The sequence below is a fragment of the Ascidiella aspersa genome, chromosome 7, assembly GCF_963924565.1.
Source record: "Ascidiella aspersa chromosome 7, kaAscAspe10.2, whole genome shotgun sequence".
NCBI lineage: Eukaryota > Metazoa > Chordata > Ascidiacea > Phlebobranchia > Ascidiidae > Ascidiella > Ascidiella aspersa.
In genome coordinates this window covers 22,316,809-22,387,080 of record NC_139453.1, presented here as the reverse complement: position 1 = coordinate 22,387,080, position 70,272 = coordinate 22,316,809, and the positions used below count along the sequence as shown (strand labels likewise).

At 37.6% G+C, this 70,272-nt stretch overlaps 3 protein-coding genes across 4 annotated transcripts; 1 reads left to right on the top strand and 2 right to left on the bottom strand.

Annotated features, from left to right (window-relative positions):
* The first annotated feature begins 22,493 nt into the window (after positions 1-22,493).
* LOC146138352 (uncharacterized) lies at positions 22,494-54,299 on the top strand. Of its 2 annotated transcripts, none has more exons than XM_083393929.1 (17): positions 22,494-24,481; positions 26,416-26,582; positions 29,703-29,816; positions 33,724-33,829; positions 35,195-35,258; positions 40,183-40,260; positions 41,009-41,103; positions 45,566-45,637; positions 47,644-47,700; positions 48,412-48,526; positions 48,967-49,106; positions 49,573-49,662; positions 50,888-51,029; positions 52,011-52,174; positions 52,504-52,626; positions 53,375-53,504; positions 53,950-54,299. In XM_083393929.1, the coding sequence occupies exons 1-17, from the start codon at positions 22,494-22,496 to the stop codon at positions 54,046-54,048; spliced, it is 3,744 nt and encodes a 1,247-aa protein (XP_083250055.1). In that variant the 3' UTR covers positions 54,049-54,299. The 2 variants fall into 2 exon arrangements, with proteins under 2 accessions (XP_083250055.1, XP_083250056.1); XM_083393930.1 differs by having other exon boundaries at positions 47,644-47,715; positions 48,430-48,526.
* A 1,010-nt stretch (positions 54,300-55,309) lies between these two features.
* LOC146138351 (T-box transcription factor T homolog) lies at positions 55,310-61,175 on the bottom strand. The gene is made up of 9 exons (XM_083394574.1): positions 60,846-61,175; positions 59,499-59,671; positions 58,943-59,111; positions 58,323-58,466; positions 57,988-58,049; positions 57,309-57,376; positions 56,406-56,669; positions 55,668-56,034; positions 55,310-55,517 (listed from the first exon to the last, which is right to left on the bottom strand). Exons 1-9 carry the CDS (start codon positions 61,173-61,175, stop codon positions 55,310-55,312), a joined length of 1,785 nt encoding a protein of 594 aa, XP_083250700.1.
* A 3,841-nt stretch (positions 61,176-65,016) lies between these two features.
* On the bottom strand, positions 65,017-70,018 carry LOC146138350 (uncharacterized). The gene is made up of 8 exons (XM_083394573.1): positions 69,880-70,018; positions 69,048-69,163; positions 68,804-68,860; positions 68,277-68,363; positions 67,466-67,621; positions 66,452-66,620; positions 66,284-66,349; positions 65,017-65,120 (listed from the first exon to the last, which is right to left on the bottom strand). Exons 1-8 carry the CDS (start codon positions 70,016-70,018, stop codon positions 65,017-65,019), a joined length of 894 nt encoding a protein of 297 aa, XP_083250699.1.
* Between the last annotated feature and the right edge of the window lie 254 nt (positions 70,019-70,272).

Genomic DNA, 70,272 nt, shown 5'->3' with positions numbered 1-70,272 from the left:
CTTATAAGTGTTTATACCGGTAGTTTTAAAATAAGACCTACACTCCTACAGGTTAATGCAACTTTCGCGTTCCGGTAAAGTGGAGTTGCAATACAGAGTCAGTGCTTCAATATTTTGAATAAACAACCTATAAGAAGATTTTCAAACCGACGGCGCCCATATTAAAGACTGTAGGACCAGTATTGGGGCAGCGAACCATTACCTCGGGCAATGGTTGAGTACCTAGACCCTGAGGTTGCCGAATCATGAACCCTGAGATAAAACCATTGGTCAAACTATAACTTGATTTACACTAGATTTTGTTCATTGTTACTTTCCTGCAACTGCTCTCATGCGAAACCACAAACACATATAAGTCTCCGCATTTTTATGTCGAAATTATCGCGTGATTAAACTAGGATTGAATTGCTTCACTCAGATCAAATGATTCGAATACCTTTAAGAGCACAATAGTTGTTTGAAACTCATCGATATTGCCGACTGAGTAAAACCTAGTGCATAACTTTCATAAAATATTTTTAAATATTTTTTTAAAAGCATGTTGCCTGTAATAATTCGTTATGTGAATTTGTATGTGGCAATACTATTATGCTAAGTTTTTGAGTAGTATCACAACACATTTAGCAAGTTACCGCTTTTTCAGTTATTGGGCCTCCCTGAATAGTAGTTAACAAATCGAAATTAATAATGGCATACTGTATACTCAATTTATCTGTATGAAAACGAAATAAAAACAAAGTACCGCTCTATGGTTGTGCTGCAAAGAACAGGTTTAGCCTACAACGCATACCTTCTTTCTATATAGCATCGTATATCTACACCAAACACTGCAGTCCACCTGTGCCTCCAGTCCCACCGGATGCTCAAAACAACAGGCAAAATTTTTACAATAAATTTAATATGGCCTGGTCTAACAAAAAGAATAGTCCAAATCCTCTTTATTCTGTTTGTTCGCTATTCGTCTGGTAATCGGCCACTTTGCTTCTCTTAGACATTAGCTAGCTCGTCCTGCAAATGGCGTTCAAGTTTATTGAACTAGATTACCGACATCAAAGGCACGTCAGTCGAGGCGCTAAGCTGTTTCCCACTCTTGTCGCTAGCTAACCGCTTAATGCGCAAATTATTCTGGACCGCTGTCGCCAGCTCTATCTAATCTCCACAATGGTTCGTACTAATTCGGACTACAACGTTGTAAAAGAACCTAATCTATACGATATAGCAGCGGTAGGCAAACTCGCTGGCCGACAGGCTTTTCTGGCTCTTTAAACTTATAAGTGCTAGTACTGACCCAGTGCTGCCAGCTCAAACTTTTTTTGTAAATGTGTTTTGTTGTGTCTGTTGTGGCAAAACCAGCATATCATAACAATAAACGGTATGATACGTGAGTTTTTACAAACACCGAATCACGCGTTCGTTTCTATATACCCTTACAAAATTTCGACTTTTGCCGAATACATTCTTTCGCTAAATATTTTTTGTTACTTTACGAAACGTAGTCGAAAGATTTAGTAGTGGTTTTCTGCTGAGGTTAGGCTTTTAAAACGCTGCTGTTAATAAAGCAAAATATAGCCATTTTCGCTTACGATAATGGACGACCCTCACTTTTACGCTTTCAGCAGAAAAACACAACAACATATCAACCACATGCACGAATAACTGCAATAATTAAGTCAAAGTAAATATTTAACTCAAAGTTATATAATTAATGAAAAAGCGCCACATATCCTTCGAAAATTATGAACTATTTATTGATCTACAAAGGTTATATCGGTCCCATATTTTAATTGGCCGATTTTATTTTACTCTTCTCAAGTCCCAAAATAACTTAATGACTCTAAAATACATGAAATGAACTATAATCGTAAAAGTAATTCAGACATGGCTTTAGTTTCTTTGCAGTTTGTAACTTTATTTTAGGACAGCTAATTTTTGTTTTTACAAACTTCAATGTTTTCAACACAATGGTACGACGTTAGGTACAATGAAATGACATTGGCAAGAGTAGATTACATGAAAATTTAGAGATGACATCACAAAGCTACGTCTCAAGTAAAACAAGTGACCTGATTGAAGCAGGGGTTATCATTTAACCTCGTGCTAAAAATTTAGTCTGAAAGCATGTGAAAGATTAAACTTGCATTTACGCTACGTAAGTATTTATAAAAAGGGTTGCACATGTGAAATAAATAACTTACTTTTCACCAATACGGCATAAAAAACGCCATTCCGGGACGTTGCGGCTTCATCTCACAACTGCTTATTTCGTGCAACGTTTACATCTCTTCACTGACATCATGCGATTGTAGTAATAGAATAGTAGGCTACCAGTACTCCATCTTCTAATGTTTTATATTATTGTGAGTATGGCAATATAAAATAATAAGCTTAAATACACAACACGCAATTGAAAAACCACTTTGTTAGACAGAATAGAAATCAAGTGCATTTAAAAGGCTGTTGGGTCAATGTTTGTTTGTTTTAATAGAGAAGTCAATGAACTTAATGAAGGATTGACATGATTGAGCCCTTTCATAGGAGTAACGAGCTACTGTATTATTCATTCAAAAGAAAACAAAAAAAGGGTAATACCCTTTCATCTTTTTAAACCATGAATGTTTGTATTGATGTAGGCGTGACCAAAAAACGTTTTCTTATCAGCAGAATGCTCTGTGATTTTATTTATTCTTATTCTGTTGAGGTTTGACTAAATAAAAAGCAATTAAAAGTGAATATGGTTTAATTAAATTGACAATACTAACCTTAAAAATAGAAACAAACCAAAACATTAAAAGGGAAAAATAGAGAAGGGAATTAACCTTTGTGTTTAAACAGCGGCTGCGAAGTCGTCGCATAAATCGGGGCTCGACAACGTTTATTTATCCATTGAACATGCGTTGCTTTATAGAAAGTTTGGAAAGCGATAAAGCCGTATGTTGTAGACGTAAGGTGTAATCGCATTGGGTGGAATATTTGAATCATATTTTGAAAAAGAGGATACAAATCGTACTAGAAACGATATTTCGAGCATTGTACGTCGTCAGCAGATATACAGGTGATCGGTATAGATTAAAATTGACTGATACTCCGGTAGACCATCTGCAACACGATTAGTTCAAATGGAATATCGATCTTAAAGCAGGGAATTCAAGCAGATAGAGGCATATCCAATTAACAGCAGACCTGTGGTAAAAGTAAGACGGAACGGTGTCCCGGTAAAATAATTTTCGCGGGAAGCAAACAGACACAACGAACAACGTACAACACAACACAAACATAACATTATTTTATTATTAACATTTCGATCAACTGGTATAGATTTTAGTTTATAACCCTATAGAAGATTTTTTACAACTTCAAACATTTTTGTGTCGCATACTACATTTTTTGTTGCATATTACAAAAGTTTTACCTTAATTTACAGTGCAGAATACATACAGACGTTATAGAATGCCATAAAGAAATAGGAAGAAATAGAGTGACTTTAGCGCCCACATAATTATTTTAGCTCAGGAAATTAAACAATTTAAGAAAACGCTGAAAATAAAACATCTTTGCATCAAAAGCGACCAAAAAATTGAGAAGTATTTTTGCCTTAAAAATTCGGAAATACTACTTAAAAATCTTTGCAAGAGACGTATACGCAAGTTCTCCTGGCACTCCCAAATAGTGGTTTGACAAACAAACAATTTCAATAGCGTTATAAACTTTCAGTTTTCAATATTCGTTAAGTTTTATTTTCTTAACTGAATAGAATTGGAATGTAAACGATTTTTATGTTTTCTGTTTAACTGGTAAAAGTCGTTTCACTTGACCTTAACTAATTAAGAATGCAAATCTATTGAATGGGTCTGAATTATGATATTTTAAGAAATTGGTGTGGCGTTTTGTTTTTGAATCAATTATCCCCCAAAAAAGAAAGTATATATTTTATTAGGTATTCTTCCGATTACTGCACATAATATGTGCAAAACAAAATACAAATAATAAATAGCATTAAATTGTCAAGTATAGGAGCAGTCACCATACCCACTTAATAGCAGAAGAGTTATCAAAAACCTTTAAGAATTTAATATGAGGATTGTACGTCAGTGGATATACAGGTGAGCGACATAAATGAAATAAGACTGATACCCCGAAAGTCGGTATAGACCAGTAACGATATAAGCTCCTGTGAGCTGATAGCATAGACCAGCTGCAGCCCGATTAGTTCAAATCGAATATCGATCATTTAAACAAGGAATTTAGGCAGATAGAGTCATATCTAATTATCTGCAGACAGGTGGTAAAACTAAGCCGAAACGATCAGCAACGTCGTTCCGATAAAATGATGTCCGCGGCAACGTCCTATACTGGACGCAAATTTACGAACAACGTACAACATAACGCAAACACAACATCATTTCATTATTATTATTTCGATCAACTATAGAAGACTTTTATAGTTTGTAGCAAACCCTAAGACTTTTATAGTTTGTAGCAAGCCCTATAGAGGCTTTTTTACAACTTCAAACATTTCTATCTGCGCCCCAATGTAATTTAACAAATTATTTGCAGCATTGAGACAATGGAACAGAACATATCGTGATATGTGCTTTATACTTTTGTTAAGAAATGGTAAATTGCGTTAGTGTTGTGCATTAGAATTTAACCATTTTCGTTTGTAATGTTAAACAAGTTTAGTTTCTGTAGATGATATACGCCAAACTTAGGCTTACTGGGACGCATAAAAGTATTTCAATTCGAGAACGGGCCGCACCATAAGAACTATAAAGCAACAATTTTTTACACTTGTATTTATTGTATATGTCAGTTATTTTCAAAGAGTGTGCCTCGAGAGATTTTTGTATGTCGCGATTGTTTTTCATTTTAGGGAAATGTTATGGTATTTACCAGGGCTGGGGAGCCACCGTAAAATAGCAATAGCTCCGGCTCCAGCTCCGGAGCCATAAGGCAATTATTAAATGGCTCCGGCTCCAGCTCCGGAGTCGTAAAACTCATACCCTTTGGCTCCGGCTCCGGAGCCATCAAATACACACCCAATGACTCCGGCTCCAGCTCCGGTGCCACCAGTCACTTATTCAATGGCAAGTTTTAAAAATTGCTTTTGGCTAAGTAACGTTGGAGATGGAACAAAATATAATTTCTTAGCTTTAGCACCACAAATTGAAAAATGGCTCCAGCTCCACAAAAATAATAAAAATGGCTCCGGCTCCGGCTCCAGCTCCACAAAAATAATAACAATGGCTCCGGCTCTGGCTCCAGAGAAAATGCTTAGCTCCGGGCTCCAGCTCCGGCTCCGGCTCCCCAGCCCTGGAATTTACCTATATTTACGTGCCGACATGTCGTGTATTAACTGAGCTTCTTAAGTTTTTTGTTTTTTTTGTGTAGAAAATGTGCCGCAATTTGTTTTAGGTTTTCCATTTTGCCGCATACCACAAAGTTTTAGCTTAATTTACAGTGCAAAATACATGCAGACGTTTTAATATGGAATAAAGAAATACAAAGTAATAGAGCAGTGGGTAATTCCACATTATGGTAGTTTTAGGATAGCAGGTGGCTAATCAGCTTAACCAGAATATTTAGAATTATAGTTGTATCAAACAAATGTCAAGTGGTAAAATTACTTTTAGAATGACCAAACAAGCACAGTGATATTTATCAATTTTAGAATTGTTTCTTCACAGTGTTTGCTTTAAAATCCCGAAAACAAGCAAAATCCCGAAACAAGCTGTTAAATCTTGAGTCAGATTTTCGATATGGAGCATCTAAAAATATTGCATCGCTTGTAAACAAAAAACAAGAGCAAATGTTTCACTGACACTATTGATTTTATTCTTCAAATTAAATGTTGATTTTGTTAAATAACGCTGTTAAATATTTTTAGTATGACAAAATGGCAGAACAGATCAAATTAAATTTTGGGTAATGGGAATTTGATCTGGACAGAAATAGGTATTAAGGGAAAGATGGTTAAGAACCCCTGTAAGTGTAATAGAGTGACATTAGCGTCCGCATAATTATTACTATTTTTATCACAGAAAATTAATTAATTTAAGAAAACGCTGAAATTAAAAGAAATTTGCGCCGGATATTCCTTTAAAGATTTAAAAGATTTTTGCCCTAAAAATCGGTATTACCTAAAAATTATTTGCAAGATGCGTACGCAAATTCTCCTAGCACTCATAAATAGTGGTTTGAAAACAACATTTTCAATAGCGACATAAACTTGCAGTTTTCAACATTCGTTGAGTTTTATTTTCTGTTAACTGAATAGATTGTGAAAGCAAGCAATTTTAAATTGTGGAAGGAAGTTTTCTGTTTAACTGTTGAACAGTTATTTACTTGACATGTCGGCTTTTCGCTAAAAAGCATTTTTTTTTACTTTTTGTTTCTCCAATTTCACCATTTCAAATAGGCAAACTGGCCCAGTTTAGAAAAAAAATATTTAGGTCGTAAGTGGTGGAAGTTAATTGGCAATAAGACATGACAATAGTGTTAAATGTACGCCACATGCGATTATTTGTGTGTTGTAATAAGGGGTTTACGGTGTACAAACCTATAACAGGGCAGCTTTGAGACATCATTTTACACAACGTGCAAAACCACTAGAAAAAACAAATAATGGTCAGTTCTTGACACTCCTGCTTTAGATAACATTTCCTAATGATAAAGTCCTTTTCATTACTTTTCAACCTTTTGGCGGTCATCATCAGGGTTGCACAGTCAGTTTGAAAATCCTCGACGAAATTTCCACGACTTGTGACAAACTGTTTTGTTAACACTTCGCAAAGGGTATTTCTACTCTATTGCTGGCATTGACAGCAAGCGCGAAAAGGAAGCGGTAGATCTCTTGTGACGTCATAAAGGTGCCAAGTAGGTCGGACCGTGAAAGTTACCAGCATTGCAACCAGCAACAGCCTGCAACATTGCTTGTTTGATTACGAATGGGAGAATGTACTTTCTTAATCCATGCTTATGTATATAAGGTTTTTTCAAATGCGTATAGTTTAGTAAGATCAACTACAGCTACAAGTGTCGTGACAAGGTGTTTTCAGAAGCAACTTGTTTAGATAGCTACTAAATCAGAAGTATTGCATATCTTGTTTTAGACAGTTGTAATATTGACGATTATAGTTGTAATAAAATATTTACTTAAATCAGGAGCAAATCGTTGTTTCGAATTGTTTGACTGCCTTTTGATAAAAGTTTAGGCCTAGTTACTTAGAAATTCGTTTGTAGGCTCAAAACTGTTTAATGTTGGTAAAATACTACTAGTTGTTAGGAAGAACCTGTGTTTATAGTTTACTTGTTCAACGTCATGGATTGGGACATAAATTACCTGCGAATCAGAACCTGTATGAACTTAAACCCACCAGAAGTCGAATCATACCTCACCCCTTCGCATGAATATGCAATTAGTCTTGTCTCATGATACCCCGTATTTTGTAAAAATGTTTATACCATGTAAAATGTTTATAACAGCGGTCAGTGCTCTTATACCGGGTTCGTTCGCATCCAAGACTTGGGCGAACCAGTAAAGACTTAAGAATTAATATTGCCTATATGATTTGTTTCGCAAATTAAAAAAATAGCCCTCACTATATGTCGGGGATTGTAATCACAGATCCGCGTGTTACTAAGCGACCCATTAAATTACCATATTTTAATGATCCACTTATCTCTGTGGAAAAGGCGAAATATAATAATCAAACATGGAAAAGAACACATGTATAACCAAACCGAGAACACACAATAAGACCTACAAAGCAAGATTGTCTGAAGCGCAATAATCTATAATAATATATACTGTTTAAACCAGGGGTTCCCAACCTGTGGTACGCGTACCGACCAGAAGCCAACAGCACCAAAGCGCTAGCACAAAAACAATAAAGTAAAAATAAACGTATTTACGACCAAATTTTTAATCTTTGAATTTTTTGAAAATTTTTCTTTCTTTGGCCAGGTAGGATAGTCTAAAGCGCCGTGGCGAAATTTTGTTCGATTCCATCTCGAATTGAGGATGCTACAGACGTTTAAAAATTATCGCGATATGTTATGAATATTAATATCGGTTATCGTCGATTTAAACCCTTATGCCCCATACTAGTGGCATCGAGTGTGGTATCACTGGAAAGGTGCAATCAAGGTCTACAACAATTTGTTAATTAAACGGTGCGGAAATTTTTTCAACTTGTCATTTATGACGAATATTAATATTGAATATTAATATTTTTCATAATATTTATATTTTTTTTATATTCAGAAAGTATAGCCCAGTATTAGTATTGTGGTATAATTTTTTTTTCAAAATTTTGGTCGTAAATACGTTTATTTTTACTTTATTGCTTTTGTGCTAGCGCTTTGGTGCTGTGTAGCTTCTGGTCGCGTACCGCTAGTGGTACGCGAAGGTTTTTAGGTGGTACGCGAGTAGCATCCGTTTTTTCACAAATACCTTGAGTTGCAACTTTATATTTTGTTCATCTGGTTTTGTTTACGAAAAAAAAATCGCGAAGCCTATTCATTGTTACGTAACTATCTCTGTTTTTTCGTATCATTACGATCTTAATACAGGCCATGTCAATTGTAAATAAGAAACACTGTTGCTTTGAAAAGACATAGAGCGCTGTGTGACAGAGGGCGTTAATTGTGTCAAATGATTGATTTTTATGGATATCATCTACTGTTTTATAGCTTCATTTACAAATAGCATTGAATAATGCTAGTTGTAAGCTAAAAATAAATAAAAGTATGATTCGATCAAATTAGTTTTGTTCTGCAAGAAAGTACGCGTGGCAGTACATAGCGTCCAAGTGGTACGAGATCTTAAAAAGGTTGGCGCACCTGATGTAAACCAATGACTCAATAAATCCAAATATTCTGTTATCCAAAATAGAATAAGATCTAAATCGTCTGAATAAACCTTAATATGGCGAAATAAGTCCCAAATATAATGGAATAAGGTCTAAGACCCAAGTGTTCAAAATAACGCTGGAACTCTAGGGAGAGAGGTATGGGACGATCGGGGTCGATTGGTCTGGCGTCGGACGTCTTTGGTCACCATTTGGCGCCCTAGTTTAAACCGAATTGCCCCTGTTTGGCAACGGATTGTTTGCCCCTGTTTGGGGTTAGTGGTGGGTAATGGGTGGAGTTAGATATTAGGTTAGGGTTGAAATTAGTTCGTGATGGGGGTTAGATAGGGTGGGGGTTGGGATTAGTTGTGATGCTTGATTATGACGATTCATTTTATTCCGACGGGTTTAGGACTTATTCCGATTTAGACGTTATTATTATGGCAATATTAGTCCCATATTTGTCTCATTCCGAACTGTGTTTTATTCCGACGTTGATCTTCGTCTTATGGCTAAGTCAATCAAATTTTTGTTGGCGCTACTGTTTAAACCAGGGATTTCCAAACTGAGGGTCGTGCAAATTGTTTTAGGGGTCGTGAGTTGGTCTACATTATTTTGCTTCAACAAATGCATCCAGAGAACACAGCAGCAAAGTTTAGCATTAACTTAACATGTAATGAATACAATTTTCAAGGATTAAGTCTGGTTTGTGACCCGCTCAGCAGAAAAGGTTCGTCATTACTGCTAATGGATAAAATAATGTTTTATATTTATATATTAGTTTTACTCTCTAAGTGTAAGGTCAAAAATGAAAACTTTAAAGTGTAAGGATCACCGCTTTAAACGCTTGTACACTTTCGTTTTAGGCGCGGTTAAAGTTACACCTGGACATTTACATATAAATCCTGTCTCCCATAATACTGAGGTCGATTGTGAAAGCCTTTAGTCTGTCGAACTCGTTCAACGAACAAGTTGTAAACTTTATTGCGAACGCGAAACGCGTAAATCGACACAGGGTGAAAAGCGGGTGCATTCATTGAGTCAATATACACAACCATTTTGTTTCGGGTCTATAGGGGTTGAATCTGTTTTTTTTTACGCAAAAGCAGCACAAAGAACCCGCGTTGTAAGCAGACTCCATAAAGTCGGTTCTTTTTAACTTGCACATACTTGATTTAGGATTTATGTTTCATCGTGTTTTCGTATCGTGGATCGTAACCGAAAACCCGTAACGGGCAAATTCTTTCTTTGGAAACGCATGGAAATAAAAATAATACAGTAGCCCACATGTTAAGTCTGTGTTTTTGACTTTTTGATAGAAACAACTGACTTTGATATAGGCGCGATAAATATTGTTGGGTATAGATGGCGATTTAATCATTGCAATCCAGACAATATTAACCGACACACATTCGTCACATTTCGTAGCTTTCCCAACATTCGTCTCGATAAAAATAACTCTATTCCATTACTGGGCAAGTAAACACTTCATGCTCGAATCTCATTGCATTGAGACTCCTTTCTCTCTTGCGCGCGCGAACCGTCGCTTTATTGCTACGTTTTATGATCTGCAAATCGCGTTGCCACGCAATTTTCGCTCGCTAGAGCTCGTGACTTATTTACAACCGCTCGACAAACGGTGCGAAACTTGTCGACCCTCGAATATGACTGGTTACCGCGGTGGGAACGCGTAAACTTTACGTGCTCGTCTGTGGTAAGATCGGAAGGATGTTTGCTACATTAGATTAGGCAAAATAGCCCCCAAAATCGCGTATTATTAAGATATGTCTATGATGAGGGAATGATGAAGCATTGAGAGGTTGAAAAGGTAGCACTATTTTAATCAGGTTCTTTGAACTTGGCTAGCTTGATTTTACAGCTTGAATTGTTCGTCGAACGCTTGATGTTGCAGTGAAAACTCCAGGAAGGGATTTTGTTTGTAGACATAATGCCCGTTACAAATAGACAGTCGCAGTTTTTAATCAGCGTGTGCAATCAATGCTCTGTTTGTAGGAGATGAAGGATATTGTAATTTTTTTGGGATCTGAAGGTCCCAGGGGTAATTTGACCTTGATATGTTCAATCAAATGCCCTTGAATGAGACCTTGCTTAAATTTGACGTCATCATCCATGCGAAGTTGTCTCAAATGAAGTTAGTAGCTTACTCTGTATGCCATTTAACGCATAGTCTCCTGGTAAGCATAATAGAAAAAAGTGTTTTCGATGGTTGTTCAACTTTTGTTCGCTGGTTTCGAGTTTGTCGATGTTTTATTAGAATTAAATTGGAAACGACTGTCATGTGTAGTGGGCCAATCGCCTACCTCTCGCTGCAAGTTGGATACCTATACTAAAACAAATTCGTCACGCAATGATGGTAAAAGCGCTCATAAAGCTACAACCATAAACGCAACGACAGGAGCACGTTCAGACAGGTATAGTTTTATTTGCTCTTACAAAGCGAAATAGAACAATTTTCCCAGCAAGGTTTTGTCTAAGCTCATCAAGAAAGCGGTACACTTTTACAGCCAACCTTTTTGCGGCTTACGGATCCCCGAAATGGGTTACTTTTTGAGTAGTTTGCTGAGTGCAGCAAGAAGGACCACCTTTGAGCAGTGGCATTAGCTGGGCATAAAACGCGCCGATGAGTTTTATTGCCCCAGTTTTGTGTGCCATGTCGGTTGTGACATGGCATCGCGGCTTGGCGGCAGGCGATTTCAAACAGCTCGCTGGGCCATTTGTCGACAGGCCGGTCAAATGGTAGGCAAATATGGACGTTTAATCGATATAAGATTGAGGCGCCGTGGTGTGGCTCCTTCCAGTGCGTATGTAAACACGATGGTGCGTGTTGTTGTGCTGAAAGTAGTAAGGCTGTCAGTTGGGGGTGGCGAAGCGACGAAAATGGCCGCCATCGATCACCCTTAGCCGAGTTGTAGGCTCCCCCCCAAACCTAATCCACCGGGCCGCCACAGGGGTAAACTGCAGTTTCTTCGTTACGAGATTTGCGGTTTTTAACGTCTGACAAACTTGAGAAAGATGCATGCTCTGCGCGTTGGCGATGACTAAGGGCTGATTCAGCTTTTACAGGAAGTATCTGTTGACGTGCATGTGTTGAGTTAATGCTTACGTTTACATTGATTTATTTGGATAAAAAGGAAATAAAACGCTTGCAAGAAATATTACCGCTTTTTTTAAGTGTAAACAGAAAAGTTAGAAAATCAAAAATTGATGCAGGCCACCTAATTTTTTCAACCACCCCACACTATTCTTACATCGACTATTAGTGAAACTAGGCAGTGTATTTTAAATCATTGTTTCAGACTCTTGGTGTTATTTGGAGTGTTGGACAGCTTATGTTTTGCAAATTTGTAGCGCTTTAAACGATTTTAAATTATATTCTTTCGCTTGAATTAATTGCATCTTGTAGCCTTGCTGAGTTGTATAACAAACGAACCAAAAATTAAGGCTGAAAGTAAATAGTACAAATCATTCACAACGTTTCAAGTTTTACAAGGATTTTTAGCATTTTTGATAGATACACCAACTTTTATCTATCATATGAAAATATCGTGGATTTTGCACTTGGTTTGTTGTTATAATTGTTAAACATGCCCAGACAGGGAAGAGTCGTAGTATAGCCACAGGTTTACCTTATTCACTTGCCGAATTTGCAACTGTTATACTGCCAACAGGGAAAAATACTGACTATATTGTGTCATAAAACAACAACATCTCTTACTTGTCATCGAGGCTAAAAATCAAATACTGACGGAAAACAATCAGTTTTGTATATAGGCGGCGTTCCGACTTCGCTTATATTTGCTTTACTACCTTACCGTTACAAAAATGGATAATTGTTTGTTTGAGCGTATCTTTAGTCGGACTTTCGATGAGCATTACGAATCGCTGATATTTGTCTAGGGCAAAGATTGACGTGTTCAAAGCATGATTCGGCTAATTTGTTTTGTATACTGGAATCTTGACATAGTAGGCTACCAACGAATCCGCAAAACGACTGGCTGTGCTGTTATTGATGAGTCTCACACTAAGCCTTTGTTTATCCGCATCTAAAAATATCGAAATTGTAATGCTTAATTTACTCTCTAAAGTCTAATTCAATTTATTTAAAGGTAGGAAAATTAAACCCAACATGTTTTGGTTAGTGATGCTACGACAATCTTGATATTTCTATCATATAAGGTCAATATATGTTTAAGTTATGTTATGTTTAATTAACTACATAAGTACAACTTCGCATTGTTTTGATGAATATCTTAAACAAAGCCTAACCAGGCGGCGCCCCGGTAACGCTATGAGTGTTGATTTAGCTAAAAGCCTTTTTGGGGGTTCCAGGCAGCATTTGTGTAGCATTGGCCCGTGCTGATAACATCTGAAACGCTTCGATGACTTGGAAACTTTTGTTACCCCAACAGAACACCGGTAAAAAGTGTTAAAAAAATTTTAATGTCTGCTCTTTTTTAAGTTTATGTTAAGAGTGGCGCTATAATGGGATTAAAATGAAATATTTTCCCCTTTTAAAGTAGCCCTAAAATTCGTTAATGCAATTTTATTGATTATGTCTACGTAGCCAAATAGGGTTTAAAGGCAACGCGTTTGAACTATACGCTAGTTGGATAAGAACTGGTGCAAATAGAAGAACAATCTTACGCAGGTGGGTTATGGTAATTTTGTAAAGGTCTGATCTGCTCTGCATGCGAAGGCGTTTATTATTATCGATCAAAATGTTGGAAAGGAAGCGACAATTAGGACAATCTGTGGGGCATATCAAATTCGTAAAGTAATTTAAAATGCCTGCTTATGGTAACTTATCGACAACTGTTTGAGTCTATATAGCGTATCAATTAGACTCGTGCCTTAAACTTTAAATTACCTAACTGGACCCAAATCATCGTTTCGAATTGACTCTGCGCACGCATCACATCCCGTACCTAATACGGTATAATCTAGGATAATATGGCTGCAATTTCGTCGGGACATGCTTAAAAAGTAATGGAAACTTTCCAGCCGTGGTAAAGCAAGCATATATTTTATAAGGAAAAGATATTTATGATAAAAATACATTTTGAGGGATTTGTATGTTTACAGCTCTATACTAACAGCTCATTGTACCAATGATTGTTGCGTTTTAGTTCCTAATTATGATTACAATGGCCTGATTTCGAGCTTTTTACAGAACAGTTTGGCATATCCAACAAACCTACGTTGTCAGCCATATTAGACAAATATGGTAGTTAATTCGCAATGCGTTGTGTACCTTATTCTTTGCATACACAAATGCTTTAATTAAAGCCATTTCATTTCCGCCACGTGTATACGTGTTAGGCCCGCATTGAAGATAAAGAAATTTACCAACGTAATAGACAAAGGTCACAATGTTTGTTCTCCCAAAAAACAGCTAATTATTTTCAGGAGTAACAGCTTGCCTACGTAGACAGTTCGACCACATTCCGGTGGACTCGATACAAGCATTTACCGACACACTTGCCCATATTTATTGCGACTTGTTATAATTTTAACCATTTTATCGATTGATTTCGGCACAGCTACTGAGTCTATATAGGTTACGCCATTCGAGGAAAGCCAATGCAGGTCATTTGAATTGGCTCTTGTATATCGAGGTGTAACTTCATTAGGTGTAAGTTGATTAGAGCGAGTTGCCAGCCAGTAAGTTATAGCGAATGCTAGCCAGAGTACGATTAATGGGAGGACAGGCTGCTAGAGCTTTTACTCCAGGTTTTATGCATTGTACGAATGTCTCTTGTATAGCGAGGTGTAACTTCATTAGGTGTAAGTTGATTAGAGCGAGTTGCCAGCCAGTTATAGCGAATGCTAGCTAGAGTACGATTAATAGGAGGCGCAGGCTGCTAGAGCTTTTACTTCAGGTTTTATGTATTGTACGAATGTACGTGGATTGCTATAATCTTTGTTATAATTTGCTCGAAACGATAGCAATATAATTAGAACTTATCGAGAGGATGACATATAATTCCGTTATTTTATTTGTTGTCTTGCTTTTTCAAGATAGACGTTTCAATGAGAAAAATTTCATTGCAATAAATTCATTTACTTGAACTGTACTATACATAGTGATGCTATTATAGAATCTTATTTAAGAACCAAACTAATTTTAAATATAGCAAAATTCAATTTTTTACTTTTACAAATTTGTTTCGCTAAACGTGTTTTTTATAGTTGTATTTGACGAATCGGAAAATTTCAGGACATCTTTTCGCAAATTATATGTAAGATTGATAAAAGTTGCGTTTTATTATATTAATAGAATTGTACCTATTTCTCTGTTCGCAATTTAACGGAGGCGTTCTAAATCGACAATGGTTACATTCCCGCAACAAAAACACTTTACGGTGTCTGAATACATAGACTATAACGTCCCATTCCAATAAAACGCCTGAAGAAATTAGCAATCGATCGGTTAGTTCATTCTGAAATGTGATAAATTCGATCAATAGCCATTAAATGTGACCTCCAATACGGTCACCAACAGTAAATACCTGGCTTCGCCTGCCTTTGCGCCACTGAATATTATGTGCACTCTCAGGTTAGTAGCTATAAGGTATAGATGCTAAAATATGCTTTGCTTGTAACAGGTTAACTATAGGATGCTTCTACCCAACCAAATGTTTACAACAAAGAGTACCTTGAAATCACGGGACCTATGTTTAACACCTGCTAGTATTTTATAGAAATATCGACAGACTATATGGAGCGTAATGGTTGAAGGTTGTATAGTAAGACGTATAGGAAGAATATCAAAGCCCGTGCAGAAGTATAGGTATCAATTTAAACGTTTTGAATAACTTTATTCATTTTTAACATCTGTTGAACATAGAACTCAATATTTAGTTACCGAAAATGTCTTTAGCCTGTTGAGTGAGTTATTTGTCCTACTCGTACCAACGCAAAACTCACAACCAAACTCCATCTTGCAATATTTCAGGCTTGTATATGCTGCGGTTTATGTTGTAATGAAGACTTAGAAAAGCTGTGGGAATTCAGGATAACAACAACAACGGCTCAAAATGGATTACCATTATGAGATTCGCCGCCAGGTGTTACTAAAGGATGAGAAGATTAGAGAGCTGGAAGGACTGGTGGCCGAAAAAGACGAGCTCATCCAACAACTCAAGGCAAAGCTCGACAAGTTTCAGGTGAGTGTCCTTGGCCGCAAAATCAACCCATGCCACACGAACTACCTTGAGCAGAATCTGGCTCACCGGTCACCAGAATGTAGTTGCTGTTTTCAAGTTTCACTCAGTGTTGAAAGTAAGCCGGAAAGATTTGGAACGACGTTCCGGCAAAATCATGTTTGCCAGTACGTCGTACCGGTAACAGACAATGACTTTTTGTCACCAGGCCATCCCACCATCTTCTTCAACGTATTTAAGATTTCAGTTGAATATTTGTGCACTATTTTAAAAGATAACCTCAGTTTTCCTAAGATTTACTTATTAACTGTGACGTCATAACTATGTGTCACGTAACTATGTGACGTTATTGCTAAAAAAATTCATGCGTTTCGGGGAGTAAATTATTTTACTTTACCTTGGTTTAAATTATTATCTTTGAGTAAGATTTCATTTTTATTTTTGGATAAAACTAATACCACGCCATCAGGTTAACGCGTGTCTATACACTTTTCGTCATGAACTACGTGCGAAGTTTGGCGCAATATTTTTCTAAAATTGTTCGAATTTAAAACAACGCATTGCTGTCGGCTTAGATTATTTCCAATTTTTTGGGGGGTCACTTAAAAATGGAACTCCTGGGGTTCGACGAAGATGTTTCAAGGCTTCGGCATGAACGTCCTCTGAAACACTTTAACTTTAAGGTCTACTTATAAGTGCTCAACAATTATTATTTCCATCCTCAAGTTTGGTAATATCAGAAATAACAAATTAAATGAACTTGTTTGACACGTTAGTAAAACGTCCTTTTTTACCGTTGGTAACATTTTAGTATTGACTCATGTCATTAAGGCGTTGATTTTTGCAATTGAACACCAAAAACAACAACAGGTCGCTATGAATCGTGTTACAATTGAATGTGGTAGATTTTTGTTTTTGTGACTGAGCGAAAATTTCGGGTTTGATAAAGCTTCCAAAATGACGTAGGGGTTCAAAAGTCAAGCAAAGGTTATGAGCCACCGTTCAAAATGCACTTCAAACACACTGTAAATCCTTTGTACGTTAATTTGCGCGTTTCGCCAGTTTAGGCTTTTGGGGGCGGTTGACGCCATTTAGGCACGCTTTTGGTAATTTGTAGTAAACGAGGCGTTAATATTCAAGAGCTGCGCTCAAAAGTTCGTTTTCGTTCCATCATAGTTTTCCTGTCACAAGCTTTCGCCTTAATGAAATGATACACCTTCCACTATTTAACCATTTAATGGTGGTTATAAAACTGAGCAGTTTACAATATTGACTGAACAGCGCCTACATAAAATTGTGATATTATCCTATAAAAACGGCGTGCGTCATTTGGGCATTTAATCTCTTTTCAGCTATTTATTTAGTATAAGGATATGGACAAAGCGAAATTCGCCCGAGCACTTTCAGCAATGTGAATAAATCAAGGGTTTTTGGAAATCGATAAAACAATTTGTACCAATCCTTGCCGCGATGCTTCGTGATAAAATAGTCACCCTCTGAACGTATAGGCTATAGACGCTGGCATCGAGCACCATGGGTTACAGATAGGGTCCTTTGATACGAGTTAGGAATTGGTGCAGATAAATATTTTGTTTAAAAATAATAATATTTTGTTTGAAAATTAAACAAAAATAAATAACAAACCGTGTAGTTGATTTCATACAATCAATGTCATGCATTTTCGAAAGCACGAATATGTAGGAACATTCTGCACCTTATTTGGCGGGGAGATTTTGTTGTGCCATTTTAAAAAAAGTTTGAGAAGCACGTTGCTTAATTGAATATTATTTTGGGAAGTACTCCAATTCGATCATAGAGTTGTTGTGTGTTTGCAATTCTACTTACAGTCAGCACTTAAGTACATTGGGCTACAAAACCGCAATTCCAGTAAAATAGACAAAGCACAAGTATGACATTCGCAGGGTCGGATCCAGGGGTTACCAGGCCGTACTCCTCACCTTAAACTACATTTTTGTCTGTTTTAATTACGTAAATAAAATATGTAATTTGTTATTATACTAAAATGTCGACCCCGTATATGTAATCTGTTAATATACTTAAAATGTCGACCCCGCATACTTTAGTGCCAAAGATAGATCTAAAGAGAAACGGTAGTTTGGTTTATTCCGGTCCTCATTTCACCATCACTCGACTCGGTACATAGGTCACCACATAAAGTTAAAATGAAACTTGATAAACGCATGTGGCAAACATAAACAAAGATTTTTGTAATACACGCTGGCCAAACAAATCGTAATACCGCATTCTGGCGAAAGAGCAGTGAAGGACGCTACAACAAAAAGAACAGATCCATATTCGCATTCATATAACATTGCGCTTACTTTATTACCTGCGTTTTTAAAACCATTCACATCGATTTATTTCACTTACTTAAACCGATTTGTCGCAGGAATGGTATTCTTTTACGTATTTCTGCCCCGTCAATTTCCACCCATGTATTTACAATTCGATAATTTTTTTTACATTGCGCTTTAAAAAACACCTATTGTTTGCTGTATAACCTGCTTAGCTCAAAATTGTTCCTAAAGTAGTTCGCCTATCAATCTGTTGTATAACAAAGTACAGTCCAGTACATTTCAAGCGGTTCAATATTATTTGATGTGTTTCAGTCGGTCTTTCCCGCCGCGACTCAACAGCGCCACCTCGGGTCGCTTAATCAGAAGCAGCCGCGAACACAGAGGGCGCAAGGGATCAGCGCAGAACCCAACGCGATGGTGCTGAAAGAAGCAACAGAGACTGAAATCAAGACCTACCCAAAAGTGAATGAGTAAGTTGTGAACTCGCTTGCTATTAGCATAGACTTGAGATAGACCGATATATCGGTTTGCTGATAATATCGGCCGATATTTGGCTTGTACCGATATATCGGTATCGGTAAATGCAGGCCGATATGTTTGCCGATAAATTATTACGAAAATATGATGTAATTTTTCCTGTACAACAAACGACTTCCCATTTTTTTATCAAGAAAATTTGGGTTTTAGCATCATGTCAAGGCATTGCGCAAAATTGTAGTTTAATAATTAATATATAGGTATATAAACTAAAACGTTATTTGGATTTTATTTTTAATTAATTCAAGTTTTAAACATGTCCCAGGTTTATAAAAAAGTCGGTATCGGTATCGGGTATCGGTTGACAAAATTGTAAAAATCTGGTATCGGTATCGGTCAAAGAAAGAGATATCGGTCGATCTCTACTTACGACGGCCGTAAAAGTTTTACATCATAAATCAGATAAGTGATGTAGTGAGCAATTGTGACGACTTGCTTTACGCACCAAGACAATTCTATTTTTAATGTCGTCATCTGAACAACTTCGACAATAAGGTGGATACGCGTTTATCGGATCGCTTAAAACACCTGGCGCTATGTATCCGCGGACCACAATACCAATGTGGTCCACCTGCATTTCTTGGCCGCGATTATTTGCCGACGAAGATTTGATGAACATACGCCGATGTTTTTGAGTCGGCAATGTCGGGTTAGGTACCGGATTAAAAGAAGGGCTGGTTGGAAAGATAATCGAAAACGACCGACTTGTCCGTGCTGTCGACCATCGCCGCATATAGCTCACAACCGTATATGGCCACGTCTTCTTCCGTTGAGCTGCCGCTTAGTTATGCTACCCCCTCTCCACTCGACAAGGGAGCATTTTGATTTGCGGCGTTGATTGCCGTGCGTTGTTCTTGTGCCGCGCCGACACGTTGCCATTCGATCCGTTGCGAAATGGTGTATTGATCATGGCCAAAGTGACGCAGGCAATTTTCCACTTTTTCTCGCGCCCGGCCTTGCAGCAGCTGACCAGCCATGTGGTCACTTTTGCCTTTTGCGTGCGCGACGACGAGCCTAGGCTGAGCCAAGCGTGGGGAAAACAGTGCGGTGTTATTTGACGCGATTTCCAAGCTCTTTTATTAATTTGACGCGAGTATAATATATCCGGCGCAAGTGACAGATGGTTTTGAAAAATATCAAATTGTCCTTCACCTGTATTTAAAACGTATCAGTTTCAGATAAAATGCAAGTAAAAGTAAAAAATAAAAAGTTTAGTCATGAGGTGTGATTTTGTAGCAGGACTTCTTTTTTAAGGTTTCAAGTAGAGAAGAATCGCTTGTTAAAAGTTCACTAGGGTTTATTGAAGCAGAAGCAATTTCTCCTTGTCGGTTACAAAAGAATGGCCGCTGATTACGATAAAGCCGTAAGTAGGTTTTCTGAAAACGACGAAGTAAGCTAAAACAAAGTAAGTGGAAGAACTTTTAGTTTTCGAGTTCCCCGTATGCTGTTTTTACGATTCTCGCATGGCTGCGGTACAACAGACAGGGCGATTTTTTCCGTTAAACGTGCCTGCTAAAGATATACATATTTTTTATTTGCATTTTTTTAATGGTTTTGTGAAACAAAATGCAGAGAAACGAATAATTTAACGTGCAGGGTAACAAAATACCCAATGGTCACAATGTCAGCCACCCTTATAAAAGCGTTTATTAATCGCGATTAGTAGCCTGGCTTTTCCCCGACGTTTATTGATGGCGTTGCAGTAACAGCGCAATAGAAAAATAATGATTAATCGACCTTTAAAGAAGCAAGTCTTCCACAAAATCGCTTACCTTAACGAAGGCTGCTCTTAGGTACAGTGGTTTCCCAACAGTATATATTTATTACCAAATTCGGTAATCAAGCGTTATTGTTGTTTCACCGATTTGACCCAATTAGGATGGTCTAAATATTTAAAAAAAATATATATAAAGGTATAGTTAGTTATATTTGTATAAAATTTACCTTACAAGATTTACTTTGCAAAAGGAGTACGTCGCTCATTTTTGGAGTTCACTCAAACAATCCAAGCGTTTAATTCTAATTGTAGCAAATCTGTTGCAAGAATACAGTACCATTATTCATCACAAAAATCTTTACAAAATAAAGCAAACGTGTTTATGTTCTTACTTTATTTTTTAGCGATATGTCTTAGGATCTGATGGTGTACAAAAACAAACTGAAGTAACACGCCATTTAGCTGTTTGTCTTACTTGCAGAACTGATATTTCTGTTTAACTTCATGTGTCAATACTGCACGGGTAGGCTTGTTCAGAAATTCTAGACAAAATTAAAATTAGTCAACACGTTTAACGTACTTCGTGGAAGCTGCTCTTGAACATTACACTGAAGCGACCGACCAAATGCGTTACGAAAACTTGTCATTTCGATAAATAGGCATTTTGATTTTGGTAAACTCAGATCACCGTCACAGAGACTAACGATTCATAATTTGAAAATAAGAATAAGCTAAAATGGAATTCGAACAGGTTTGTCGGGTTGGAGCGCCACCGCTATTTTCCACACTTTTTATGGGCAATCACTGGATGTTTTTTTATTTTTATCGCTCTGTTTGACGTATTCGCCTGCGCACCTTTCTGTATGTCAAGTATTTTATTCAAATAGTTAAGAAGGTATTATGTTTATCGTCTGCATTCATGAGAAATATCGCCAGGGTTATAATTAGCTCCTAACATAAAGTTTGAAACAGCATTTTTCAACCGTTGATAAAAAAAAACATTTTGAAAACTTTATTACCCAAGTTATCAAATTTTTTTGGCGTATATTATTTAAAAAATCAATACTGTTAGTAACACTGTAATGCAGTGATCTTTAGTTAAGCCTGTGTTGTCTATACGAAGAAGTGCGTATACGCGAAATAATGAATCATTAAAAAAATATTTTATTTTACTTAGCATAGTGAATATTGCCTGAATGTAACTGCTAGTGCAGATGGACCCAAAGTAAACGATACGTGGCACACCTACTGGCGAAATTTGTAGATGAGTCAAAGGTGTTGAATAAAATTATCTTAAAACGTGTTCTTCGACGTTTCGTACCTTAAACAAATGAGCTGTAAGACGCTTTCCGAAATAAAAGTTTTGCAATTTCAGGGATCAGTATATAGATCTGTTAATTTCGCAAAGCTGAGAAGCTTTCGTATATTACGTGTTACGTTTGTTATTCTTCAATCTTACAGAGTGGTTGATAAATGTTAAATTGTAAAATCCCACATTTTGTTGATAAACCTCGTAACGAACGAACACGTTCTTTGACACGAAACAAACTTGACTTGGAAAAACTTGTTCGCGCTGCAGTCCGGACTTTGTCGCTCACTATCCGCACCTTTCAAACACACAAAATCGTCTGTTTGTATTCACTCGGATTCTGGCGTGTCTGCTGGACGCGCAGGCAGCCCCTGCACCTGGATTACCTTTGTCGGCCGCGGCCACAGCAACAGCAGCAGAAGTAGAGTAAGAGAGCACTCAGGTCTGTCGAAAATTTCGACGAGGACAAGTTGCGGGCGAGCGCGGCGTAAATGCGGCCCCGGGGCGATCGAGCAAAGAAAACAGCCCGGGCGGGTGAGCAAAGAGAAACAAGGCGGCGCGCTGCCGCGGAGGGGCGTCATGTGCAGTCTGCGCGAGCTCCAGATCACAGTTCGTCGAAACTTCAACGAGCTGAGGAAAAAGGACGACATGATCGCCTCACTCGAGGCCGAGCTAGCCGACAAGATCGAGATCATTAAGCGGCTGCACTGCGAGATCGACAAGTACCGGTCGGTGTTCCCCGCCTTCCAGATCAATCGTCGCTTGGACCGATTGTCTTGCCGCACCAATAGCAGTGAACGTGACAGCAACAGACACAGCACGGCAGTCACGCCTGGCATCAGCCTGCTCAACTTGGATAAGTCAATTGACGCGAAGACCGGCACGCCGCTAACTTCGGGAAGCAGCCGAGTCACGGTTTCTACCTCCGACGTCCTGTTCAACTCAACCCAGTGCAGCAGCGTAAGTTCGTTGGACGACACCGTGTTCCGCGATCCGCACAACGCCGACCAGACCAAGTGCGACTCGCCGTTGGAACGACAAAAAGGGAAAGAGGCACCGGCGGCGGCCAACGGCGCACTCAAAGCGAACTCGGTCATCACCAGGAAGCCTTCGGTTCAGTATCTCAACATTGAAGCCACCAAGGAACCAAGCAAAATCAAACTGTGTCGAAACTGCGGCTTGCACGAAGAAGGCACGCCTCCTCCGCCGCCGCGGATTACTCGCCCGCCCTCGCCGCCCAGCAACGGCACCGAGTTCAGACGAAAGAAGCTGTCGAAGAGAAGCATACGAATTTCGGCCAGCAACATGATGCAGGCGCTGTCCAGCAACCGATGCACTTCCGTCTCTATGGGGGACTCCTCGCTGTCGAAACAAGACACCAATACAATCAGCGGTGTCGGTTGCAGCAGCAGTAGCAGCAACAACAACAATAGTAGTAGCAGCAGCGGCGGCACTCGCAAGATATCCAGCGTGCACAATTGGCTACGCAAACACACGCAATGGCGCAGTAAGAATCAAAGCAGCACGTCGTCGCTGCTGGACGACGCGCCGCCGACACCAAAAGCGAAGTCTGAAAAGCGACGTATCAGCCTATGGAAGCGCGGCCTAGCCTACGTGAAGTCGCCAAAGGCGCCATCGTCCAAAGCCAACGGCTCCCGGCGACTCAAGAACAACACCCTTCCCTCGCCGCAGCACCAAGTCAACTACAACCCCTTTGCTCCTTACCAGCAGACCAACCTTGTGCATGTGGCCGTGCAGACGCCGCCCATTGTCGACGGCGCTGCTGTAAACCTTTACCAGCCGCGCACTCTCTACAACCCGAGCCAGCTGGAACAGACCTACTTCCAACGGTGGCGCGAGCGTACCATCTTCCTGCAGAGCCTCAACGCCCAGCAGATCATGCTGGCCAACTTGCAGCACGCCGCGCTGATGGCCGAACAGCAGAAGGCAGCCTCCAGGTCGAGCCGCGTGTTCGAGGCTTCCTGGCACTCGCAGATCCAGCCCGGCGCCAATGGAGCGGCCAGGCAGCAGCAGCAGGAACCGCAGCAAATGGAACTGGACGAGGGCTCGAGCGCTGGACAAACGCCCGGCACGGCGACGGCGAGCGAAAATGGCGCGACTGGCATGTACGTCTCGAACGGCATGGCCGGCGGTTTGTTCGAGGCACCGTTAATGGCCGCCTCCCAGCAGCCAGCGGTTGCAATTGCCTCGCCTATGATACAAATGTCCCAGCCTCATCAACAGCAACAACAACAACAGCAGCAGCGCAATATGCCGATCGGCATGTTTTCGGTGCACGCATCGCCAACCTCGTCGGCTAGGAGCTCAAACAGCCGCTCGCCAAAGCACGGCGACTTCGTCTCGCCGACCAAGACCGCCAAGATGTCGCCGAGCGGCGCCAACCACCACCAACAGCAGCTGCTGCAGCAGCAGGCCGGCACCTCGGCCGGACATCGGACGCCCAACAAGAAACACCGGCTCAAGCGTCATGCGATCTCGGCCGAACCGAGCAACGACAAGTCGAAGTCGTTGAACAACATGCTGCCCTGCGTACCGAAACCGCAAAAGTGAGACGGATTATTATGTGTGTCTGTGGGACTGTGCGTGGGGCCCTGTCTGCGGTTTTTGGCCGCTTAGGAGCTTGCGGGACGGCGCAGTGTTGTTTTTGCTTAGAGTTACTGTAATTTGTCAGTTTTAAAACCGTATGATTGGTTCTTAAACGCACAAATACCAACCAAAAGCATCCGGCTAATTTACAGGCGGTAATTGGGTTATTTATGATAAATACTTGTCGGCAACTTGACTTTTGGTGCTTCGCAGATCGATAAAATTTGTTGCGATTTAGGGCGTTCTGTCAAAGATGGTATAGTTGGATCCTGGTGGTTAGTTTGACTAAAATTGTTTAAGAAAAGCTCAACTGTTTATAAAGAAATGTTTTATGCATTAACATCATAACGTAGAAGTTATCCTGTACAACAATGTACTTCGTCTATAGCGAAATCGCCTATTGGCATGCGACAATTACAAAAGCTTTAGCACAAACGTACGTTAAACTAGCTTTTATCTAGTGACGCTATTGCAACTCCATGTCGTAAAGTTGACCCTGGTCTTTTGACGGGTGTAATGCACTGTTCGTGTACAGTTTTGCGCACGTTTAAAAGGCGAACTTTGACGGAGTGATAAGGCAATAGCCCGAAGGGATAGGCCCGACTTAGGAACATCCGCCGTATCATCAAGCCGCCGCTTTGAAAGCTAACCGACTCAATCGTTTACGCAATTTGTCCACTAAAGTCCGACGCTGCGCAATTCATCGGGCTGATGGCGACCGGTAAAAAGGCGAAACCCCATCGTCTGCTTGGCTAAAGACCGTAGGGCGCAGTGACGCGATTAATACTGTGGTCGTTAGCCTGTTACTTAAACTTGGGACGGTCACTTTGGCCGTGAATTACAATTAACACTTGGCCTACACTTGAGTTTTTTTTACAAAATTCCTATTGTCGGTTTTGTTCTTGTAGCTATATTTTGATGTTTTTTTGTACTCAAGACAGAACACAAACCGGTGATAAAACAGCTCATTGTCTAATGAATTGGTTGCCTGATGAATAAATTCAGTAAATCCAAAAACATAATCATTAACATTTGTAAAATTGTTCTTCGGCAATGATTTTTATATAGTGCAACCTAACTAGGTTATCGAAATGTAGCTACATTTAACAAAATATATTGGCGAAAGAACGAATGATACGACTGATAGAAACGAATAATACGACTGATAGGCCTGGCAGCAATAGTATATTCGTAAGCATTAATGTTCTAAATATTTTTTCGCAGGAAACTGAGATCATTACTGATGCAGAATTCCATATTTATATATATGTGTGTTAGGAGTATCAGGACATTGTAGCTGTGTAATAACATGTGATTGCGACAATTACGTATCTATTTTATATTTTTTTATGAAAAAAAATTGTTCATATTTATTAGCTCCTTACAAATTACTGGTTTGGTATACCGAGGTACGCAATATTGGGAATTGAACTAGTTTCAAAAGAACGTTCATATAGCTGATATGGTAACGAGGAAAATGCTGAGCTATTTGAAACGTAAAATTTTGAAACTTTAAATAACGTATTTGTTATCTACATTCCTAGCCGAAACCGATTTGTCATATCACCATTCCGGAGCGTTTCGAGTTAAACATATTTTCGCCTAACGTACGCAATATGAGGACTTAAAATAGTTACAAAAGAACGTTCAAGGCCGATATGCTAATAAGGAAAATGGTGAGCTATTTAACGTTAGAGTTTAATTTCGTTAAATAACGTAATAGTTATCTGCATTCCAATTTGAAACCCCTCTGGAATTTCAAAAAGCGATTAATAATATTGTTTATAATTATACTACTTCATATTTAGTAACTCAGTTTTACTAAGTTACTAATGGAATGATATTGATCTGTATACAAATTTGTATAAACTCTTCAATTATCTTCCTCCTCCAGGACAAAGAAGCTGATCCGGGAGGCAATCCTCGAGAACGACTTCATGAAGCATCTGGAAGACCCCCAAATCGAGGAGATCGTCAACTGCATGTACCCGGTCGAGTATAACAACGGAAGCTGCATCATCAAGGAGGGTGACGTAGGCTCTCTTGTCTACGTCATGGAGCGTGAGTGGTACCTGTTTTTCGTTGTGGTTCGCCAAGTTAAAGCGGCGACGTTAAATTTATATCTCACTATTCGATCTTACTTTAATCGCATCACAACGTTGAGTTGTTCGAAAACCTTTCAAAAGAAACTCTAACGTATTTATTGGTTCAATTCTATTCACTGTCTTTCTTTATTTGTGGTGATTTTTGTTTTGTTTGGCTTTTTTGAATGGGCTGACCCATCTTGTAAAAGAACTGATTTGCATGACTCCTTAAATGCAGACATAGCATCGCACCAATTAATTTAAAAGCCTATATCGAAGGTTGCCATACGTTCGCGTTAAACGCCAATCATCACTTTACTCAGCGCGTTTGGCATTTTCCCGAATAGCCAAGGGAAAAGACACGACCTAAATATTGATCGCCTTCCTTTTCACCGAGGTATACTTTTCGAAAAACAGTTTAACAGCCCGTGAGAGACATGCTACTATACGCCTAAGAGAATAATATACTGTTTAATCCAAACTGTCACATTAATTATAGATGTATAGTACCCAGGTTAGTTCATTTCCCCTAAGATATTTTTGTTTCGACTCTGTAAATATAAGTATTTTCAATTTAGTACTGATAGAACTGTTAAGCTTAATTTGAATATGGCCATACATGTGTTGTAAAATGCGTCGACTTAAAAAAAATGCTGGCAAATTGTTGAAGACTATTCAGAGCTTGATTTCGTACATGGCGCGCGAAAGCTCGTTAATCATTTCACTGTCACTGAAGTCGACAACAAGTCTGCCAATCAAAAAACGTGCAAAGTCATCCAAAACCACTTGGTTCTGAACAAACCTAATAATGTTCCCCTTTTTTTCCCAAATTTTAGTAAAGTAGCTTACTAAACACGGCGTCAAATTAGTAATGCACCGCGAAGACCTACCCGAAACAGCGACCACAGCACGAAGCCCAGCGATTTGCATGGGCGGCCTCGTATTTCCTTAAGTATATAGTCCGTGTTTATTTGTCTTCGGACAAACGACAGCAAAATCCGCCAGGAAGTCGCGTAAAAGACTGGTACCCGAATCGTGGCACCAGGAAAATGTTTGTTTGTGGATCAGTGCTCTTTGTTATGATAACCTTGGCGGACAGTAGCGAAGACTTTTTAGCAGTGGTTCTCAACCTTTTATGGCTTGCGGCACCCCTCAGAAATAATAAAAAAAGATTGCGGCACCCTTACAAGATTTTACCGTAGGTAAATCACTAGATTCTAGTGAGTAGAATGTCACAATAAATGGAACTGAAACGACACACATCAACTCTACACAACGCAAGAAGTTATAAATGGATTTATTCCACTCTACTCTTACAAAAAAGCTGCGAGAGTGGGGCAAATTTCAGATTCTTAAAGATTCTCAAATATCTCTCGGCACCCTTGGGAATAAGAAATGGCACCCCAGGGTACCGCGGCCACCCGGTTAAGAACCACGGACTTATAGCGATGGCAGTTTTTGCTTCAAAGTTTTTTCGTTTGTTTTTAACGTCGCTGAAAATTGTTTTGATTGTTTTGAACGTCGCTGCTAATCTGTTTGTAGCCGAATTCTTCTAAATACCAGCTTCGCTTTAATCACGAAACAAACGCGGTTTGAGATAAAAAAAAACATTTTTTTGTTTTTCTTCCGTCTTCATTTTGCGAACTGAAGTTGTGTGCTCGGTTGTCGAAAACGTTTTTTATTTAAGATGGTACCGCCATATTGTGTTACGGCCTATTTGTGGCCTGTGTTTAATTACAGCTGGATAGAGAATGAAATCGTATAGTTCTTGCTCGCTATTAACCGACATCAATCGCCCGCATGAATCCGGAAAATCCCGAACCGCCGCGAGTTTAAATGCAAAGCGCTGGTAATGCGATTGGATTCGCCTAACAACGTCAAAGTGGCCCCGGTGGTCTTAAATGTCGAACGATTTAAACCTGTTTTGCGATATAACTTAAACTACCCACATATTATTTTGTCGCATCATAGCCCAATAACAGCACATGCTTGTGCAATGCAAAAATAGCCTTATTTCTCATTCACAAAATTGGCTCAGAAATTATGACACTAAAAACTGGCTGAGAATTATGACGCTACAACTCTATTTGCACTCATCTAGAACGTTATCACGCGGCTTCGAAGCTAAGCAACTGTACGGAAAAGTCCTTATGCGGTTTATCAGACACAAAATCCTTACTTGTCGTTGAAAACAATCTATAGACGAGCGCGGGCAATAGGGCATGTCACAACAAACATAACAGGATTTGCACCAAGTTTACACGACGACGGCACGTTTTTGTAAGACAGGTAGCGGCAACCGGTCAGTTCTTAATTAATGACACCATCGTCCAGTTTGCGTGACCTTTCTAATCAGAAATAGCCGCCTCCTTTTTCCCGTGTCCTGTTTCCGAGCTGCGCATAACCCGGTTTACGCGATCCCATTAACCCTGTGTTCTCAACTAGGGGACAAAGGATCTGTTGTGATCTATTAAAGGGACCAACCGCATTTGTTTACGAAGTAATACTTTCGTTTCTGAGTAGCAATTTCATGTTGTTTAATTAACCAATATCAACAGTCACTGTCTACTTTTTTTACTGGAAAATTGGGCCAGAAGTAGATTTAAGGCGTAGCTTTGCGAATATGCATTTGAAGTGTTGATCACTTCAATATACTGATGACATAAAAACTGCTAGAATTTTCGTTGCTAAACGCTCGGCCACGTTATTTCGTCTTGCCTTTGTTGTCCGGGCAGTTCAACCAACCAATAAATAAATAAATCGCTGTCGGCCAGACTTCTGTGTGCGTTTACTATTCGTCCTACCACAACTCTAACAATTGTGACGTCGATAATGCGTATTGTTGTTTTGGAATATGTGCACAATGTGTAACCTACATCTGTACATGCTTGAATATTTATTGCACGGCTTACCGAAGCCAACAGCCATTATGCTCTAAACTTCAAAGTATTAATTGCCGTGATGAAAAACGCACGGTTGATTTCGCCAAGCGTCCAAGTCGAAATGCTGACCAGCGATTTTCATAGCGGCCAAACTAGATGCGACCTTACTAGCAATAGGTCCATCCCCTGCGCTCATTTTATTTTGTTTTGCGCAGAGGGCAAGGTGGCAGTCACAAAGGCGGGGGCACACCTCTGCAACATGGCCGAGGGAAAGGTGTTCGGTGAACTGGCGATCCTCTACAACTGTACGCGCACCGCCACCGTGAAAGGTAAGCCTAGTAAACAAGAAGCGCGCAAGCCAGAAGGATGAGCCCGTAGTCACGATTCGGCGAGCCGGACTTTTTCGGGATTGTTTCAATGTCAACATCGTCTTTGTCGGACGGAACCTGTATGGCGGTGTATTAAATTGGCCGATCCGTTATGTAACTCTGTATTTTTTTCGTACCGATTTCTTCCCTTTTCCCGATGTATAAGTAAGAAAAATCATAAGACACCTGTTAAAATTTCATTTTTGCAAAGAACTGGTATTAGATATATGGCAGGTATCTTATTTCTATAAAACCTGTTTCCCAAGTGAATATAAATCTAACATAACAATAGCCGAAAATAAGCGCTCGGGCTCTATAGTTTTGCCCTAACTAGTCCAATGCCTATGCACGTATGGCCAAGTTGGAGCCTTTACATTTCCCTGTCTAGTTCAGTATTGTTTAAAAACTACAACATACTTGATTTGGTTGTAAAATAATTTAGTTCCTCAGGTTTTATTTTTTAAAATATTTAAATGTTAAAGTGTTATGCATCTTATAACATTGTATCAGCAGTTGAAAAACAATGTATAAATTCTGGTTGAATTATTTACAGTATATCGCGCTAGTTCAAAGTCACCGTTAAATCTTGTTTGCCTAAAGTCCTAAACCAGTGTTTATATAAAACTGTTGCTGTATAGCTTACATGATTAGTCTTACTGAAATTGGTTCTGAGCATAGAATTGTCTTCAATTTCGGTAAAATTGACGAAGAATTACGATTAAATGGTTTACAATTATTGAATTCCAATATATTATTTTTATTGTCTTGTTTACGTTTTGTTCAATTTAGGCTTACAATACATCCAATAATCCAATGTAGATATTAGGGTCGCTAAATCTTTGCTGTTAAACATTAGAGGCTTGGTATTTGTTTCGCCGCCAAAAAAAAGTTAAGAAACAGCATGGCCTAAACCAGGGATGTCAAACATTTTATTATAGTGGGCCGCATTGACACTTGAAATAATTTAATGGGCCGCAGAACCTATTAAGTTTCAAGATTAAGTATTGCTCTTTAGAGTTATAACAGGCCTTCAGAGTTATATATATATTTATTTACCCATATTGTACTATTAGTGCGCCCCTAAAAGCTGACTGGTACATTTTAGTTAGGCTAATATTGGACGTTTAAAATACTACTTGAAAGTGAAAATGACTAGCGGGCCGCACAAAAATTTCAGACGGGCCGCAGGTTGGACATCCCTGGCCTAAACGATCAACACTAACAACAAGTTTTCAGCAGTTCGTTGTGTAGTATCGCTGCTAAGTGTTGGTCATTAGCGTTGAACGCTCAATCGCATTTGCGTCAAAGGTTATAGTTAAAAGCGCGTAACGCCGCAATTTGCCTCTCACAAGTAGCTTTTGTGTTTGTTATGCTGTGCACTGGCGCAATGCGTTATCGTTCAAATGCATCAGTAGCAAGAACAATGCGCTTTTCATCAAAGCTTATCGAAAACTCCAAAGCTAAGCATATTTTAGCCACAGCATTGAACTCTAGTGTTTTCTGATGTATTTTCTCGTTCGCTTAAACGTGATAATGATTACCCTTTAAACGAAAGTCCTTCCAATCACACAAATGTTAATCTTGTTCCGTGTACTATACCCACATTACAACAGTACTACATTTGCACTAGCTCTAACGTTTACTGAAACGTGATTATTTTACTTACGATATGCATAAAACGATTTTCTTAAAGAGCTGTTGTTAAAGTCTTATTATAGTAGGGCGATTATTTTTTTGACCTAAAAATAGAAAATTTTGACCTGAAAAATTTAAATTTTAACAAATTTAGACCTAAAAATAATTTATTTTGACAAATTTTGACCTGTTAGAAATACATTGATTTAAGTAATCTAAGCGTCGTTACGGGTGTGAAAGTTGGACTTTAACAAAGGAACTGATTGACAACCTGAGTGCCGCTGAGATGTGGTTCCTGAGGAAAATGCAGCGTATATCTTTTACGTCCCATAAAACCAATCAAGAGGTACTGATTCAGACCAATCAACAGAGATCACTGTTAAGCACTATAAAACTTAGACAACTCAAGTTTTTCGGCCATATAACCAGACACCAAAAACAAGAATTCATAATTTCGTGTGGCAAAATATGTGGAAATCGTGCACCTGGACGACAAAGAAAAATGCTTATAAATCAACTGAGGGACTTTCTGAACATCAAAGCAGAGAATATTTTTGAATTAGCAAGAAATAGTAACATATGGAGAAAACAGTATTTCATGGCAGCCGAAGCCTGGTTCAGGCATGGCACTGAATGATGATGAAGCGTCGTTAATCACGCGTTTTTTATACCGTATATTGCTCTAATAAAGATATAATACGGTTAAAATTACCTTAAACATCAATCAAAACTAATTTTTTTGATAAAATTGAACGATAAATTTCTAAACAACTGATCGACCAATTTCAAAAAGCTGATTATAGTTATTTTTTAAACGATTTATGTGCATTTTTATTTGGTTTTGACTTGAAAAAATTTTGACAAATTTTGACCTAACGTGTAAATTTTGACAAATTTTGACTTTTTTTGACAAGTTTAAAAATAATCGCCCTACTTATTAGGAAATACCCGGAGCCTCTTTCACATTGTATATACCAATTCAATGGTACGGGCCCTTTTTCGGTATTGCGTTTGACATTATGAAGTCAGGACTTCCCGAATCCAAAAAGTATCGCAATTCCATGAATTGGCCGAAATTTCGGGCCCTAATTATTCAGTATAGAGTGGCTGAAGTGTATAGGTATAAAGATGTCTGCAATTATTTCGCCGCAAAACACTTCACACGTCAGCTTAATAGTTCAGATTCGATTTTGTATTGACATTTAACCATATAGGAGAAATGTGATAAAAATTAAACTTAAAAAATGAGATCACTGAATTAATTTACGCTACGTATAACAAGAAACGGATTTAACGCAGTTAAAATAATGTTTTAAAGCAATTCTTTTAAATTCGTGTAATCTAAATGTTTACATATGCAATCCTATAGCTAAACAGACCTTCCATGGTTAAGAAATGATATTACTTTCTTATACTTGTGTAAATATATAGTCACAGCTATCCCACACGATTTTTAGGCATATTTATTGCAATTTCCTATTTCTGGCAATTCCGGTTATTACTCAGTTTATAAGTTAGTAGGCTATAAAAGAAAACCACAAATCGAATGTTGAAATGTCCCTCGTAGCATTTTACCGCATTTAAAAGGTCTTGGACAAATGTATTTGTAAGTTACTACTGGTTTAAAAAATGTGTGCTGCCGCTACATTCCTTATTCTTCGCAAACCATACGCATTAACGTACGAAAATGGCTACTTGCCGGCTTGCTCTTTTACGCTTGCACTCGTACGTTAATATGCATTGGTTTAGGTTAGTGTTAGGTTTGGTTTTGGGTGGTGGACTGGACTGGTGGTATAGCATTCTTAATTTTCTGAATTTTGTATAAGTTCCATGATTTATTTTGAAATCAATTTTAATTACCTTCTTAGCCGCGTAAATAGCCTCAGGAAGTGCCTATTGGCTATTTGCCCGGATCGCTGTTTTACGCTTGCACCCGTTTGCGACTATATGTCGATTTAAACTACTTTGGTGTCCGGGATAAATAGCCTGTTACTTAATATTTTCGTAACTGCCATTGCACAAAAACTCAAACGAACATACGGCCTTGTAGGTTATACAGCAAACTCAATGCGCACATAATGTACATTATTTCGTGAAATGCGTCACGTAAAATTCCAGTTTCAAAACCTGCTGACCGAAACGTGTTTGTATAGGTAGCGACAACCTTAAGAAAAAAGTAAAATACTCGTCTATTTCGAAATCTGCGTTTCTAACGCGATCGACTTTTCCTCAGCAACTACCCGTGTCCGTCTTTGGGCGATCGACCGCCACTGCTTCCAGGCGATCATGATGCGGACTGGCCTCCTGAAAAACTCAGAGTACTTGGAGTTTCTGCGGAGGTAAGTCGATAATACATTTCATTATAGCGGTTGTGCTTGGCAGTCGGGCAGTTTGTTGCTCAGCGATAGAGTTTGGTATAATCCAAGTCTGGAGAAATTAACTGTCGATTGTATTTGTTTCATAATCTGTTTGATTTTGAAACTAAATGTCAAGGCCAAATTGGTCGAGAAAACTTTAACTGATGACGTTACAAGTGCATATCTAAACGTCTATATATTAAGATGATTTCGATTTGTCGTCACATCTTTTCAAAACACGACAACGCAAGGTTAAATTTTGCCCTTGACATTTTTTCTGCGCTCGACATCACAGCCTTACAACTGTGGAGTCAATGTCCTCGCAACACGTTTGTCAACATCAGCTTGTTTGGAGCACGAGCAATTTGTTGTGTGGCCAATGCGAACGGTCTCCTGAATTACCAACAGTTTAGCCAATTTTATCAAATAAAACACAAACTTCTTCGCGCTTCACGCGGCCAATAATACACTTCACTATCTTTATGTTGTCTCGGCGATATTTAATAAAGAAAAATACCGAATTGGATTTCGTTGGGGATGCGCAAGGCATAGAAAAATTACCAAAAGGGGGCGCGGCTGAAAAAAGGTCAAGAACCACGGGTGTAGCTAATGTTTTAAGTGTCAAAACTATGAATTTGGGTTACTCAAAAAATTTGTAGATACAAGGAGGCAATATACTTTGCATCGCATAGACAACATATATTTCATGAAATATTTTAGGCTAAATATTGAAGTAATAATACTGCTGAATTGCCACTTAACACGAGCAATGTTGGATATGTAGATATTACACACATTTCAAGGGTCGAGGGTCGAGGCCGTATCTATTTTAATCAAGCGGGTCGCTGTATAAATTTGCTATGTTTGTGGGACAGTTCTCTGCAACTTTTTATCACTTGCGGCTCATCCATATGATTTAACATTGGGTACATAAACAAAAATATACCTTAAGCTTAAAGGACTAGCAACACTTGGGTTCAAATGCAATACAGCCTAGGACCAAGAGAAAAACAGTTATTGTCGTCGAAGGCGCATTACGTTTTGTATTAACTAATTTTCTGATCTTTCTAATTAACCGTACTCCTCTAAAAAGTGTCAAGTCGCTATGTCCTGAGACATACTTCGGTTACCCCTTGCGTTGGCAGATCGGGGGATACCAACCAAGATAAAAAATAATTACAGTGCAAACTGTTGCATTTTCAAAATATTACTTTTTTTTGTAGCATTGTCAAAATAATATATTTTTTTCTGTTGCATTTTCCAATTAATATATTTTTTTTCTGTTGCATTTTTAAAAAAATATTTTTTTCTTCGCATTTTTAAAATACGTTTTTTTTGCATTTTCAGTGTCCCAACTTTTGCGAGCTTGAGCGAAGAGATCCTTCGAAGAATCGTCGACGTCATGGATGAGGTATATCTAACTTTATTGTTTATTTTTCTTGTTGTTTTGAATTTTTAGCAAAAAATCAAGGCGAAACGTTATCCAGATTTGAGGCAATACCCGAAATGTTATAAACATTTTATCAATTGTTTACTGCTTATTATCAATGGATAAAAGCCAACTATCATATTTCTAAAAAGCAGCTGAGAAAAATATTTACAAAAAAAATAGTTTAAGGCTGCTTGTATCGAATTGCTTATTGTTTCTTACCTCAGGCACTGACATACATATTGTTGCCACAAACACAGCACAATAAGTAAGGGAACAAAAATTGTTATTAAATCGTATTAATTTTTAACTAATTTTCCCCTAGTTTTATCCTTAATGAGGATTATTTTACGCTGGTCTTTTCTTTAAACAACGAAACAACACTTTTTGACACCTATTATTTTTCGGTGCTGGTGTTTAACGAAAGAAAATGTTTAATAGGTCTGATATGTTTCAAATAATTATGCACTTGTAGTGCTTATTTGAATTTAATTTAGCAAAATGCAGTCAATTTGTTTTTATATTAAAAAACTAAACTAAACCAAACCTATTTTTAAGCATTACCCTAATTTTAAGCGAGGAGTACATTCACCATGAAAAACGAGCCTTAACTATACTGTTTGCACACTTAAAACACTTTTGGACCCAGAATATTAGGGTAGCAATCCAAAGTGATTTGTTAAACGCAGTTTGACGCACTTATCGATTTGACGCCAATAAGCAAGCTGCTCCGTATTATGTTTATGTAGCATGTTTAATCATTCATATTGCCTCCATTTTAAACAAGATACTAAAATGGACGTGAAAAATCGATAAAGCTAATTATCGAAAGCGTATAACGTTGTGCAACAACAAGTGTCCAGCTATAAACACAAATACCTCATTCGCGGCTATTATTACACAGTTTTTTATAGGTCACGTAAAACCTTTGTAGTTAATAACATATAGAGGACCAAAAACAACCTCCCACTTTTAGTCGTCGACCTAGTATCAATTGTTTCACATAGCGAGGCTATTCTAATTTTGCAAGTCCTCAGTGTTTCTTAAACTTTGTATTAAGCGCATTTAATACAGCGAGGCATTGGCGACCGAGTTCTCTTCACTGAACTTTATGTATGCTTGAATGAATAAAACACGAAAAAAAGCTTTAATAAATTGAAATATAATAATAATGAGCCATGTCTTCGTACCCTTCCGCAATTTGTTTCTTAAATTTTAAAAAATACTTGAAACCAATATCAATAAATTTTATTATGTGAACTGTTGGAGTAGACGACCCCACATAAACTATTTTACTTGTTGTTTTTAGAAAAAAATGGAAATTTTTTAATCAAAATGTCGGCACACAATTAAATGTGTTTTTTAAATAAGTTGCGAAATTGCAAATATGTCATATTGTTTAAGGGGGGTGAACGACAAAGTGTTGTAAAAGCCGCACTGTTAGGGGTTGTAGTTCGCAAGTGTATCCCTGTTTACTTTAGGCAGCCACTGTATAATATTGCGTTGCTATAAAAATAGACAAAAATCTTGTGATATATCTCGGCGAAACTAATTGTAGGCATGTAAAACAAGGGTTGCACTTTAAAAGCATAATTTATGCCAGGGGTGTCCAACATGAGGCACGCGTGCCAAATGTGGCACGCGAGCTAATAAAAAATGGCACGCAAGCCCCCGAAAAATACAGCCAATTGTCAAAAAAGCTAACTTTGTTATACAGCCATTGTTTAGTCACAATACAAAACAATTCCAGGAATTACGACAACAAACAATTGCTTCTAAAATTATAACATAATAGTGTTTTTATTTTTTGTATAAAAGCGCTTTTAATATTAGAAGAAAAAATAGTTGCTAAACTTTGGAACGGGAAGTTTTAAGATAAAAATTGACACGTCGGCATGTTTGAGTTGGACACCCCTGGTTTATGCTATTTTTATAAAGGGCAAGCCACATATCTATAGGTTCAGAGTAAGCGTAGGTAGCTAAACCTTTGAGAATCGCCGGTTTAATGAATGTTGTGGGTGGTTTGCCATGCCTTACACATATGCTATCGTGCCCACCTAAAACTTTTTGACCTCGATCGCCCTCGATCGCATGCATAATTAATTAACAAGGCAATTTGCAATCCAATACTCATCCCGTTTGCGTTTACACGACGCAATCGATTTACCGGTATTCGTGTGGTGTAGTGCCAGCGTGGATATATTTTATAGCCATATATTTATATGAAGTGAATATTTTTTATATAAATATATCTATTTTTTTTTAATATATACCAGAAGAACGTACTTTTAGTACATTTTACAGCCTTGTGGATTTTTTACAACATGTGCAGCTCTGTTGGTTAAACCAACTCTCAAGCGAGTGAATTTAAGGTTAATACGTAATGACAAAACTTGCAAACCTGTTAAATTTTATCCGAACTGGACGCGGTAAAGCTATGCGTCACTATAAAATAAAGTCCCCCTCTATTGGCATGCACGTAACTTTGCATATGGAATCCATATCGAAGTAGGTGTGATATCTTAACTTATATATGACAAAACTCGTACTTGTTTTTTGGTTTGACGATGAAGTGCCAAAAACCGAACTAAACGGTTGTGAATACAGTTACTGGAAAATACAACATGCTGACAAAAATACAACATGTTAACAGCGTTGTTTAAGCACCCTTGTAAATCTTATATCATTTGCCAAAGTGCCAATTATGGATTCTGATTATATTATATAATTCGCGCTTGTTTTTGTTTCAAAATAGGGTTTGCATCTTGGGTGACATTATGTAATATTTTATGGTGTTAATTCAGCGTGTTGTGCTAACTTTCCAAAACTTGAACGTAAATTTCTGAGCTTTCGTTAGGCTATGTGAATCTGAGCCGTTCGTAAATTTTAATTATTATTTGTATATATACGAGCTTTCAGAGCTCGCGCTGGACAGTGCGTATAGAATTTGACGAGCTCCAAACTAAATTCACATGATAGATTTGATTGCAGCGCGGTTTGAATTCGAGAGATTATAACCCATGGGTTCTTAACCGGTGGGCCACAGCAGCAGTTTGGGGTGGGCCACAGAGCATTTGGAAATTGTTAAGTCTGTGAAAATCTTAGTTTTATTTGTCTAATTGTTATGTGTGGGTTATTATAAAGTGTTTTCTTCTTTTTACATTTTGAAGTTATTTTTTTCATATTTTGAAGGTTTTTTTTTCACATTTTGAATTTATATTTTTATATTGTTCGCATTTCAGTTGATTATAACCAATCTAATAACAACTTTTAGAAGTGAGCCACGGGATATTTTTAAAACAAAAGTGGGCCACGACCATAAAAAGGTTAAGAACCCCCGCTATAACCCGTACGTTTTGAAAAATCCGACCGCCAAAAATGGCCGCCAGTGAAATGTTTATTCAACCGTTAGCTTTGCAACTATACCGCACAAGAAACATCGCAAAATCAAGAAAACAAGCCGTATACAGTATCTGCTAAAGGCGATCGAGGCGCGAAGCGCTTTAAGGCGCGTTATCTTTTCATTACCGCGAAAGGCCTTCAGCGTCTGCGCACACGTCAACGCTCCACGAGTTAGCCAGATCTAAACCACCAAGCGTATAAACATAACTGGCTTGCACACACAACAGACAGCAGCGCTTTTCTTTCGGGCGGCTGCACAGCCCGACCTCGGTTTGTTTTTTACTCCGTGTCAGCCTTTTGTTGTTAACACGCAGAAACGAACGCAAATTTAGGCAAGTAAATTATCACGGATGGACTGATATCTTGATTAATGTCGACAATCAAATGGGATGTTAAAAAGTAATGTACAGCTAACAGACAAATAAGCAAATCGGATGACAAAATAGAGAAATGTTTTAAATAGAAAAAAAAACGTGAAACCGTGCAAATTCCAGCAAATAATATATAGGCGATTTCTTTTGATGACCCAATGTTAATTAAGGGTGTATGGAAGCGGGTAAGGGACGCTGCATGAAACATGATTTTTCCCCGGAATGCTACCACCTTTCACAGAATTGCCTCTGTTCGATTTTAATTATGAAGCATATCTGGGCGGCGGTCGAACTCTAAGGCTTCTGTCAAACTCGCTGATAGGCGAGCCAATTTGCTTGGAGCACCTGATTCCGACTGAGATTGATTGCCGTTGCTGTCATTTCGACTGCTCCGTCAAAAATGTTCATCTCCCTTTTCTGCACCGCAACCCGATAGGACAAGCTGCAAGATATCGAGAAAAGCAATAGCTATTAGAATCTTAGTTGTACGAATTGTCAGGCGCCGCTAACATGCGTGCTAAGTTAATTAAGCCAAATGAAATTTTCCAAAAGGCGGTAAAAATCAGTCAAAAACTTTTATATATTTATATTAGGTGATTTTTGCAAGTAAATCGTATTTACATACAAAAAAAAAACAAGTTCAAAAAGGAAAAAAATGAATTCTCCACTACTTTTGAAAATTTATTTTGGCCCAGCTGCCGAAAAGTTGTCGCTAAGCAAACGAAGAATAAACGTCAAGTAAAGACGAGTTTTAGACTATCGAACAGACAGATACTTGGCACATATTGCACACAGTTCACCGCATTTACTTTTCGCAATACAATAACTACATCGAAGAAACCATTGAAATATTAATTCACCCTACTGCCTCTGATACAGTCCATTCCACCTTAAAATAAACTCATTCAAAGTTGCCGAGTTTTAAACCTATACTGCAGTTAATATGTGTCATCACTTATTTGCCTATATATAGTTGACAAAAATTGATTTTTTTTCTTAAAAATATCAAGGCTCAAATAAACTCTTAAAAACTTCAACTATGTCCAAACCCGACGTCAATCAACCCAATGCTCCACTCACAAAATAAATAGAAATATTTCTGTAAAATATTTATTTTCTTGCATTTCTTTCAGTGTCATTACGAAGACGGAGAGTACGTTGTGAGACAGGGAGCCATCGGTGACACGTTTTACATCATTAGCAAGGGAAACGTAAGTTATCCGTGTAGTCTGCAAATTATTTAAGGAAAATGATCCTTTTGCATTTATTGGCTTCGAACTTTTTTGTAATACCACTATTAAAGTATTTTTCGTTTGTCGTGATATACCGACCCACCCTAAGGCTATATACACGTTTCTTGCTACAGACTTTATATCAGTGTTTTTTAAACAGTGTTTCGAAAGATAATTATCGTGTGTTGCTAAAAGTATATACGCAAGCATGTGAGACTTTAATGCACACTGTCCGATATACAACTGTTAATTTTAAACATTCACGTATTGACCTCTCATATATAAGGAGTTTCCCTCTCATATGTTCTAAGGGAAAAATGTTTTGTAGAAAGTATGCCGCGATTATTTTTTGATTTTTTTGGGGGGCGCAAGCCAAAATATTTTGAGAAACTACGGCTTTAGATGATTAGCCCATAAGGCGTAATACAATAATTAAATCATGCCAATCAAGTTATGCCATCCTTTCACGTTAAGATAATTTAAATAAATCGCCATAAAACCTGCGGTGGTGCGTTGTCGATTTGACATACGTTCGTCACTCGTGTGTTTTATCGCATCAAGCTCTTAAAAGTTTTCACGCTTGCAAACTTCGGAAAAAGTTTGACCGCAACTATGTAAGTTTGCTTTTTTACTTGTCAGAAAAGTTCAGAAACTAGAAAAGCCGTGTTTCGCTTTAACCAACGGTTTCGATCTCACGAGCAAATGTCGTTTCTCTCTTGACTTGCAGGTCAACGTGACGAAACGGAAAAGTGCCACCGACGAGCCGGCCTTCATTCGTAACCTGGGCAAAGGCGACTGGTTCGGAGAAAAAGCTCTTCAAGTGTAAGGACGTCTTTTCGCTTTACAAAACCGCCAGTTGTTTTGACTCGCGAGATTAGCGTCAGCACTTGCGGCGACCGTGCCAGTTTTCGGGCCGCACAACAACAACTTGTTTTGGCGATTAAGTCAATGCTAAAAAAAATGTTTTGGCAAACGCAAGGCGTTCTACGGCTAAACCAAATTTGTCAGAAGCAAACGTTATAGATAGATAGATCGATGGATGTATTTGATTTGCACGTTTGTAATTGTTTTAAAAAAATAGAATGCAAAGAAACAAAGTTGTGTAACAAACGCGCGACATTATACACTGAACGGAAATACTTTATAATAGATTAGCGCTTCGACAAACCTTTTCAAACGATTCAAAAACAGGGCAGAACGAGGCTACAGTATATTGCCGTCAAAATAAAAAGTGACATTCTCACAACACATCTTGGTTTGGCATTTATATGTTGTCCACAAATAACTCAAAGTCATGTACACCGGATGTAATCTTCCTTCCTTTTTAGGGAGTTTCCTGAAACGTCTACGTTTTGAGCGAGTATAAAGCTCTCGACTTACGATAAGGGATGCCCTAAACTTGTCATTCTAATATGATACCCAAACCCGTTATTTTGGAGAAAAACTATCGCGATTCGATCCGAAACCATATTACGTCATTACTATGCCCAAATAAGCAAAATATACGAATTTAAAAGGTTCAAAGTTTATTTTTCTAGGTAGTTAAAATTTGCTTTGGCATTGTTGGGTTTAATTCCAATTGTTAACCTTCCACTCTTTGATGAATTAGTTTTCAAAGTAGAATCACAGAATTCGCAAACCATGGGCGAAATTTCTTTATTTGTTTGGTATCGGATCGGCACCGATACCTCCCTATTATCGGACGAGTACCGATACTGCCCCTTAGCACCGGGTATCAGCTCCGGTCTGATATTATGGGTCACCCCTATAACTATGATCATATAGGACTTGTAGGATTATCAATGTTTTTCATTCCATATAGTTCAGCCAAAATGTCGTATGGCCATCTCAAATTGCTCGAATAGGATCGTGGAATAGGACCAATTCAGTTGCATACAGTTCTTGGCGCCTTTGTCAGTAACTGCAAACGAAAACAACGTGACACATTCTATTTCATTACCGCTAGCTTCCTGTTTTGCAAGCTAGATAAACAAACTGCAGTTTGCGGTTCTTGGTTGTGCTGATCGTACCGTTAGGACTCTTACTTGAGGCGATGATATAAGTTCCAACGAACTCCAATTTGAGCTAATTTGAAGTATTATGCCCCCGGTCGTTTAGGTTTGGGATGATGCGCAATGCGCATGGAATGCCATGAAAAGCTGTGTTTACTGTTTATCCTCAACAATATTGAGCTGCTTTCTAAAGTTTAAAAAACGTCTAACCATTAAAACGGCTAAAACGGCTAAACATTAAACCATTAAACTAAACGAAAATACAAACATTACAATACTTAATCAAAATTTAACGATATTAATAAAGTGTATAATTTGACTAGGTGCTTATGCTGTACAGTGACCATATTCCAAATATATATGCACAACAAAAAATACACTTTATAGTGATTAATTTGTAATGTTTCGTCACCATTCCGCTACCAAAGTATAGCCTAAAATATAAGGAATGACTGTTTTCATGGGTAGTAACTAGTAAGTATATCCAAGGTCCAAATAAACAACAGTAGTCTGAGCTTCGAGCCGGATATTTCTTTAACGCCTGGGCAAACTGGTGAAGAGGGGTTAAAAATAATAATCGTCGGGTAAAAAATGTCGCCAATTAAAGTTATTTTTATAGTTTAAAACAGCAAAAACAACTTCAAAACAAGAGCACGCTTCTTAACACCAAGTTAACTATTATTTTCTATCCCACAAACGTTGTTCTCTAAATCGCATAACCATCGTTTATTAGTTCAGTTTATCCGTCGACAGTGACATTCACCTCCAATTTTATAAATGAAGGGTTGAAATGTAAATAACAATACTATACTCTCCAGTTCAGTTATTTTTAATCACATACCATAGGTTTATCAGTTTTTGAGTTTATCCTTTACCAATAACATTTACCTCCATGTTTGTTTGTTTTTGTTAGGGATAATGTATAAACGGTGGGCTGAAAGTTCTTAGGCGCAAAATTGAAAATTAAAAAAAATATATTGTTTTATCCCCTAATACCATGACCCAAGGCAACACATCAAATTAATGATTAGGAAAATGTTTCACGGGTATATGATACTGCTATTTATAAACCTAAATGTATAATACAAAATGTAGCAGGCGTTACTGTATTTAGAGCAATGAATAAACAGGACGTCATATTACTACACACCTTGCGCATTTAATTTTATTACATGACAATCCCCGGCATTGCGATGATCTCAACCAACACTTCCTACCAAGGAGGATAAAATGTTATTACCACATATCAAATTCCCTTATCATAGAAATCAGACTCCGTATCGGCGGACAACTCAACTCTAATACGCCCTGCTCGCAAAAACCCAGTTGACTCACCAGCAACCCATTTTCGGTGACAAAATCGCAATTTGCCAAATTTCGGCAAATTATTGTAAACAATATTAAATAAGCTCTAAAATGGATCAACAAGCTACAGCCACGCAATCGCGACGTGAAGTTAAATTTAATCTGTCCAGTCGCATCTAACCAAGAATTTACAGCCGTACTTATGGCGCCATGATGCAAACTTACGTATGTTTAGCGCAGTGGGTTCTCAACCGGGGTGCCGCGGCTCTCTATAAAGTGCCATTATTAACACTTAAGGGTGCCGAAAGATGTTTCAAATTCTCTAGGATTCCAATTTTTGCTCTATTGCTAAACGATTTTGTGTACGAAAGTGCCAAAAATTGAAAACAATTTATCAACCTTGTTACACAGTTAATGTGCTGTTTCAGTCGTGCCTATTGTAACGTTACAGTTAACCATTCAGCAAAAATACGTGCAAGGGTGCCGCGAACTAACTTATAATTTCTGTAGTGTGCCGCAAGCCAAAAAAGGTTTCGAAACACTAGTTTAGCGGCTATGGCCAACAGAAACTTCTTGTCGTTTGTACTGCAAGTCCCTATAATATTTTTGAAAACACCTATGGCCGACCAGGGCTGCCAAAACTTAATTGCAGTTGCGTGTATTGCCGCGCGGCGCTGCCCGGACACATCTTAAGCCCGCTTCCGAGAGACCAAAAACGCATCAGGCCGCCCTTTTCTCCCCCGTTAGGCCGCTTATCGCAGCGCGGAAATCGCGATTTGGCCAATCCCGAGCCGCGTATAATTGATCGTGCTCGTTTGATGGGCGCCCGAGTCGATTGAGCAGATAGTGCCTTTGACATGCGCCAAGGTCTTGCTGTGATGCTTTTCTGGCCCGGATTGGCGGCCGAATTGCACTGCACAGTCGTCATACTGTTGTACTGACCGTAGGGCGTACAAGGTGTGACGCAATTTCGCTGGTTAAGGCCTGAAACGTTCTGTATTTTCGGACGAATTTGCATCGAGGAAAACTTGCACGTGGGCGTGTGATTAAAATTCTTCCAATAGGTTGGCGTTATCGTTTAAATCCCGTTTTTATGCTCAAAGAATCGACTTAAAATCTGAACAAATTTGTCTTAATCTAAATCTAAAAAACGTGGTACTTGACCTCGAGATAATCAACAAATATAACGCAACTTTGACAGAGTCGTTTATTAAAACCTGTCAAAGTATTTTTCCTGCGTCAAGTTGTTTTCTCCCCGGTTTGTTGTTTGCGTCAAAGCGTTTAACTGACGAGGGAGATAGCACAGCAAAGCCTTATAACGTGTCCGTGATTGAATAATCACCATGCAAATCTCGACCTCACCAACGATAGAGCGCCTCTTGTAAGTCTTAAGAACGCTCCATATATCAGGCTTGGCTTTGCGCTTTGAAGTTGGAAATTTTCTCGAATCGTTAAACCTGACCTTTACAACCATTGCGAACGTCTTAGCCCGCCTTTACTGTTGAACTCGCATTTAAGGCTTACGCGTTAATTCCACTGTTTTAATCTTTCAAGCAAGATCGGATTCGAAGTTTTGCGATTGCTTTTATCTGCACCTTCTCATCACTGCGTTGTCGAAGCCTAAGATTTCTCGATTGCTTAGATTTATCACACCAATCTTCGGTCCTACCCCATGTTGAACCTTTGCGATTGAACGGACAAAGCAGATTTCGTTTTCGTAAAATTGCGATTTTTTATCAAAACGGAATCACCGTTTAAATTGTTTCTCATTTAGCGCTTTACAATCAAGTACCATCTGTAAACTTAGATCGACTAACTGTTAAGCTCGCTACTTTGGCGATATAACACGCTGCATCAGGAAGTTTTGATACACAGAAATGCAATTACTCTTCAAGGTTTTCACGCACGACTTGTCGATGTTCCTAATTCGATAAAATAAACAATTATAGCTATTTTGTTTTTTTCAGAGAAGACATGAGAACAGCCAACGTGGTGGTTGATGATCCTCAAGGAGCCACTTGCCTCGTCATCGATCGACAGTAAGTTTTTCGACAATACTTTTTTATTGAGGAAAAAACGTATTCTCCTGACCGGCGACTAGTTAAGTCAAAATAGTTTCCTGTGAAAAGTTATGTTTACAAAATGTCCATTTGATGGGTTGAGCACTCGATCGCTGTTTGTATAATTACTCGACTCGTCCGAAAAATATGAATGACCTGGTTTGGTTTACAACCAAATTTATAAATATGCTGGGAAATTTACAAAATGATTAAACAATATTGTTCATAACGCTAACTGTAGCATAAAAAATAAAATACTTGCGGTATGTTTAATCTCCTTAGTGGTCACGAGACAAATACAAATCTGCTCATGGGTATTACAGGAAAACCCTATGTTTTTTCCAAAAGTCTTTGAATTTATTTTGTGTCCCGCTTATGTTTATGTGTTTAGAACAGTGGTTTTCAACCTGGGCGTCGCGACCCCCGGATGGGTCGTTTGCCTTTTCTCTGGGGGTCGCGAAGACGACAATTAAATACCAATCACTATTTCAGGAATGCCAATTAATTACCATTGAAAAACATCTGTAATGATATTAGTGAATGTTGTTAACAGTTAAGTTCAAACAGTTAAATAAAAGTTGGATGTTAAAACAGTGAGAAGCCAGCAAGCAAGTTGCGAAATAAACTATTACTTTAACAGTGATAGGCTTGCTATTCAGCTTCCGCTATCGATCATAGGTAGCCTATACGGCCGTGATTTTTTTAACCTTTTTTGAAACAGTCAACACTTTTCAGTTTACTGAAGAACCTGTACACACCAGTCCTCGCATTTTGTCAAACAACGAAGTGAAAACTCTAATCTGTAATCCTTGCAATTATTTATATTGCGCTATGTTTATCCTCAGATTCAGTAAAGACAGAAATCACACACTAAACAAGTGTTTACTCTCCTGGAAAATAACTATCAACCGTTTTGTCACGAACTAGTTATTGCATGACATTAACGATTATTATCACGAGGAATACTTGGGTATGATGCCGCAAGTAGAGCCAGTTCTAAGGTGTGTTCTGGCAGCAATAGCGCCACGCATAGACAAACTCAATTCTCGCCAAGATGCAACACCAGTCATCTCACTGATGCTGGTGATGAATTTAATAAATGAGTATTTCTTTCAACAGAGTGGTATTATAATTTAGGTTATTTGTAATTATATTTTTTGTGCTATTGCCTTTCGCGCATACACAAATGTATTCATATTCCCGAATCAATTTTTTGGAAGGGGGTCGTTAGTTACATTGGGTTGTTAAAATGGGTCGCGGTATGAAAAAGGTTGAAAACCCACTGGTTTAGAAAGTACCAATAAAAAACAACAATTAAAAAAAACTAGTTTTATTTGTATATAGACTTGTATACCAAGGCATTCAAATATTGTTTTGTTTTCGATTATTTTCAAAAAAGCCTAACAATCCAATTTTAGGTCACTGAAAACCTGCAAGTTTCTTCTGTCATTTATGAGGCAACCCTGTTTAATGAAACTCTTAACCATATGTATCATGTAAAGGTCTACTTCATGATTAACTGGTCAAGTCATACAGTGTAAGGTTTGGTTGTACATATGTGATGGCAACTTTTGAAGTGTTTAGAGCAAGGGTTCTTAAACTTTTTTACCGCAGAACCCTTATTTATTTGTTTTGCCTCGCGTGGACCACGGTAGGAAAAAAATCAAAATGACGTCATAAATTGACGCCACAGTACAAATAAACTTCATAAAACTGCTGATTACGGTCAAAAATTGTGACAGTAAAATGGAGTCTAAATACATTCAGTGCAAAACCGTTTAATTTTTAATCAAACTGTTTTCTTTAAAAAAATTATAGGCCCTACTTCCTAAATATACACCAATCTTTCAAGTAGGCTTTTATGGACCCCCTAAAACTATTTGACGGACCCCCAAGAGGTCCATGGACCCCAGTTTAAGAACTCCTGGTTTAGAGTATAAGCATTTCTTGGCCATAAAACTCATTAACTGTTTGTCGTTCGACAGATCTTTCAATCACTTGATTGGCGACCTGGACAGCATTAGACACAAGAAATACGATGAGCTCATTTCGTTTAAGTAAGTTGTGATTATTATTATTTGGTTAAAACCTGAATTGTACGTGTATTTTAGCTAATGGTTGCATCGTCTTAGTTTTACTCCCAGTGGATTGTTCGAGTGTTGTACTTTGACGACGACAGTGTTAAAGCGATTCGGACACCCGTAGTTTTCTTGTACAAACGCTTTTAGTCCGATTGCTATTGACTGTTCCACTTGGCCAACATGCGACGTCAATCTTAATTCCGCTTACATTGGAGAAACGAACTTACGCAACCTCCCGACACCATTTGACCTCAGGCAGTCTTAGAAAAACTCTATTGTGGTTTGTGTTTTGATAAATAATGTAAAAGTGCACTGAATTTTGAAAAATACTGGAAAAGTGCACTGAATGCAGACACAAAGAAAAAGATATATCGGAGTATACAAACTCTGGTAAACATAGCATATTTTTTTCTTTTTTAATTGTTACGGTTTCCTGGATGATATAAAATAAAAAAAAAACTATTATCTGGATAATATAAAGTATAGCCTATGGGAATTTCTGACATGTATATTAACTGTGGTTCAATAGTTTTGTGAATGGCGGCAGTTATAACATAAGAAAATTACACTTAAACTTTATTTATTTTCCGGACCACGTTTGAAGTATACTATACAATAGTCAAGCACGTGGAAAGTTTGCCATTTGTCTTTGTTCAAAGAAGGGAAATTCAGTAAGTTTATTTTGTACAGGTCAAAAGCGGACAGATCGCTCTACGAAGGAATGGCGTTGGAGGATTTCACCGCCATCGACACGCTCGGAGTCGGCGGATTCGGTAGAGTAGAATTGGTGAGTGAGCGCTGCGCGTTCAATACGCAAGAATTATACTAGTGTTATGCGTTACACGAAGCCTAAAGGTCGTGAAAATTAATAAAAAACATAATTGTCGTGTTATTTCGCTTAATTATTTGGATGTTAGTAATGTCTTTCTTTTTTGCCTAATCATCACTAACTCGCTAACTAAACATGTACATTTGTTTAACACTGAAACTACATATATTTATTGCATAATAACCTTGCGACCCAACTACCTAACCGATTTTTAACACAAAAACTAATAGTATTTCCAAATGAGACCCTGTACGTAAAACGATTAAATCAAAAGGCGATAATGACTTCTCTTTAAATACAGTCCTACCCTGCTTAGTTCTAGCAAGTAACATAAATTTGCTGGTTTGCAAAACAATCGCCCCCTTGAGTCGTTTTAAGTCAAATATTTCAACCGCCAGGTGGAGATGAAGCGCGACCAGTCGAAGACCTACGCAATGAAAGTTCTCAAGAAGCGACATATTGTGGACACGAGACAGCAGGAGCACATCAGAAACGAAAAGAAAATCATGATGGAATGCAACAGCGAATTCATCGTAAAGTAAGGCCACAAAATTCGACCAAAATCAGGGAATCGACTTTAACAGGGCATTTTAGTGATACTTTAAAGAAACTTTTAGGGAATCCTTTAAGACTCAATGTGTATAACGTATAGATTGTGATTCTCTGTTTAAATATATTCCAGACAACGACCAACAAGTTACGATCTTAAAACGATCTTTGAGCAAGGGCTCGAACTCAGTGATTGACAGGTCTATGGCTAATAAGATCTTCGTCAACAGAATGCCATTTAAAACATAATCCTAAAATCAAGATTAGTTTGTGATTCCAGCAATACAATCAACGCGTGCTTTGAGATGGACTGATAAAAGATTCCTTATCTTAATTTGGGTTTTAACATTCCGTTGGCCTGTGAAATCAATTCAATCGCTGAAACTTTTATAGACAATATCGTTTACGATGTAGAAAATTTAACTAAGTTAACAAAAAATATGTATTTTGATTAGAATGTACCGCACGTTTCGCGACAACAAGTACATCTATATGCTGCTGGAAGCTTGTCTAGGAGGTGAATTGTGGACTGTTCTACGCGACAGGTAAAACTACTTTGGTTCAGCATGGCGTATTCGTTAATTACTTTTTTATGTGTTGGAGAGTTATGTTTTAAAGGTTTGATTTATTTTTGCCTTAACTCAAAAGTTGAGAGAACACAGTCGTTTACAGAAATTAAGCCACTAACACGACCCGAATATTTCCTATACTTTTTGAAATTTAACATATTTAACTTACATTTTTCTATTGAACTGCAAAGGTGTACGACGAATATTATAAGTTTGTTAAATAGACAAAAATAGTAGGCAACATTTTTGGGTCCCACTTTCGCGAAGTGCGACGTTACAATAGCCGTCATAATAAATGTATATATAAATATCCGGCAAATAATAAAGCAATAAAACTAGAAAAATAGATAAAGTAATAAAGCCAGCGACAAAACTCAGATATCTTAGAGAGTAAATAAAATCGTGGTTGCCTCCAGGCTTTCTCACTATATTGCGAAATGTTTAGGGCAAGCAAAGTGAAGAAATGAAATAATATTAAAAAGTATGAAACACTTATTACTATCAAAATATATCTGCTCCACAATAAGATGAAATACCCATCAATGTGAATTGCATCATGAAATATTGATTCACTTCTTATCAAATGTAAGCCACAGTGACACAATGCAATTGAACATATTATCGAAAATTGATCTAAGTCTCATAATTTACAAAAAACACCAGCGCTTGGCACAGAGAAGGTTTGAACCCTGTGATGTATTAACAAGTTTGTTCAGAAAACGACTGATTTCAAATTAAACAGCGTTGTTTATTGACTGAACTACTGCCATAGCCTCAGAAAGCAGTTGTTGACGATCCAGTGAGCCAAACCGGTTTGCTTTTAAGCCCACAGGTGGGCTAGCGTCTGCGCTAGGCATTGGAAGACTTGAACAACTAGATTTATTTTAGGTTTTTGAAACAAAATTAAAATTAAAACTAGAGAATTTGAGTTTTTCCAAGTTAGAACTAGAATTAGATCATTTAGTTTTCTCAAATTTGGTTAGAATTAGAAATATCGAATTCTTAAAACAACGATTTTAAACTGGAATTTAAACTAGATTTACAATACCATTTTTATAAGTTTTAGCATAGCCCATGCTTTTTAGACTGTACAAATCACCAACAAGTCGTTTCAACCAAACAGTTTTATTTCAAATTATGTTTTTTGTCCAAGTATGCATTCAAGGGCTCCGCGATACAATCCTTAACTTTGTTTTATCAGGGGATTTTTCGAAGATTCGGCTTCTCGCTTTTACACTGCGTGCGTGATCGAAGCCTACGATTACATGCACCGACGCGGAATCATCTACAGGGATCTTAAACCCGAGAACCTTCTACTGGACAACAAGGGCTACGCGAAACTGGTAACTTATTACTGGCTGTAGTATACTGTTGATGCTTGGTTTTGGCATGTTTCGAAGTAAAACTAGTATCCACGCTCTTGGTATTTACATATTCAGCTCTCAGCATGTTTTCGAAAATATAATATATTAAACTAGTTCAATAGAGTTATGTCATGCAAATTACCTCTTTTGTTTCTGTTTCCTTTTTGAAAAATATATTATATTTTTTGTGAGCCGCTTTAAGAATGTTAGGTTTCTGTCCAAGCTTATTGATAATTAAATAAAATAGGTTGTAAACCAAAATTTGTATCTAGTTCATTGGTGCGAGAACTTTTCAGATCCTTATGAATTCCAATTTTCTTTTGTTGAAACTTCTTAAAATTTTTATGTACTATTCGAGTGCAAAAAATCCAGAATGTGTTAACCCTGTGTACAGTTGCTGTGTACTGTTTTCAAGTTAGTTTTTTGTGACATCGCAGTAATCCACTTGGCAAAAATGCTGGTAAGGTGTCGCGAACTATTTATATTTGATGAAGGGTGCTATGTGCTTGAAAAGGTCTGCAACCATTGTCCTGAAGGAGTGGTCTCCAACCTTTTTATTACCCGACCCCAATTTAAATAAACCGAAATCAACATTTATAAGCGACCGCCGTTTGTGTTTAGACAAGTAATGCTTCAACTAAATAACACAAGTGATTGACTAGGCCTAATTTATACACGAGTCCAGAAAACTGTGGCTTCACATGTCTACCAAACACGAGAAGTTCAAATTAACACTTGAATTTTAAAAAATATATAAAAAAATTGTTAATTTGTTCACACATTTTAATACACTGATTGAGCTCGTTTCAACAACCAGCGCAATGCAATACCTAACACGGCAGGAATTGGTGAGTAGTGGCGACCACATAAAAGGTTCAGGCGACCCCACGACCCTTAGTCTGGGAACAACTTTCCTAAAGCATTGATGAAATTCAGCCACTTAAATATCTTTAAACACAGGTCGACTTCGGCTTCGCCAAGCGAATCGGCTTCAGTCGCAAGACTTGGACGTTCTGCGGTACACCTGAGTACGTCGCCCCTGAAATCATCCTCAATAAGGGCCACGACCTGTCGGCCGATTACTGGTCCCTCGGCATTCTCATGTACGAGCTACTGACTGGAAGGTTGGTGGCCAAGTTTTGACCCTCTTTAAGTTTGTCACACGTTTTTCAATACTCAACTTTGGCCTTTTTAAAACTTTTTACTTATTTTGAAAAAAGCTGGGCTGTCTAAAACTTTAAATCATATGAGAATAATTCTTTTTTGTTAATTGAAATGCCGTGTTTGCCTGATAATAAGTAATATTTGTTAAGCGTATAGGTAGGTGCATTTATCTCTCAAAAAATAAAGTTTTGATTGTCGATTGAACGGCTAAAATGTTAAGTTTTTTTTCTGATAAATTTTTTTAACTTGGTGTTGACTTGTACTCAAGTTATATGATTGTTTTCCATAGTCCCCCGTTTACCGGAAACGACCCGATGAAGACGTACAACTTGATTTTAAAGGGCATCGATCGAACTGAATTTCCAAAGAAAATCAGCAAGAGCGCTCAAAACCTCATTAGAAAACTTTGCAGGTACAATGACCGTATAAAAAAACAATTTTATACAATAAATTGTCTGTTGAAAACAGTTTGGTTGCCATCAGCCGAGAAGTGTCGATTCCAGAAACAATTTTTATTCGTAGATATTTGTAGACCACCTAATGCTCACATTATATTTCATAAAATTTTTCCTATCCTTTTGGGAAAGGTTTTACCGGTACCTCGAAAATGAACACTGTCTTGAACTATTTGTAGAAGGGTGAAAACATCGTCACAGTATATCTAGTAGCCAAATCAATGTGTAAGCAAGAAAAGTCATTTTCAATGTAACTAAAGCCCCAGTAAAGTCCTTGGCAAAACTACTTAACTTCAAATCAAGTCGTTGTTAACCAACAGCGAGTCCATCTCACAGTTATTGGCATCAAAAAATTACCTATTTAAATTGTTGAATTTATTCCATTCTGAAACAATTTCGCACAGCAAAGACCAAAAACCAAAGTTATTTATTAACTCACTTAACTTTAACAGAAGAAACGGGTTAAATCCAAGCCAGGACATTTCTTAACAAAAATTAAGTAAAGTAAAGTCGTTTAACGAAATGACTAAAGTTAAGTCTAGTATTTTAAAAACAGCGACTTTCAAATCATTTACCGACATTGTTACAACAATGATATAGGTCACTGAAATGACGAGGTCACTGAAAAGCAAACATCTCACAAGTTGATTGTTTCTGTCCATCTCGTTGGTTAAGTTTATCTGAACATGTTGTTCATTCATGCAGAGACAACCCTTCGGAGCGTCTTGGCAATCAGCGAAGCGGAATCAAGGACATCCAGAAGCATAAATGGTTCGACAGTTTCAACTGGGACGGACTGCGCAAGGGGACCATGCAACCACCCATAGTTCCCAAGGTAAACCCCCATGAAAAGTGTGTTGTGTTCATAAAACAAAAACGTGATGTCTTTCCCACTTAAATAAATACATCCATTGGATGCCAAGGGAACACTTGTTTAACTTATTTAGCCGACAAAGCAGTGCGAATGGTCGTGTTTTCACAATTAAATTCGAATAACAATTAAAATCATGTAAGAGAAACTTGCCATGAAGGCTTAAGGCAGGCTTATGCCTCGAAGACAAAAATAAAGTACATTAAACCACCAACCTGCTGTAAGACGTCAATAAAACTAAGTTTAAATTGTATGACAACGCAAAACAAGTTATGTGTTGTCGGTTTAGTTAAGCAATGATCCGAAAACTTTTTTAATTAATAGCAAAAGCTATCCAACTACTATACGGATCAGGAGTTCTTATGTCAGTTCCATCTTTAGCTGATTTAATTTGCTGTTCTCGTTGAAGGTCTCCAGTCCGTCCGATTCTTCAAACTTTGACAAGTTTCCTGAAGACGAAGAGCCAGCTCCGTCGGATGATCTCAGTGGGTGGGATGCCGACTTTTGAGGATCGCCAGCGATTCTGTGGATCTCTTAAGCACAAACGAGCAAAAAAAAGATGACGTTCTCCGCGAGACGAAAAGCGGAAGGGCGAAACGGAAATGCATTTCTGTTCTTGTTTTGATATTTTGATTAGAATTTTCGTATTTTGTTTTACAACCTTTTTGGTGCACTTGTAACAATTTATCACAGACCTAGAAGAACTAAACCTGAATTTTTATGGAATTGACAAATCTCAGTATTCGAGTTTTATAGGAGGGGGGGTAGAAATATTAATTGAAAATAATTGTCGAGGCTGTAAATTGCATTTATTTCTCTCGAACCAAAATATGTGTTGGTGCGATTTTAGCACATATGTTTTTAGGCAATCCTTCGCACAACTTGCTGTGGAAATAGTTTGTGCTTTGCTTGAAGCAATGCCGCTTGGCGAGATTAGGCCTAATTGCAGTGTCCTTAAAATACATCGTAAAGTCAACATCAATATGTCATTGTTTAACAGACAATCATGATTTAAATGCGCTGTTTTAATTGCGATCGATATTCGTGATATTACTTCGATTTTGTTTATTTATTCGCACATCTCATTCAGGTTCCAGTATATGTATGCTGCACTGTACTTTGCCAATTGGTCCTGCGACTTTGTTTCAAATATCGCCGCGTCTTTTCTTGTTTGCGTCGCGGAGCTGCTTTATCATGTAGCACGATTATTAATTTTGATTTTTCATTTGTAACGTTTTTTTTTTCTAGCAACGATTTGTGTTTGCGCCAAATGCTAATTTGATAAAGCATACAGCCTTGCGGTGCTGCTCTTGTATTCTGTTGTAATGCCTTCCAGTTGAGTAGATTGCAATACTTAAACAGCATCAGTAGTATAGACATTGTTACAACACGCAGAACTTTTACAAATCATTTTTTTTTCTTAATTTATGCACAAAACCTATTGCGCCAAATATTGCCTGTCAGCTATCCATAAACAATATTAGATTACCTTGGTAATCTTGATTTATCCTTTATTTTAGCCACATTTTTTATAAAGAATCCAAGTTCCGTGAATAAAAGAAGGCCATAATCCATCTTTAAAAAAAATAATTTTAACAGTAATACGTAATAAAAAGAAAAAACATATAAATAAACTTTCACGATTATTTTGACAGCTTTATCTAAACTGAAAAAAATACAGGACATTTCCATCGACTTGCGTCTAATTTATTAGAAATCAAATTTGAACAAACTGAAACAAATTAAAAAAACAGAAAACGCGACGCATTTTACAAGGCAGGTGGGGTGAGTGGCGACCACGCGGTGGGGTTGTTGGGGGCCTCGCTGTATTCCGCTGGGAGGGGCGACCCCTGGGTGAGTTCGGCCACCCGGGGTGAAGGGGTATCGTAGAGTGACGACATCATTACAATATTTCCGTCCGGTGACGTCACAGTAATGTTTGTGTCTGGTTGTTGGAGGTTCAGAGAATTGATGAAGCTGCGCAAAAAAGTTTGATTTTAAAATATATTAGATCTCCATAACTAACCGGTATTTCTAATAAAAAAATCACTAAATTTCAATTGGGAATAAAACAAGCTCAACAAAAACCGTTAAGCAATCTTAGGGAAATCGTATTTGGCAACTTACTGTTGTCCGGCAGTGCTGATGTGTGTGTCAACGATTTCGCCATTATTGCAATATTCCGCAGGGTAAGTGACGTCATTCACGGGGTAGTAGCTCTCATTTCCGTATGACGTCATTGCTTGCATCATCGGGTACGTACAGTCGTTCAGGTCGTACCCAGGCGCTGTCGTCGCGTAAAAATTCTGGAAATGGTTTTGCTGATTCTCTTCTGGGCCCGGCGTTTCCAATGGAAAGGATTCACTGACTGGAACGCCTTCTAGCGGATTGTACACAGCCCAAGTATCTACCGCTGGAGGGTTGCAAACTGCAACTTGGCTTGGGGCTGAAGATGTCGGGCTAACTTGTTGGTAGGCTGTTTGGTCATATACGACTAAAATTACAAAAAGATGAACATTAAAACCATGTTAGGACAAACGAAAACTGCAAGTAGGCTACAAACCGGGGACTTACTACATATTTATTTATTGAAGGCCATTTTTTTGCTAAATATGTTCGAGGGTTTGCTGTTTTCTAAGACAGAAATTAACCTAACGCTATAATTGTTAAAGAAAAGAAACAATTCGTGTGAATTCAGTTGGACTGCATATTACGTATTGCTATGTTTAAAGTACAATGGGAATTGTCATATATCAGGCAAAGTGTGATCTTTCACAAACTGTAACCTGCCTAATAAACAAAACAAAATATGAAAGGCAATTTGTGGCATTATCGTAACATTTATTCGCTTGTGCTTAAACTCACCTGTTGGGGAATTTCCCGCCGTCGAAATCGCAGGATTATGGTGATTGACATTGTAGGGGTTGTGACGATTGGAGCGGTAAGACGGGGCGTGCCTTTCTTTGCGCATATTGTGTTGGGGGTAGGGGGTCGAATTACCCATCAGCATCGCTGGGTCCACATGCTGCATGGGTAGCGTCGGGTAGGGATTAGTTGGGTAAGCGGCCGGGTGTGGAAACGGTTGACCCAGGCCATCTGGCGCTGGATTTTTCATGAACCAGTTGCTCACTAAATATGAAAAGTTTCTGTTAAAATTCAGTTTTAAAAAGAAACTTTGAAGTTTTAAACGTGAGTCTAAACTCAAACCCTTATAATGGGTAGTTTTACCTCCATCCAAATTCAGAAGATTAATAAAGGCAAATAACAACTTTGAAAGCGGAAATTTGTGACAAGCGGAAATTTGTAACTGAAACGTTACAACGAGAGTAAAATAATGCGCTTGGTGCGGCACATAAACTCTAAACCCCAAACTCTAAACCGCAGTCCTTTTTAAAAAGGGATAATGAGCAGTATTTGGCAGCTATACAAACCCGATATAATTAATTATATTAAACTACGTATATATTATTGTTTGTACTAAAGTAGCAGTTATAGAGGCCGTGATTTCACCGTATAACAAGATAAACTTTCCTTAGTTCTAAATTTATTTCTTTAATTATTACATCAATACTGTTAGCAGTTAAAAAAAAAAAAAAAAAAAAATTAACAAAAATGTTGCTTTACATATGGGTTTAGTCAAAATAATCATATCTCGCTTTTATAAGACTGTCTATTTAATATTTTTATTAGCAGACATGCTGTTCTGTGCGTCACTTATATTCGTCCAAAACCTCACCGATAAAATTATTTTTTATTAAAATAACTCACTTTGCGCTTGACTGGTGTGCAGAGTTGGTTGGCAGACTTCGCCGTATAAAGCGTCAGCGTCGGTTCGACTGAAAGTAAACAAGACGAATTAGTTTTAATCTCATTTTGTTTATCGGTATGCTAAGATAGCAATACTTCAAGTTTACTACAATCTATTCATCAAAAACAAATCAATCAAACTTTTGGGAGGATATGCGAACTACAGTTGACATCGATTTTCTAGTTATTTCACGAGCTTTTGTCGTAGTGACGGGCATAACAAGCAAGTGGGGGAGAGATTGGCAAACTTTATAAACAATGAAACTACGATTTAACAGTTTCGATACGAAACCTTATCTTTCTTGTCAGTTATCGCAAACATCACCTATATGTATTTTGTAAGGGCAATTCGAAATACTATTACAAATCGACTCGGGGTTATATGGCGAACATGGTTGACGTCAAACAAAACAAAATTTCTGCGCTTCGACTATGATCGATTAATATATTGCTGATAAACGTGGGCGTGTTTTTTTTTTGTCTATCACTACTTGGTGTGTATTATTTCGCCACTCTAACTGTTATGTCTGTTATTGAAACTGACCCACTTTCATTGCAAATAGTTTCAGAATTTTGCCGCGGCAGCAGACACAAAATGGCTGCGAATAAGTTACAAACGGTAAATTAAACGAGGTCTCACCTTTCTTTTGCGTCGAGAAAGGCTTTTGCGAACGGATTGTGCTGGATTTTTAGACCAGTAACCTGCAAAAACAATATATTTATTACCAAAAAAAATGTTTATTTCAAAAAAGAGTTAACTTACACCTAAGTCTTTATAAGATATATACGCAAAAAAATGTAATTGTAAACATAAAAATATTAAAAATGAATTAAGTTTTAACAACTCATCATATAATATTATATTGAAATTTGAAAATTTTCTTTGTATACAATAAAATGGCATGTGTGATTACTGTATTTAAACTTGTTTTTCAATCAAAATTAACTCAACATTTTTGTTCACCATCAACCCACCTCCTCGTTTTGATAGGCAGTGACCGCGATGAACTGGGTCTCGGTAAAGGAGTGTGACGCAATCACCTTTTGTACGTCAGCACCGCCCACTTTGATGACGTGAATGCGCGGTTCGTACTTGTGCAACGAGTTGAGCATGATTTGCTGCAAAAGCAAACTTTGGCGTTTATATTTAACCAAACACTCAGTGGAACATTACAAAGTTCGTTTGTGAGTCAGGTCTTACATAGAGGCCAGACAAATAGCAAATCACTAATGTAGAGGTTTCGTTATTTTTAGTCAGAAAATTTCATAAGATATTGTGGGGAACCCAACAAAATATTCTGTTTGCGCATAGAGTTTGCTTTTTATAATACAATTTTTTGTTCAGTGATCTGTTAGTTAAAATGGGAATCTTAAAGTTTTGAACATTTTTCAAAGAACTGATTTTAAATCAAATAGAGTAGTTTCGGTTGTGCGCACCGTTTTATTTTTGCTTGTTTGATAAAGATATTACTTTTTTAACACACTAATATTTCAATTGGGCTTTCATGGACGCCCTAAAACTAGTTCACGGGCCCCCAAGAGGTCCATGGACCCCAGTTTAAGGACCCCTGCTCTAATTTATTGATAATTCAAACCTGGGCGTTCGCTGTTGTTTTATTCGTCAGCTTCACTCGGTTGAATCCGATTGGCTGCTTCATCCAATGAGATCCGAAGTTGGGTGAATCGGGGTGAATGTAAGCGCATGACGACACGTGAGCTTCGGGTTTTCCCCCTGGGATCCACTCGCCATTGACGTACTTCCATCTGAAAAGGAGAAAAATTGTTAGTTTTTTCAGTAGAGTTGTTTACGGAATGGTCGGACATAATACAGCATGTATTTGTCAATCATAGCAAAGCGCAACTAAATAAGTTGAGATTTAATGAAACTTGGGTGAAGTGTTTATGCGCTTTCTATATTGATATGCTATAGCTAGGAGTATTGGAAATGAACAAAATTCTATTTTTTTTACATAAACGGGGTAACATTGCAAAACTGTCATTGCAGACTTGGTGAAATTCGGCTGTGTAAGACTAAACGATTCAGAGTTAAGTTGTGGAGAATAGACAAGTAAATTTACCTAACTTTAACGAAAAATTTAAAAAAATGAAGAACAAAGTCTTTCCGTTCTACTCTAAAGTCTTTAAAATTACCTGTTGCTGTCCACTGGCAGAAAGTCGAGCATCACCGAGTACATTGCGTTCGGGTCGAGTCCGCTCATCGACACTTTCAGCACCGGGAACATTCGGCGGCCATTTTTGGTCACGATCATCTCGTTAACGTAGGCGTGGAATTTGGCCCACAGCGGCTGGCCGTGCAATGTCATCTGCAGCAAAAGCGATTAAATATTGTTATAGCTGTACTTAAAACCTACGAAAGTTTTTAGGCAATTTTCGGTATTATTAGCGACAAATGAATAAATAAATAAACTGGAAAATTAGTCGTTTTAATTTTAATCGAAGAAATCATATTTAGAAGGTTGTATTTTTACAATAAAAAGATAAATGTTTAGCGGACGTATTAGCGGGTGGCTCCTAAGTAGTTTAAACTGTACCTTGACACCATTTTGTGGATCGTCGTTTCGGCTTGATGAAGAAGTCGCACCAATCGCCTCACTCAGTTGTTTATGATTGAGGGAACTCATGATTTTATTTCAGAAATTTAATTGCAAAATGTTAGTGGCTATAAAGATAAAAACACAACTTTTTGAATTTAGACCTACCACTATTATATTTTCTATTTTTTGTTTCTATTAAAACGTTAAAATTAGATTGTTTTTAAAACCAAGAAGGTATCTGAAAAACTATTTAAAAAAACTTAGGTCTTACTACATAAGGAAAAACGTAGCATAGTACAGCAATAATAGCATACTAGTGTTAATTGTATTAGTTCAAATTAAATAAAAATCTGAAATGCTATTTTTTTGGTAGCACTAAGTTTGATTTTTTTGGTACCAAAACGGACTAATTGTTTTTATTTTGTACAAATAGGATTGCTGCACTTGCCTGCCAATTTAGAAAATCAATATAATAAATATTTCCGCTTTTCTTGCACTATCTCGCGAACATACTCAAACAACTTGCTCATACTATGCGAAAACACTGTTCATACGCCCCTATGAGTTTTCATACTTCGCTGTCAAGTTTATTTTGCAGGTTTTCGCCAAAACCAAAAGAAAATCCTGTCTGTCTGCGCCCGGCCCTTGCAAAGAGCTGGGAAGGCGACAAATCGCACATCACTCCAGCACGAAAATACGCGACTGTCTTCGAAATATCGCGGCACCGTGATATTTCGAGTTCACTGATGGCGAGCCTCGGCAGTGTGGAGTCCCACGAAATCGCACCAGACAGCTAAAACGCCAGAAGCCGGTATGATGTGATGTGGCACGTTGGTGCAAGGTTTATAGGGAGACGAGAAACGTAAATTCGCAACTTCTTCCCGGCCTAGCGATCGGGCGCCTTGGCCCAACTGGAACAGCGGGAGGCCACGATTGCGCCTACCTGGCCCGCGGAGCCTTCTCGGGGGTGTTTGGACGCTCGGGGGGAGACCGTCCCCCCTGTTTGCAGAAGCGGCACGCGCATGTTGGTTTTTCCGATTAAACTTCCACTCTCGCTATTGTGTGACGCTGCCACGTGGCAGTTTTCGATTGTGAGAGCGTGGAAAGCGGAATGGCGCGCGTTGATTTGTTTCTTTGCATTGGAGTTGATTGGCTGCTGTGTGTGATCAGTGTTAGCGTCTGATAAGATACGACTCGCTTTCAGGTTGTAGACAGGAAGTTGTATCGATGATGAGAAATGTTGCCGTCGACGTATTATCGTTAAATTTAACATAATTCTTTATTTTAACTATTTGTCAGATAAAAATATTTTAGGCGAGTTAAATGTTAAGAAAATGTCCAAAAAGAAATATTTAAAAGATGTTAAAAAAGGGATAATATTTATCCCATATATAACCTATTTCAGTGGGCTGCGTCACTATGATTCTTCCTTAACAGAATCTTTTATAAATTTCCTAATACATATTGTTGTTGTTTAAAATATAAAAATTCACTGGCGTTTCTTTTTTGTGCTAATGTTAGATCGATTACGCGTAATTTATTAGATTGGTGCCCTAATCTCATTTACTACTGTAAAAGTGAAAATACATTATTATATCACGCATGGTTTTATTTACAACCTTTTGTGTTTTTCCAGAATTAGGCTTTAAAAGTAAACGTCCGGTGAAAAAAACGTTCGCTTACATTTTGTTGTTGCGACATTACTTAAATATAAATTCGTTTTTTTTTTTACTTTTTCTACTGTAATATTAAAAAATCGGCTTAATATTCCTTCTCGAACGAAGGGCACAGTGGGATTAAATTCTGCAACAGGTAATGCGAAATATGAAGGTTAGGTCAGAAACTGCAAAAAAGATTTGGTTGCACGTGTTCAATATATTCTCATGCCTTAAGAACAACTAACTTGTGTTAATGCATGTTCGTTGACCCAAATATGCCTGTTTTTCAGAAATGATTTTTAAAATTCACTTAGAGACGCTTCCTTTATGATAGCAATGTAATTCATTAGGCAGCCAATCAGAATGACAAAAACAAATAATGTGCACTTAAAATACCTTTACAGTTGTTACTTCGTTTAATTTTATGGCTAATGAATAAAATGGGGACGTCAAAAGTTTTTATCCGTTGCCACCATAGCTATGTAAATAACAAATAGGACTTAATTTGATAATTTTTTATTATGTCATATGAGGAATTTGTGTGGTAAAATGTAATTTCACTGCCTTTTTGAGGCCTGTTATGACATTTTGTTATTGTACCTTATTTGGTAGAAGTTTGTTGTGCATTGAAATAGGAAATAAAACAAAAACGTGATACAAAATTACCCCGACAAATAATTGAAGCGTTTCTAATCCGAGGGTGTTCGTGTGAATTGTAGAAAATACTGGTTTATTTCTTGAACAACGGCGAAACAGTTACATGCCCTTTAAACAGTTGATGGCGGTTGTTTATCGCCATAGAGGGAAAACTGTAAATCATAAGAAAAAAATCTGTTGATTTTGCTTCTAATAACACTTGCCTAACCTACGCCGTTATTTATGTAGAAAGTTTTGCTTATATGGAATGTTTCGCAGATCCCAAACCATGCCATATTAAAAAGTTTCTCATCGTATACATATTAAAATACGACAGCGAATAAAACAGTGGCCTCCAACACATGGGTCTCCGGTCCCATAGATATCGCCTAAATCTTTATGGGGTCTCAATCACTCAATTCTTGCAGTTTTAGTGGTTTCTTTGCCCTCCTGGTTTAAACAGAAAAAGGAAAAAAAATGTTAAATAATACGTATTGACAAATGTTAAATAAAACGTATTGAAATATGTTAAATAAAACGTATTGAAAAATGTTGAGTAATTCGTGTTGAAATATACCAAAGAAAACCAAAATAAAATCGTGCTTTAATGTGTCAACTTCAAATCCAGGTGGTAATTTAAACTTCCTATTTTGGTGTGGCCAACAGTTCCCCAGAATTGTGCATAATTTAAGCGTAAAACCTTCGTGTTATTTATTTCAAGCAGGTTTAGTTATCACAAAAAAAACCTTGGATGCGCATGTAACTTCTGAATTGTTTCATTTAAATTGGGTTCGGTTAACAAAATAGTTGAAGACCACTGTAATAGATTGCCCATTAAAAGTCCCACGATAACAGTTACAGTATACGATATATACTTTGCGCGGTCCCGGGTCGGCCGATTCGGTGCTTTCCCGTTTCGTAGTTGCTCAGCAAACATGCGCGCCCGGGACGCTGGCGTTCGCGTATTGGCGCGAAAACGTTTGTGACGTCACAGCGGAGTCGAACGCGAAACAATGGACGGTTCGGAAGGAGGAGTAAGAGTTGCCAAACACCGAAAATTGTTTGTTCGCTGTTCGTGACATGAGTGAAACAATTGTGCTTATCTCTATTTTGACAATCTTCTAATGATATTTATTAAAAATAAAATGGTATAGTTTGGTAATTCACCCTTTATCGAGTTTTGGTCAAATATATATTCTTACCAATTGTTTAGATTTTTGTGCACTTATTTCAACGCACAGTTGACTTTGAGAACAAACTGTTGTGTTTTTAACCTGATTATATTGGTAACCAAAATCACCAAACCTCGAATGTTTACTGTGTCTTCAGAAAATAAATCAGGCGTCTTCCTTATTTATAGTGAACGTTTGAAAGCTTCACCATTCGCATAAAGATCCACTAAGACAAAAAATGAATAAATTAGATTCAACTGATTGATGTTCGAACACATTCGCCGTTAATTCTTTGTGTTATATTGTTGCCAAGTAGATTTCGTATCGGCCATGCATTTTAGTGGTTCTTAAGCTTTTAACACTTACTGACCGGTAAAAATACAAAAATCCTTTCGCGCTCCGGTAAACATGATTTATAAAGGCATGGATCTTTAATGAGACAAGGACAGCAAATCATTATTAGACAACACTTTTAAGCAGTAGGCTATATTACATACTCGGTTAGCTAGAAATGTTAGTATGAAATTCAGACATTTTACGTAAAATATAAATTTTAGCATAACCCTTTAGTGCAGTGATTCTTAAATTTTGTTTTAACGATGGCACCCTTTGAAAAAATGATGGTACGCGTTGAGCGGGGTCGGCGTGGAAATTTTAGAGAAGACGTCATAAACTAACGTCATGACACAAGTAGAGACTTAAGAAACCTACTGTTCGGTCCAACAAATGCGAAACTTAAATAAAGTCTGAAAACATTCAAGAAGGCGCTAAAACGTTTTTTTCAATTTCACACTTTCCATTTAAACCAATTATAAACCAATTATTACGTTTTTTAACTATGCACCACGATTTCAATTAGACCTTAATACACCCTCTGAAATAAACCATGTACCCTCAAAGGGACCACGTACCACAGTTTAGGAACCCCTGTCCTAGAGCAGGGCACAACAACAATTTCGGCAATACTGCGTGGTGGGGGGCCAAATTTTAAATTTATTGATTATTCTTTTACCTTAATGCACCATAAAAACGTTCCGTGAACTTTCCTCGTGCGGTTCATAAACAGACAAGCACTATAGAATTAGTTTTGCTAAACAAATAACACAAAACGTTCACTCAGTTATGCAAACTTGTATAGCCGTAACTAAGAAGCAGCGTAAAAGTCGATAACACTGCAAGTTGTTTCACTTGCCATTTGACATAACTTTCGTTAGAATGAGTGCACTATCAACTACTTGCTCTCAGATTTGGCTTAACGTAGTAAAACAGGAAGCGAAATTCGCGATGAAAACAATTTTGCATTCACGCAGTTTAAGTTGGTATGAAAGACATACTTTTTAACCGCACAAATAAAGTACTTTTTGGCGGAGCGGCGGTTAAAAACCACTGCTCTACACACAAAAAATGATATTCAGGTTTATGGTCGTATATTTTTGCCTGATAATTTTATAGAGCAAACATCAATTTAAAACTTTAAAAGTAATCTTATCAGAAAAATGTGCTACCAAACAATAAATGGCGAATTGCAATTTAATTGATATGTTAATCTATTATAGCGTGAATAATACATCGAATGGATCGCGAAAGCAATTCCGATTTTAAAAAGCAACGCCGCGTAAAGATGGAGTCTGTCGTCATCGAGGTGACGTCATAGGTGTGCCGGTGGGCTGAGGTAATTGTCTGCGACGACGCTCTTCGGTCTGGCGCCGCTGGCGTCGGCCGGTGGCTCAAGGGTTCCCGCATCGCTCAGTTCTGCAAACAAGAACGGAAACACGTGTTCGGTTTAGGTTTGTTTCGCATGCCCACACGTCTTGGAATCTGCTGGGTTCTGTTTGGTTAAATCGCAATCAAAATCCTGTGCTTTTGCTCTTGGTGAGTGTTGAGATTTAAGCTCGACCTGCCAAAGATAAATAACTTCCAATTTGTACAACTCCCGAGATGTGGAACTTCAACTGTTTCGCTTTGAATTTATTGATTTTTGTGCAAATTGAGAGGGACGTTGCATGCGCTAAACCAGCATATAGCGACTATTGGTTGTTTGGAATTTGTTTGACAATAGATTTTCAAAAATGGGTCACAAAGTTATTCAGCGAGCAATTAATTCAATCGTATGTCGTATTTCCCCTTTTATGGTGGTTTCGTTAATTACATATTTGTTTTTAAAAAGAGCGTAAGTCGTCTGAGCATTTTGGTATAATCAGAAATCCTTATGTATAAATGGCCAATGTCATTTAACATTTGCAACTAAAACGCAAGACTTACGAAGGCAGTTGACGTTTGTGATCTAAACGTAGTTTATTTTTACTCGAATAGACCTAATAAATACAAAAAGTAATAATCGTCTGTTGGGACTTCGTTTGCCATTGATAATATGGGTATTTTGTTTGTATGGAAACCAATAGTTTACACCAAGTTCAAAACACCTACCGAATAAAATATCCGATGAGCTGAAGTTTGTTTGACCGCTATTACCTTATTTAAAATGTGGTGCATTATAACTTATACAACAAACAGATGTTAGCGTAAAAAAATCGCGTAATGATGTAAAGTTAATTTTGCAATGTATAATGCATTAAAAGAACTGCAGGCATTTTAAAAACTGCCTTTAAAATTGAAACGATATGCAGATAAACGAAAAAAAAGAGTAGAGCTAACAATCTTACTCGAAATCATTTTCAAATAAGCTATAATTTTGGCACAACGTTTATGTTGGTATAAAGTGTAAGTATATGCAGTAAACAGACATTACATTTAGATTAAGTAAGTAATGTCAGTAAGTAATGTTTATTTTTCCGTTAGCGCTTAAATTAAAATACTCAAGTAAGCTATAACAAAAAACAAATTCACGCGCGATACGGCCGGAGCAGCGAAGGGTCCAATGGACCTTCCAGTCAGCTGCACGGTAATTAACTTGCCTTCTGTTTTCCGTCCGTCCTGCGTCTCGTCATCACACTCGTCATACATTGCTGAACGACTCTTGTCTGCAATGAGTAAATAACATCTTACATCCATAAGCTCTTATCTAACTTTGAACAATTTTCAAAAACTGCATTTATTTTTTTTAAGAAAATAAAATTTATTGCCTATGTTCTTACCATTTATTCGATTGAATACATCGTTAAACACCGATGTATATTTACTGGCTTCGTTGGAAGGCGCGTAAAACAGAAAGGCCGGCTGACCGCTCGGCACGCTCAATTTCGCGTTTCCTGTATTTCCGCTAGACGATGCAACGGAGTCGTATTGAGTACCCTGACCAGAGAAATGTAGGAGCTATTTTATTTCACTTGCCTAACGCGGGATAACGCTACATCAGATGTGTGAAGTTCAATTTATAAAAAGTATTAACAAATATCGTTCGCAGTCACTACCATTATAACATAAATATTTTTAGTATGTCAACGGTTTAAAACCAGTGGTGGGATTCAAATTTTTTGTCAGCCGGTTCTGTTACAAAAAGTCAAATTTTTCAGCCGGTTCTGTTACAAAAAGTCATATTTTTCGGCAAATAAACTGATTATTTTTATATGAACGACAGAACTTCGTTTTACAAAGATAAATCGACACAGCTAACAGCCACACTAAAAGCAGCAGTCGTCTCAAGACTCGTGCTTATGACGCAACAATTCAATTTTCAGACAAACAATCACAAACATAAAATTACAACAATTATAAAAATAAAAATTAACACAATGTACAACTGCTAGTGGGAACTTGACCATTGCACATTTCGAAAAAAAACACGTGACCTACTTGGATCTCAAAAATCGGTGTATCAGATAAGATGCAAAAATCTATTGAAAGCATAACCAGTAATGCTAACCGGTTCGCTGATCTCATAAAATTGCGTGAGACGGTTCTATAGAACCGGTGCGAACCGGCTGAATCCCACCACTGTTTAAAACCTCATAAAAATGTTACGTTAAATCATGGTAATAAGCACATACATTCCATAGAGCGCAAAAAAATGCTTTGGCAAATATTCGCATTTTTTACCCTTATATTTTGTATCGCAAATGCAAAAAAAGAAAAACCAGTATATTGTGTACTCAACTATACAATATTGGAAAATTATTACTTACAAACATGGTACTTACCCTGTCGGTGAACCACCTGTCGTCGTGTGATGTCAGCGCCAGATAACACAAGAGCGAAGACGTTGACGTCACACCGAGCAGGACGAGCACGAGAGCGCAGATGACGCAACTGATGACGACACCACTGGCACCTCCTTTCTCGTGGTAGAACACCAACTTCAAGTAAAAGTAAAGATTGTACAAAATGTTTGGCCAAAAAAGCAATTTTTTATAGTTTAGAACAGAGGTGTCCAACACACAGCAGGCGTGCCAAATATGGCATGCGACCTCATAAAAAATGGCACGTAAGTTCACCTAAAATTACTAAATTTGTTATATAGCCAATTGTCCAAAAATACTAAATTTGTTATACAGCCAATTGCCTTTGTTTATTCACAATATAAAACAATCGCGGCAATCACGACAACTAACAATTACTTCTGATGTTATAAAATTTTACTGTAGTGGAGGGTTTCACATAATTATATAGCTTGGTGTAAATAAACACAAAGCAAAAGTCAGCTCACCGACGGATATTTATACGCCGTAATGCACAGTTTTACTACACAAGGCCAATTTATCTTTAAAGTTTGGCTGAAAACAAACGTCTGCAAAAAATCTGCTTTGGTAAATTATGAATAATTTGCTTGATTAAAACAACAAATGTTTTTTTTTGTATAAATAAACGCTTTTGTTTTTTGCAAAAAAAGCGCTTTTAAAATTAAAAAGAATTAATTACGAAACTTCGGCACGAAAAGAAGTTATAAGATAAACATTGGTACGCCGGCATGTTTGAGTTGGACACCCCTGTTTTAGAACTTTAATTGTATACCTCTTGTGCAATCGACATAGTTATGACGGCCAGTAAAATAACGACCAGGACCATGGCTACGAGCGACGATCCTAAGGCAATGGCGGTCTGCATAAACAACAAAGAAAAAGATTTATCGCTAGCTTTTGAAGCCACATCTTTTTATATCGAAAAGGCGGAGAAATCAACTCTTTAGTTAAATACTTACAATTGTCGTTTATTAAAAGTGGTACATTAATCAATGGTTTTTGCATAATTAAAAAAACATTGCATTAGGTCAGTGGTTTTCAACAATTTGGTTCTCGCGACCCCCTTTTTTATTTTTTTAAATCCTAAGTTGTTTGTTAAACCATGTACGACTTTCCATAAAATTACTATTTAGGCCTTAAATAGCGCCATTAACGAGTTTTGTTCACAATAAAATAAAACATTTTGAGCTTATGACTGAACAATAATAAACTGAAGTTAAGTAAATTAAAAATGGGATATCATTTACTACCCCCAGGTTGGGGACCGCTGCATTAGTTCAAATTAGGAATCAAGCTTACCATAAACCTGGTCTTGTGTTTGTAGGAAGCCACGTTAATGCACCCAGCAAGTACAAACTAAGACAACAACAGGTCTTACAATTAGTTGAAATATACACGGTATTTTTTATTGGAATATCAAACAGCAAACCATTTTTTTATTTGTGCTGTACGAAAATGAAACAACACTGTAGGCAAAATAAACTAAAAATACTGTTTTAAACAAGGATAGATAACTTGTAGGGCAAATAGAAAGCAAACAAACCAAAATCGACAACCACAATGGGAAGCCTGGACTTCCCAGGAATGAAGGTGATGGTGCAGCGCTCTTCTGGCCTTGGCAGTATAACGCAAGGGCGTCAAGCACAATCACCACTAAAGCTGAAATTACATAACATCACAATTTGAAATAAAGAATTCCAGCCAAATCTTGATTGTTTTTCTTAACCAAGAACTGCGTTGTTTACACAAGTGTGTTTTTTTATAATGGACACACAAATTAAAATATGGATTATAATTATTTATCGCTCACATCATTACAATAAGCAAACACTATTATTTTATAAAAGTAAAAAAATAAAAATTAAAAACATTTATCTAATTGTAAGTTTAAAGCACGCTGACTCATTACTATCCATTGATGGACCTTTTTGCAGTTCAAGATTTTTAACGTTTTACAAAAAACAAAAAAGACGCCAAAGGCACAAATAAGATCTTCTTTTAAAGAGCAGGATAATCCCAGTGCCAATAATAACAATATATTATTTGCTACTTTTTTATGTTTTAAGACACGAAATAAGAACAAAGTTGTTAAAGGACCAGTAACATCAACCCAAAAAATTATTTGTTTTGTTCTTTTTCTAAAACAATATTCAAACATAGTATGTCCAAATTAACTTATTTTAAGCAAGACAACTATGATGCAGTAACATAAAAAAGTAAAATGATTGTTAATAGCCTATATTATTTAAATTACTTTATAAAAAGATAATATTATCAAATTTAGAATAAAAAGAATTCACATTTCATAGTCCCTTCAAGGACTAAAACAAGCAATTAAAATGCACCAGTCAAAGAAAATAAGACCTAAATCTTACCAACGACGATCTCAGACACACCTAGCGGAAGAACGAACTTGGGTTTTCGAAATGGAACTGTGTCGCCTGGTCGCAAGACGCGTAGATACCAGATGCGACACGACGTACAATACACGTCGCAACAATCCCCAAATTCCATTTAATTTAACTAGTGATTTCCCACTCCATAGATTACTTAAATATTTTCTTCAAAAAATTGATGTAGGTAAACTATCCATAAAAATATTAACAGTAAAATGTAAGAGAAAATGGTAAAAAATTCCACTGCGTGCCTAACTTCTTACTGATTAATAAAGCCTTAACTGCTAATAAATAGTCTTAAATTTTTTTAAATCAAATCTAAAAATGTTAGTCATTCATTTGAAAATTTATTTTGTTCAGCTGATTTCAGTC

Excerpts from the sequence above, each read along its gene's own strand:
- LOC146138352 (XM_083393929.1), top strand. The coding sequence starts at position 22,494 with ATGTGCAGTCTGCGCGAGCTCCAGATCACAGTTCGTCGAAACTTCAAC. Across the intron at positions 33,830-35,194 it reads TACTTGGAGTTTCTGCGGAG|TGTCCCAACTTTTGCGAGCT; the intron begins GTAAGTCGATAA and ends TTGCATTTTCAG. Across the intron at positions 53,505-53,949 it reads AACCACCCATAGTTCCCAAG|GTCTCCAGTCCGTCCGATTC; the intron begins GTAAACCCCCAT and ends TTCTCGTTGAAG.
- LOC146138351 (XM_083394574.1), bottom strand. The coding sequence starts at position 61,175 with ATGTTAAATTTAACGATAATACGTCGACGGCAACATTTCTCATCATCG. Across the intron at positions 58,467-58,942 it reads AAACAACAGCGAACGCCCAG|CAAATCATGCTCAACTCGTT; the intron begins GTTTGAATTATC and ends TTGCTTTTGCAG. Across the intron at positions 56,670-57,308 it reads GCACACCAGTCAAGCGCAAA|TGAGCAACTGGTTCATGAAA; the intron begins GTGAGTTATTTT and ends TTTCATATTTAG.
- LOC146138350 (XM_083394573.1), bottom strand. The coding sequence starts at position 70,018 with ATGGAATTTGGGGATTGTTGCGACGTGTATTGTACGTCGTGTCGCATC. Across the intron at positions 66,621-67,465 it reads ACAGGTGGTTCACCGACAGG|GGTACTCAATACGACTCCGT; the intron begins GTAAGTACCATG and ends TTCTCTGGTCAG. Across the intron at positions 65,121-66,283 it reads GGACGGACGGAAAACAGAAG|AACTGAGCGATGCGGGAACC; the intron begins GCAAGTTAATTA and ends TCTTGTTTGCAG.